The 72089-nt window shown below is 44.6% G+C and overlaps 2 protein-coding genes across 3 annotated transcripts in view; both read right to left on the bottom strand.

Moving 5' to 3' along the window:
- LOC120022624 (endonuclease/exonuclease/phosphatase family domain-containing protein 1-like) overlaps positions 1 to 8102 on the bottom strand; it is a 47840-nt gene extending 39738 nt beyond the window's left edge. Inside the window, exon 1 of the mRNA XM_038966600.1 lies at positions 6834 to 8102. Within this exon, the coding sequence (XP_038822528.1) occupies positions 6834 to 7684 (851 nt within the window). The 5' untranslated portion in view covers positions 7685 to 8102. The remainder of the gene's footprint in view (positions 1 to 6833) is intronic.
- Positions 8103 to 15042: 6940 nt separating this feature from the next.
- Positions 15043 to 65649, bottom strand: LOC120022625 (septin-7-like). Of its 2 annotated transcripts, XM_038966601.1 has the most exons (15): positions 65476 to 65649; positions 64895 to 64896; positions 57933 to 58035; positions 43862 to 43968; positions 30026 to 30126; positions 29758 to 29892; positions 24817 to 24934; positions 23493 to 23585; positions 22533 to 22629; positions 19627 to 19678; positions 18587 to 18712; positions 18199 to 18219; positions 17490 to 17625; positions 17079 to 17224; positions 15043 to 16174 (listed from the first exon to the last, which is right to left on the bottom strand). In XM_038966601.1, exons 1-15 carry the CDS (start codon positions 65528 to 65530, stop codon positions 16138 to 16140), a joined length of 1329 nt encoding a protein of 442 aa, XP_038822529.1. In that variant the 5' UTR covers positions 65531 to 65649; the 3' UTR covers positions 15043 to 16137. The 2 variants fall into 2 exon arrangements, with proteins under 2 accessions (XP_038822529.1, XP_038822530.1); XM_038966602.1 differs by lacking the exon at positions 18199 to 18219.
- Between the last annotated feature and the right edge of the window lie 6440 nt (positions 65650 to 72089).

Genomic DNA, 72089 nt, shown 5'->3' with positions numbered 1-72089 from the left:
TACTATTGGCAGCAGCTTTACATGTCCATGATTGGACGCATCAATGGACAGGGACACAAATTCAACCTGGTCTAGGTCCGGTGTTACCAAAGTAGTTGCCCATGGTGCTAACACGTTACTCACTGTGGCGTCACATTTTGTCCTAGCACATGGAAGGTTTATGAGCCGAAGTTTCCGTGTCAGTTGTGCTGTGCAGCCCAGAGATCTGTAACTATGATTGTGTCACATAGTGTGGTCTGCAAAGACACCCTCCTGCACTGCTAAATCATATTCTCCTTGGGAAGGCTCTACCTTCTTGAAGAACGTGGTGACAGAGGGCATACCAACACGGGCAATCAGAGAGGCTTTATGCTTTTTCGTCTGCTGATGTTCTACCACTGCCGTTCTTCTCCGGCTGCCAATTGAAAGAGGAATTACAAAGGGTGCAGTGAACCATTCTATCGTCTTGACCTGAGCGTATAAATGGAAATTCTGTCATCATGTTTATCATTAAAAGTGCATTTCCATTTCTTGGAAAGAGTCATTGTATCTCCTCTGTCTGTTCTTCTTCACTCTCCTTGTGTCACTCTTCTTACTCTCTTAACTTTTTCTTCTCCTCCAATCTTTCTCCTCCTCTTTTCTTCACTCGTCTTCCTTTCCTTCTCTTCACCTTTCCACCTCACTCTTCTACACTCTCCTTGCTTCACTCTTTTTACTCCCTTACTTTTTCCTTCTCCTTTCTCTCCAATCTGTATTAATAAACAGCATACTATTAGATAAAATACTTTGGTTAACAGATTCCCATTGCTTGCCTCATTTTTGTATTTTATCTCAAAAAAACTGTTTGGAATAATAAATTGGCAGGCTCTGTAACCATATCTGTATCTTTCCTCCTCTGTCTCTCACTTTTCTTCCTATCCAGTCTTCCTCCTCTCCTTCCTCTCCACTACTAATGTTATCCATGAACATTTCTAACTATATTTTCACACTACTTATTATAATGCCATATAACTTAGCTAGCTAACTTAGTCTACATAGCTAACGTTAGCTAGCATAACCTATTTAAAACCTTATAGAGCAGATCACCTATCTATATAATAAATTGTGACATAACATCACTAGCTAGTATCTCAAACTGGCTTGAAAATAAGTTTCTGGTGATGTTTTGGATTCACTTGATACTTGCTAGCTTCTGGCCGAGTTTTCCACAGCAGTTTTCTCTAAAACTAGTAGTTAGTAGAAGAAGAGTGAATGAAGCTGCTATAGCGAGCAGCCCCCTCTGTTGGCCTAAACAAGCACAATGCGTTTGAGACGTCAACCGGTAGGCTCTGATGCCCGGTCTTTCTTGCCAAGTAAAATATTTCACTTTGAGGTCTGTTTTTAACGCACAGTTAAAAACGGGGACAGCTCCAGCCGGGGACAGGCCACCTAAAACGGGGACTGTCCCCGGAAAACGGGGACGTCTGGTCACCCTAGTCTATGTCCCTGAAGTTGCCGCTCATGAAAGCCAAGGTTAAACAATTGCACAATAGATATCGCGTAGCATGGCACACTACTGATCTTGCAAAACCGACATTAGAATGTGGCCTACCGTTCCCTTTCCTACCGTTCACGGACAACATAACCTCTCTGTGTACTATCCCTGGAGTCATTTGTTTTTCCTTCCAGAGATATTAGTCAACTGTGTGTCAGCAGGTGTAGTCTACACATTCCCTGTACTGTTGATCTGTTATAACCAAACTCCCTGCTCGCCAAGAGTAACTTCCCTCTCGCAGCTAGCTAGTCAGCGTGGTGAAACCGCTTCCTTGTTCCCTTAGCCTCTGTCAGCATCTCAGCTAGGGGATGGAAGTGGCAGTAGGGAGACCAACAGCTCAACTGACTCATTACAAATAACTGGAGGGGGGGGTTCCTTTCCCCCCCAAGACTGCATCAGGCTGGCGGGACTGGTAGCCAATTGTCTGTCAGTCTAACCTTTGATTCCGTGTGGTGCAGAGCGGAGTTCATTGAACTCCAGTAACTCGCTCCCTGTGCTAGCTGGAGGCAGGCCAAGACAACACGCCCCAGCTTGTACTGTAAACTCAAGTATGTGATAGCCTGTGATATTTCGCTCCACAGCTGAGCGCTAAGCAAACAGACAACACCCCTCCCCTTCCCCTCCTATCCCTCTACCTTCCTCCTGCCCTGTGCCTCAATGTCCCCAGCCAGAACACTTACCTATAGGTCTGACAGAACACAGGAAGAGGGAGGGACAGCCAGGGGAAGTATCACCGCATTAGAAAGAACTTTCACATACAAACCAGTACAGAGGAAGAAGTACCTGGGGTCAAAGTACTGTGCTAAAGGTGGTCAATCATTGGAAAGGGCTTTGTTTTCTCTGATTGCTGTGCCTGTAGGACTTTTACATGCATGTGTGTGTGTGTGTGTGTATATACACTGCTCAAAAAAATAAAGGGAACACTTAAACAACACAATGTAACTCCAAGTCAATCACACTTCTGTGAAATCAAACTGTCCACTTAGGAAGCAACACTGATTGACAATAAATTTCACATGCTGTTATACAAATGGAATAGACAAAAGGTGGAAATTATAGGCAATTAGCAAGACACCCCCAATAAAGGAGTGGTTCTGCAGGTGGTGACCACAGACCACTTCTCAGTTCCTATGCTTCCTGGCTGATGTTTTGGTCACTTTTGAATGCTGGCGGTGCTTTCACTCTAGTGGTAGCATGAGACGGAGTCTACAACCCACACAAGTGGCTCAGGTAGTGCAGCTCATCCAGGATGGCACATCAATGCGAGCTGTGGCAAGAAGGTTTGCTGTGTCTGTCAGCGTAGTGTCCAGAGCATGGAGGCGCTACCAGGAGACAGGCCAGTACATCAGGAGACGTGGAGGAGGCCGTAGGAGGGAAACAACCCAGCAGCAGGACCGCTACCTCCGCCTTTGTGCAAGGAGGAACACTGCCAGAGCCCTGCAAAATGACCTCCAGCAGGCCACAAATGTGCATGTGTCAGCATATGGTCTCACAAGGGGTCTGAGGATCTCCGTCTCATGTTACCACTAGAGTGAAAGCACCGCCAGCATTCAAAAGTGACCAAAACATCAGCCAGGAAGCATAGGAACTGAGAAGTGGTCTGTGGTCACCACCTGCAGAACCACTCCTTTATTGGGGGTGTCTTGCTAATTGCCTATATTTTCCACCTTTTGTCTATTCCATTTGCACAACAGCATGTGAAATTTATTGTCAATCAGTGTTGCTTCCTAAGTGGACAGTTTGATTTCACAGAAGTGTGATTGACTTGGAGTTACATTGTGTTGTTTAAGTGTTCCCTTTATTTTTTTGAGCAGTGTATATACACACACACGTTTAACTATACTTGTGGGGACCAGAAGTCCTCACAAGAATAGTAATCAAACTAATTTGAGTGGGGAAATTTTGCAGGTCCCCACAAGGAAAATTGCTATTTTTAGGCTTAGGGGTTATGTTTTGAATTAGGGATAAGTTTAAGGGTTTGGGGTTAAGGTCACAGAAAAAAAAGATTTAATGGGAACCAATCGTCTCCCCACAAGGTGAATAAAACAACTGTGTGTGTGCGTGTGAGAGAGACTGTACTGTTTGAGATTAGGTGGGGCAGCATTTTATTTGGTGTTCTTTCTTGCATTAAGTGACAGACACGAGGATCATGTGCTGTATGCATGATGCCAGTACTCTTGTGAGACTGGATTTGGGACTGCGTGGAAGATTTGACTCTAGGTGCCAAAATTACCATAACATGTTTGACTGTCGGAAGTAGTTTCAGTAGCGGCAACCCGCCCACAAGGGGCGTTGCCCCACTTGTGATTGTTTTTTTTATACCAATTGTAAACATCTTTTATTTAAAAAAAGATACACTGAGGAATTATTTATTTGACAGACCAGGAGAAAGCTATTATCCCTTATTGATGTCACTTGTTAAATCCACTTTAATTTGTGTAGATGAAGGGCAGGAGACAGGTTAAAGAAGGATTTTTAAACCTTGAGACAATTGAGACATGGATTGTGTATGTGTGCCATTCAGAGGGTGAATGGGTAAGACAAAATATTTAAGTGCCTTTGAAGGGGGTATTGTAGTAGGTGCCAGGCGCACTAGTTTGTATCAAGAACTGCAAAGCTGCTGGGTTTTCACACTCAACAGCTTCCCGTGTGTATCAAGAATGGCCCACCACCCAAAGGACATCCAGACAAATTGATACAACTGTGGTTAGCATTGGAGTCAACACGGGCCAGCATCCATGTGGAATGCTTTCAATAGAGTCCATGCCCTGAAGAATTGAGGCTGTTCTGAGGGCAAAAGGGGGGGTGCAACTCAACATTAGGAAAATGTTCTTAATGTTGTGTACACTCAGTGTAGCTAGCTGGTAGCTTACTAGCTAGTTAGACTTGAAATTGGCATGGGAGCGTCCTAATCTAATATCTGACTAACTGGGGAATTTGAAGTTATTTCAGAATGAAAGTTAACTGGCTAGCACATCATGCTTTGTAACATGTTAGCTAGCTATCCCCAGTTAGAGCATGTGTTTTCACTTATTGCATCTGCATGCTTATTGCTTTCTCCTTGGTGCACTCGTTCGTAAACTGGTTGTTCGTTCATAATAGTAAAATCTAATCTGTTCAAAACAGTGTCAGCATGTGCTGCAGTGGTCATTTGGTTTGACATGAAAAAGTGAAATAGGTGATTATATGGTGTTGTTCAAATACACAGATCACTTTATACACACATATCTTCTCAAAGAAACTAGCAGTAGTTTGAAAACTTGGCATCATATTTCTGTCATGCTGCTTTGTTAACACTGCAACCACCTCGCACCGCGGGTATTCAGCCAATCAGAAGCCGCCACTGAGTTTCAGTCTTAACACCAGGGATAGTTTCAGTCTGTCACACGCAGTGTGTCTTTGTGTCTGTGTCCTAACACCACCAGGCGGAATGTGTCCCCCTCTCAATGAGGAGGCCCAGAAAGACAGACTCACTGCTGCATCACACTGTCCTGATCTGGGGATTATATAAGACAACCCATTGAACTATATTGAACAAAAATATAAATGCAACATTTTCATTGATTTTACTGTATTACAGTTCATGTGAGGAAATCAGTCCATTGAAATAAATTAATTAGGCCCTAATCTATGGATTTCACATGACTGGGAATACAGATATGCATCTGTCGGTCACAGATTCCTTTATAATTTTATAATAATTTTTTTTTTTTAAAGGGGGCCTCAGGATCTCAGTATTTTTGTGCATGCAAATTGGCTTCGATAAAATGCAATTGTGTTCATTGTCCATAGCTTATGCCTGCCGATACCATAACCCTGCTGCCACCATGGGGCACTCCGTTCACATCAGCAAACCGCTCGCCCACATGACACCATACACGTGGCCTGCGGTTGTGAGGCCGGTTGGATGTACTGCCAAATTCTCTAAAAGGACGTTGGAGGCGGCTTATGGTAGAGAAATTTACATTAAATTATCTGGCAACAGCTCTGGTGGACATTCCCGCAGTCAGCATGCAAATTTCATGCTCCCTCAACTTGACACATCTGTGGCATTGTGTTGTGTGACAAAACCGCAAATTTTAGAGTGGTCTTTTACTGTCCCCACCACAAGGTGAACATGTGTAATGATCATGCTGTTTAATCAGCTTCTTGATATGCCACACCTGTCAGGTGGATGGATTATCTTGGCAAAGGAGAAATGCTCACTAACAGGGATGTAAACAAATTTGTGCACAAAATTTTACAGATAATATTTTTGTACATATGGAACATCTGATCTTTTATTACAGCTCATGAAACATGGGACCAACACTTTATATGTTGCGTTAATATTTGTGTTCAGTGTAAAACACACACAGTGCTAAGGCACTGAGTCGACTGGGGAAGTCACACCCACTACCCACAGAGGGAGAGAGTGTGAGTTCATGAATGTCTCTGTGAGTAGCCTTGGGGACAATCAAAGCCACCGAAGACCAAACACTCAACGACTCATCGTCTCATAGATAAAGCTGAACACAGTGGTGAGGGTCTGGCTTTCTAACGAGACTACTGATCAGACAGCTCTATCCCTTAACACAGTTTACCTGGTCTGTGATAGGTGTTCACCTGGCAGTACCTCATTTAGGAACCACCCTGAGAGTCCAGACAGGCTACATTAGTTGATCCAACAGTGTGATTGTTCTCTACCACCTGCAGAGGTGTTTTCCCCCAGGGACACAAAACAAGTGACAAGCACTTCCCTTATCTAACAAATCTATTTGGATTACAGGTGTTATGTTATGGCCATGTTTCACATGTACACTTTTTAGCACAGATGGAACATCCAGTCACCCAAGTCAGACTTCTCTCTGCTACCGCATGGCAAGTGGTACCGGCGGGCCAAGTCTAGGTCCAAAAGGCTCCTACCACCAAGCCAAGAGAGCTCTACAATTCATCAAATGGCCACTCGGACTAGTTACATTGACACCCACCCCACAACACGTTTTCACACTGCTGCTACTTTTTGTTAAATATCTATGCACAGTCACTTTACCCCTACCTACATGTACAAATTACCTTAACTAACCTGTACATAGCCTCCTTACTGTTATTTTGTGTTAATTTTATTTAGTCAATATTTTCTTAACTATTTCTTGACCTGCATTTTGGTTAAGGGCTTAAACATTTCACAGTAAGGTACACACACCTGTTGTATTCGGTGGAAGTGACAAATTAAATGTGATTTGATCACCATACATTGGCATATAATCTACAATGTCTAATGGACAATTTACGTCTATAAAATGGACCGTTTGTCAGTATGGTACAGATCAATACTTACTCGTTTTCAAGCAATGTCATACACACGACCTCTTTGACGCCCGGGTTGTTGGCCTTTTCACAAGAGCAGTTCTGGAGGTTCCAGGTTGCCACCCTGACCACCGCTTTCCCGTCCCGCATCCCCGACGGAGGCTCCACAATGGGCCGCACAGACATGATCCGAGTCGGCCCCCCGGGTGGAAGCTCCATGTCTTCACTCCGGAGACTGAATGATGTGGGGCTCGGGTGAGACTTGGTAGTGTATGCCAACCCCCCGTTGGTATTGGTGGAAGGTGTTCTGGAACGCTCTACGAACACTTGAAAGCGAATTTTGTCCAATAGAGAGGAGTTTATGTGATTGACCCTCACCAAGTCTTCGATGCTTTTAAACGGACCGTTTCCCATCCGGTATTCTACTATGTTCTTCGCTATTTTATCCGTGATGCCACGGATGCTCATGAGCTGCGCCGGTGTGGCGGTGTTGATGTTCATACCTGTGCATGACAGGTGGGGCTCGAAGTCTTTACGCAGAGACGACGGCGAGTGTTGGGACGAACCCGTCCTGCTCGAGACGCATATTTCCAGTCTGATAATCTCCAGTTTGCCGGCACCGATTCCGCTCACGAGAGCCAAGTCCTCTACCTTTTTAAACCCCGCAATGCAGTTCCGGTACTCCACGATATTCTGCGCTACCGTGCGGTTCACTCCTGGTAGAGTCATCAGCTCCTCCTCGGTGGCCGTGTTGATATTCAACCGCTCTTGGTTCACGAGGATGTGGCTGAAGTTGCACGCGGCGCTAAACTTGCGCTTGCTGTTGCTGAAATCCGTCGGGTCTTTGGGGATCGAGCGGTGGCACCCCAAATTCCCTCCCATGACTGCGGCTCAGTTGGCAGGTCAATCCACCGGGGCTTGGAACAGTCTAGACCACGGGTAGACCGGACAGAGCGGCGAAGGCAGTAGCACCGCAGCAGCAGGCGCGCAACGTGTAAAGGTAGCCTACAGTGTGATTGATCGACTCCTGCTCAGACATGCAAAGACCGTTGTAGATGTGACAGTTCTACTAATTTACAGACATATGAGCCGTAGTATGTTGCACCGTGTGTTTGTTTTTTTGTGAGTAAAATAGATAGAAAATACGCACAAAACAGCAGGTCCAATTCTTTAGTCGTTTAGCTGTTTGTCTCACTCCCTTTTTATCATGAAGCCTACTGGTGTTAGGTCCTTGCTGAATATTCAGGTACCGTCCACACCGGTCAGCTTGCCTAGAGGAACTGGCCGGTGGCGTGGTGGTGCTGCAGCACAGTGTTCGCGTTAAACGCCAGCTGGTCTCGTCGTCACACCAGGGGGGCGTGGCTCTAACCTTTTTCAGTCCACATGTTCTACTGTGTCCTTGAAGAGGACTTCAGATCTGATGCATTTTCTATTAAAACTCCTGATCTATTGGTTTATGTTTGACACCTCTGAAACAGGTCAGAAGGTTACACAAGTGGTACACAGGATTTATTTTCATTGAGTTGGTGAAAAAACTCAAACACGTAGCAACTCACATGTAGGTGCTCTTTATGAAAAGGAGAAGTGTGCATGATGATGATGATGATGATGATGATGATGATGAGATTGATCTTTTCTCTTCTACAAAATAAGCTATTATTAAAACTAAAGTTGAGATGTAAGATGTAATAGATGACTATAATAATATAAAACAATATGTGTAATATCATTTTTTCAACAAATAATACTCAAACGTGTCTCCATGCTGGTCACAGAGGACCCTATGTGTTCTCAGTTTTGCATTTCAAATAGTGTTACAACACTTAATTTATTTTCAGTAAATAAAATACACAGATATGGTTGCACTGCAAGCAGGGATAGAATATAAATGTGTATTTCAAAGCTTCATATAGCCCACAGCTTCCAGGCTCTCTCGCTCTCTCATTCTAGCTAGGCCCCATTTCTTCCCTCTCCGGTCAAATAGAAATATGCAGACAACAGAACAACCAATGAGAGAGAGGTGCTGAAGGTGGTCAGAGTTTTACATAACATGATGCATTGTGGCCAGTTTAAATGGACAACCAGGCTAAGTAATACCATTCTGGTTCTCTACACGACAGGTTTTTTTCTCCTCTGATTTCATTAGCATCTCATTAGCATTTTAAATTAGCCAAAAGGGGATTATGTTGGATTTCATCTCTGGCTACATAAAGGTGGTGATAGATAAGCTATCAAACTGTATAACAAGTTCTGAACTATGTAACAGAGCTGTACAACACTTATTGTGTTTTGTTAGAATGTTAGAAGTCTTAATAAAAGCAATGTGGATGTTATGCTGTGAGGGTTCAGCATAACAAAGCAGTGGACTTCCCTTTTGGAACTGTGTATGCAGGCTTTTGCTCTAGCCCTGCTCTAAGCACACCTTATTCAGCAAATTTAGGCCACCCCTGGAAGCTGTAGACAGGAAGATATCTGAGCGCCATGCAGCATACACCGGTATGGTTCCACCACCAGTACTGATGGGGAAAGCCATGCATGCTGTGTTCCCATCACACCTCTTTATATAGCATCGGAGTGTTTCATGACATGGCTCAAAGTCAAAACACTTCCACCTTTACTTGAACCCTGTTCTTATTTCACAATACCAAGGAGGTCGTAATCACTGAGAAAACACCAACAGGTAATAAAGCTGTATGATGTCTACAGATGGATAAAAACCACAAAACAACATGTCCCAAAACACTATGAATTCACAAGTGATCACAGCCAAAAACAGCTGTAAAGATTTAGCTATCACACAGTGATATGACAGACATGTCGAGGATCCGGTTTCTCCTACCAGTAACCCTGTGCTCTGTTCCATGCCACTTCTTTGCCAATATTGACTCACTTATACTCTAGTTGTGGCAGCCAAGGCTCTGACCTGTTGAGCATGGAGCTGTAGCGTGACCAGATCACAACCAACATTTTCTCTTCTTGACCCCTATCCAACTTCTCTCAATTACTCTGATCATATCACCACATAAACTAACTTGCCCATGTGGACACAGACACGTATACGAAGTGTGTCTCAGTATGCAAGACTGGTGCTAGCACTGCCAAGGTAGTGGGTTCAATTCCCGCAGGGATCAACATAATAAAAATGTATGCACTCACCAACTAAGTGGCTTTGGAGACAGGTACACATATAGGCTGTTTACACAGGCAGTCCATTTCTGATATTTGTCCCACCAATAGGTATTTTGACCAATCACATCAGACCTTTTCACATAAGATCTTTTTCAGAAAAAAAAAATCAGAATTGGGCTGCCTGTGTAAACGTAGCCATAGATGCACAAAGATACACAGACACAGCTGTGGTCCAATGACGTAATGGGATTCTGGCTAACAAAAGGCACGTCTCCATGGTGGCAGAGACCACAGGTGGTGAAACAGTGCAGACCCACGTACAAAATAGAATCTGGCCCCTGATTCCTTAGTGGGTCCAAAACTGAGAGGCCCGTTAGACTAACGTACTGCTGTGTAACCCTATTGCGTGACACAACGAGAGTGTGGCACACCAAGCGAGTGCACTGTGTGTGTTGGCCGGGCTCCCTGATTGTACCATCAAACCCCTATACTTACCCAGAACGCTGCAGACCGCTGGGTGTTCAACCTTCCAAAGTTCTCCCATGTCGCCCCACTCTTCCGCACACTCCACTGGCTTCCAATCTCGCATCCCCTACAAGACCACTGTTCTTGCCTACGGAGCAGCAAGAGGAACTGTCCCTCCCTACCTTCTGGCTATGCTAAAACCTGACACCCCAACACGAGCACTTCCGTTCTGCCACCTCTGGTCTCTTGGCCCTCCCACACCTACGAGAGGGCAGCTCCCAGTCATGGCAGCTCTCAGCCCAGTCAAAGCTCTTCTCTGTCCTGGCACCTCAATGGTGGAACCAGCTTCCCCCTGAAGCTAGGACAGCAGAGTTACAGCCCATACCAACTAGTGTTCGGGCAGAACCCTAATCTTCACTTTGTACTGGTTGACAAGCCATCAGCACTAGAAGGGACCAGTGTGAGTGCATAGGTGGGACAGCACCTTTCGGGAGGGGGGGTCTACTAAGCTATATGGGATTGTTTTAAGAAGGTCAGACCAATGATCATTTAGCTATTTGATTTTGAATTGTAAGACCCCTTGAATTATCCCAAAAATATAATACAAATATTTTATGACATTTTTTGGGGGGCCTTACTGCTGCTAGCCCATACAAACACATTGAATAACAGATTCCCTACATGGAACAACAGATTGTCCCCCCCAAAAACATCTAAAGGAAGTTTGTTCTGAAGTATCTGTCCTATATCTGATAGATATAAGAAAGATGAGGAAACATTAAAACATCTTGACGTGGTTAAACCCTTATTTTTGGCACTAAACAGTCTCCATATATACTGTACCGCCATTCATTTTTTCAAATGGTACCGGGGACCTTCAGACGAGTATTGTGAGGCCTGATGGCGTCCTAGAGCAAAACAGTCAGTATCTGGTGTGACCACCATTTGCCTCATGCAGCGTGACATCTCCTTCACATAGAGATGATCAGGCTATTGATTGTTGCCTGAGGAATGTTGTCCCACTCCTCTTCAATGGCTAAGCGAAGTTGCTGGATATTGGTGGGAACTGGAACACGCTGTCGTACATGTCGATCCAGAGCATCCCAAACATGCTCAATGGGTGACATGTCTGGTGAGTATGCAGGGCATGGAAGAACTGGGACATTTTCAGCTTCCAGGAATTGTGGACAGATCCTTGCGACATGGTCTGTGCATTATCATGCTGAAACCTGAGGTGATGGTGGAGAAGGAATGGCATGACTATGGGCCTCGGGATCTCGTCACAGTAATCTGTGCATTCAAATTGTCATTGATAAAATGCAATTGTGTTCATTGTCTGTAGCTTATGCCTATCCATACCATAACCCCACCGCCACCATGGGGTACTCTGTTCAGAACATTGACATCAGCAAACCGCTCACCTACACGAAACCAGGATTCAACCGTGAAGAGCACACTTCCCCAGCTTGCCAGTGGCCATCGGTGAGCATTTGCCCACTGAAATTGGTTACGACGACAAACTGCAGTCAGATCAAGACCCTAGTGAGGACGACGAGCACGCAGATGAGCTTCCCCGAGACGGTTTCTGACAGTTTGAGCAGAAATTCATCAGGTTGTGCAAACCCACAGTTTCATCATCTGTCTGGGTGGTTGGTCTCAGATGATCCAGCAGGTGAAGAAGCCGGATGTGGAGGTCCTGGGCTGGACTGGTTACACGTGGTCTGCAGTTGTGAGGTCGGTTGGACATACTGCCAAATTCTCTAAAATTACGTTGGAGGCAACAGCTCTTGCAACAGCTCTGGTGGACATTCCTGCAGTCAGCACACTCCCTCAAAATTGACATCTGTGGCATTGTGTTGTGTGACAAAACTACATATTTTAAATTGGCCTTTTATTGTCCCCAGCACAAGGGGCACCTGTGAAATGATCATACTGTTTAATCAGCTTCTTGATATGCCACAGCTGTCAGGTGGATTGATTGTCTTGGCAAAGGAGAATTGCTCACTAACATGGATGCAAACAAATTTGTGCACCAACTTTTGACAGAAATAAGCTTTTGTTGGTATGGTCAATTTCTGGGATATTTTATTTCAGCTCATAAAACATGGGACCAACACTTTCCATGTGGAGTTTATATTGTTGTTCAGTGTAGTTTGAAGGCCAAACCGTTCGGACGCTACATACGATTTTATGAGAAGACCACATTTTGGCATGTCTCATGGTTTGACAAACACCACTCTAGCTCCGTCACCTTTCACCGCAGGTGCGGAAGTGCAACATACTGTAGGCTGATGTCGCACTTTTGCATACAAAGCAAAAAAAAATAGATCTCTAGCTTAAATTGACAGATTTTTATGGGGATTTAAAAAAATGCTAGTTGCTCTGTATAAGAGCGTCTGTTAAATTACTAAAATGTAATATGTAAAAATGTGTGTATACTGTGTGTGTGGAACAGCGAGTGTGTATCACACAGTGTGTGTTTGTGTTGCCTTGTCCAAGCCAAACAGAGAAAAAAGCTAAAACATGTTGACAGCCACAGTGGCAAATCTTCTCCCTCCGCAGTCTGTTTGCTTGGACCCACTCCAGCATACCACACACACAGAGCTCCAAAAACACAAAGGTCATTGTCAAAATGAGCAATTTAGCAGAACAGACACTGCAAGCCAAGTCAGAGGACTGCATTTAGCAAGAGCCCCCTGTGTTTCACCAGCTATGGAACAGTATTTGGCAGGAAGGAGGTCTCAGGGGTGATAGTGCTTTTCTCTAGTCTGAGCGGTGTGGACAGCAAAAATAAATCTAAGCTTCGTAGTGTTATGTAAGAAAGATTGGATCCAGTTTCCCATGGACCAGGCAGCAAGAGACTGCTGATGAGAGTGGTTTAGCATTAGTAACCACTCCACTGAGGCATAGAGCTGAATGGGGCACTGTAAATAGTCAGGGAGCCTTATACTAAGTGGGCTGAGCGATGCATGCAGTGTCTAGAGAAAGCTCACAACTGAGGCAGGACTCAAGGTGACAATACATAGAGATGATAGGAAGAGCTCTGTCAGTTTCTTCATAGCTCCCTAGCAGGTCAATACAGTATGTGATCAAAATGCACTATGGCACAACTTAATTTATATCCAATGACTTTGAGTTGAGTAATTGAGCGTTACCCTTAGTGCAATGGCCATTAATAAAACCTGGTTAGTAGGGATGTTCAGTCTGGACCGCATGGCTCCAGGGATGCTGAGCACAGAGCGAGGAAATGAACCTTGACCATTGTCCAGTTTGACTTGGCTAGGATGATGTGGTCTGACAGACACCAAGGACCAACGCCAACACAGCTTTCTGTGTCAAAGGGTGTCGGTCTACATTTCACCTAATATCGATTGACAGGCTTTTACTGCTTAACTATTACGATCAGCTAATTCCTAGATCACCATTGTCTCTTGCTCCGTTTTAGGTCAAACCTTACCTATAATTCATTATTTTGTCTCAAAATCATCCATCCCAACAGATGTTTCCGAAGTTTATTCAAATGCCCGAGAGGAAGTCACAACTGAGTTTAGCTTGTAGGCCTATTAGTATGTGCTAAGTAAGCACTATATTTCATCGACCAAGGAATTCTTGCTTGCCACTTACATCAGGTGAGAGACTACCTACTTTTACCTTTAGTCTCTTTCACCTGAAGTGGGTAATCAAATCAAATCAAATGTATTTATATACCCTTCTTACATCAGCTGATATATCAAAGTGCTGTACAGAAACCCAGCCTAAAACCCCAAACAGCAAACAATGCAGGTGTAGAAGCACAGTGGCTAGGAAATCTTCCTAGAAAGGCCAAAACCTAGGAAGAAACCTAGAGAGGAACCAGGCTGAGGGGTGGCCAGTCCTCTAATCAGCCATCTCCCCCAATGAACTCTGAGTGCATTTCTCTATTCAGGAGGATTCAGGTTTGGAGTACACCATGACAAGATGATCAGGTCTAAAGAGCAGAATGTTCAAGGGGCACAGAGAGTGTGTGTGTGATAAGACTGATCAATCAGCCTGGAAACTCCTGAGATATGCCCTATGACTGCAGGGCAGGGTTCCCCAACTGACAGCCCAGTCGTTGTATTTGGCACCCCCCCAAGTTCGGAGCCCAATTATTTTATTTTATTATAAAAAAAATATACATATCATTCTTGGACCTAAGACTAAAAACACCAGGAAATCAGCTCCAAGTGATTTAAAATTGTGGAATTCTGTTCAAGTATTCCCACGTATAGAGATACGTGATCGTATACAAAATGTAAGAAAGGTTTGAAATAATGTCAAATATCTCTTTGGGCTTCTTGTGGTCAATTTGCAGTCTACAAATTAATAGGAATTATGTTCCGGACCCCCAAATACCTGCTCAAGAAAAAACAAAAACAATTGGGCCTGCGGCTGAATGTATATGATGATCCCTGTTGTATGGGATATGGTGGAGTCAGTAGTTATTCACTGCCCCCTGCTGGTGAAATATAGCATGCTTCTTGGTGTGGGGGACATATCGCTGACGACAGCTTTTGGCTTGTAACTGGAATCAAAAGGAAAGCTAAGCAGCATCATATCACACTAATTCACTTCCATCTCAACAAAAACTTCTTTGATGCACCTGATTTCAATAAAACCAACTGGGGTTGTATCATCACAAGTTTATTATGACTACAATAAAAACAAAATAAAAAAGAAATACAGAGATGCATTACATGAACAGAGTTAAATGTGATGTAAGGGAAGGGAACCCCATCGTTGTTTATTACAGTCAATACAGACTTGTTTACAGTCATTGGTCATTGTAAGTAAACAACAACAGGGTTATGTTAATGGGTTGAGTTTTAACAACCAGACTTTCCTCCCCCACCGTCTTCAAAAACAGGGTTTCCCAGCCCTGGTCAAGGGGGCCTACTGTGTAGCAGCTGGAGTGCAGTCCAGTATGCACAGTAAACCTCAAAGACCAGAATGGAGAAATGCCTACAAACATAAAATGAAAAATGTAATGATTACTGTAGCAGGGCCAATATAATAGAGAGAGAAAAAAAAGACAAAATAACCAGCAATGAAACGTTCTAACATGACTGAAGTTATACACTGCGGTCCATGGCTAGATTATTTAAACGACAAGAAATGGAAGAGGATAATATTTTTGGATGAGGGCCAAAAAATAATGATAACTAAATAACAAAAATTGTTATAAAAACAAAAACGCCTGAGGTGTGTAGCTTGGTGTGTAGCTTCCTACTCCACAGTTTGGTCATTTGGCGTTAAATAGAACACTACAACAAAGTCGTGCAGTCTCCAAGGTCATCTAACTAGAAAGAGGATAAGAAAGCAAGAAGTCTTGTGGCATTCTGGGTTTCAAAAAGAAAATGAAATCTTCTCTGAAATCATGAAATAGCTCATACCTGGGTAGTTTTTTGTGCGTGGGACTGCGTGTGTGCTTGAGAACTGCGAACCAAAAAACATGATTGTACAACAGTCTAACATGCCCATTTCAGGAAGAATAAGAAAGGTCTTTGGGGAGGAGAGAACAGAAAGGAGACATGTTCCAGGACTGTCTGTGACAGTGGGTCTAATGTAGGACCCCAGGTAGAACCCACTTCCCCCAGACATAACACACTGCTCCTTCATGCATACACACAGTAACAGGTTGTTGGTCGACAGACAAACTGACAGTCCAGGTTGGTAAAATGGCAACCAGTACATTGTCACACGGTGGTCTTCCCGAAATACTTTTAAAATATCTTCTTCTTTTTGTTCTTTTCCAGGGTCCTGTAGGGGCGTGAGAGAGAGGAGAACAGAGATGGAGAGGGAAGAGAGACAGATTACTAAATTGATTATGAGGCAGAGCTCTTTATAATGAGCTGTGTATGCAGTATATGCTGCGCTGTGTACTTGTGTGATATCCAAACAGCACTATGGCTGCGCCCGGTGCCATTTTCAGCCTTTCAACGGTGTGTATTGTCTCAAAGGGAGTGTGTTTTGTGCTCTGCCTTTTCCCAACCCTTGAGACACATTTGTTTCTCCCAAAATAATAACCTTCCATCATATTCTATGATGGTACAGGATGAGGTGAGGAGGAAAACCCTAGTCATAGACTGTTGTCTCTGGTACCGCACGACAAGCGGTACCAGAGCGCCAAGTCTAGGACCAAAAGGCTCCTTAACAGCTTCTACCCTCAAGCCATAAGACTGCTGAACAATTAATCAAATGGCTACCAGGACTATTTACATTGACCCCCCCCTATTTGTTTTTACACCGCTGCTACTCACTGTTTATTATCTATGCATAGTCACTTCACCCCCACCTACATGTACGAATGACCTCTAACCTGTACCCCCGCACCGGTACCCCTTGTATATAGCCTCGTTATTTTTATATTATTGTGTTACTTTTTACTTTAGTTTATTTGGTAAATATTGTCTTAACTCTTCTTGAACTGCACTGTTGGTTAAGGGCTTGTAAGTAAGCATTTCACGGCAAGGTCTACACGTTGTATTCGGCGCATGTGACAAATAAAGTTAGATTTGATTTGTGTAGAAAAACACATACTGCATTATATGACAGTGAAAAAAAACATGGTTGAATAATTGTTCATGGTTGACTCCATGTAATATAGTTCTATAGGAATGTACGTGTTGGCCGTCTTCTTCATGTGAGTTGTAGTGTGCTGTACCTGGATGCGTCTAGTTTCTGTTGCTCCAGCACCCTCTGCTGTGCCTCCCAGTTGTGCTTCTCGTCCTCCAGCTGGCGTCTCTTCTCCTCCAGCTCCCTGTGCTGGGCCTCCAGGTTCTTCTTCATCTGCTCATGGCGCCGCTGGAGCTGGAGACAGGACAGTTTGCACCATTTGCATGGCTGGAGTCTAGTGTATGTGTGTGTGTGTGTGTGTGTGAGAGATATATTTGTGTGTCTGTGTGAGTGTGTTAGATGCATCTATTTTTTATGAATACATTGTTAATTAAAACATACAAATGTAACCATTCAAACTGGTGTCTTTTTTAAGTGATATTGCTCCATTAATAAATAAACAAGGGGCGAGTGAGTAAGTGAGTTTTAGTGGTGTGAAGGTGTTGTTAGGTTCCTGTACCTCTAGCTCAGAGTCTTTGAGCTTCTGGATCTTCTCCTTGACCTTCATCTCAAACACCTGCTCCATTTCCATCTCCATCTTCTCCATTTTGGTCACGTGCTCCCTCCTCTCCTCCTCCATCTGGGCCAGGGGACTCCTGCAGGGTTAAAGCACGCACACATCATCCACCAGTCTGAGGCCTTAAACCCCAGCACTAGCCAAGAGTAGTCAAACTCAGACTTTGGGCCAGGATGGAAATTCCTGTCACGATCTCTCCTGCATACACTTATGCCTGGAGGAGGAGGAGCAGGGGAGAGGAAGGCCTTGGATGTGGAAGACCCAGCAATTCAGTGAGAGGATAATATTCATTTATGTTAGTAAAGCCATTGCGTCGCTGAGTTAGTGAACGCCAAGCCACCAAAAAGCTCTATTGGTACAGTTGCTAAGTGAAGCTCACAAAAAAAAGCATGAGCCTAATCATAGGACAAAAATGATTTTACTGGAAGACTATTGGAGACTATTCTACCAACAAGTATTCAATGAAGACTTCTGGGCAGTTTGCTAATGCTGTAGAATGATTTCATCTATATTGTGACCTGGTAGGGGCCTCTAGCTTATAATAAAGAGCTGCACCTCTATACAAACACAGGGAATGTACGAGGCAGATGGAAAAACAGATAGGAGAGAAAGTAGAAACGGAGCTAACTTGAAGAACTGAAATGACACTTACATGCCTTCACTTGTGTCAAATCTAAAAAAAGAGAAACACACACACTTAGCATGCTGATATGATGACCATGCGTTAGAGAGCTATTACCTAGCTAATGAGAACGAATGCTGCTGGTTACTTTGGCATTACGGTGCATTATTTTAGTGAGGTTCTCTGTGCTTGGCTGTGAATTAGCAATGGTTAAGGCTTATTAGACTGTTAGATCCAGCTCAGATTCTGGGCTGTGTGTGTGGGTGACTGTTAGTCCCTGTGATCAGGGGAGAGGATTGCAGTAGTGCAGGGTCTTGTCTCATTCCCTTCATCCACACTGATACAGAAATGGAATGGAGAGAAATGAAAAACAGAACCACTTACAAGCACCTTTGGTCGACTGTTGGTTAGTACTAACTTGGTCATTGGTCCCTTGTTCTTGTTGTTGTCCACTCCGTTGTATGTGACGGCTGCTAGCTTCCTGCTGCGGTAGTTCTCATAGTGGACGTTGTTGGTCACATCCTTCAGGTCCTGCATGTGGGTTCTGGATCAAATCAAATTAAAACTTTATTTAAACTGCATGTAGATTCTGGAACAAGAAGACAGAACAGAACCACTCAAATACAACTTTATTTAAACTAAAATTAACCACAGCAATAAACTTTACAGTAAAAAAACGATGTGACACTAAAACAGTCCGAGAGAGCAGTGAGGAACGATATGGCACTGAGAACTGGCACCATAATGTCTCTGCCATCTGCTGATGCTCATGCAGAGTGTAAAACAGGACACTCAGTGGTGCATGACCATCATGCAGAGTGTAAAACAGGACACTCAGTGGTGCATGACCATCATGCAGAGTGTAAAACAGGACACTCAGTGGTGCATGACCATCATGCAGAGTGTAAAACAGGACACTCAGTGGTGCATGACCATCATGCAGTGTAAAACAGGACACTCAGTGGTGCATGACCATCATGCAGAGTGTAAAACAGGACACTCAGTGGTGCATGACCATCATGCAGTGTAAAACAGGACACTCAGTGGTGCATGACCATCATGCAGAGTGTAAAACAGGACACTCAGTGGTGCATGACCATCATGCAGAGTGTAAAACAGGACACTCAGTGGTGCATGACCATCATGCAGTGTAAAACAGGACACTCAGTGGTGCATGACCATCATGCAGAGTGTAAAACAGGACACTCAGTGGTGCATGACCATCATGCAGTGTAAAACAGGACACTCAGTGGTGCATGACCATCATGCAGTGTAAAACAGGACACTCAGTGGTGCATGACCATCATGCAGTGTAAAACAGGACACTCAGTGGTGCATGACCATCATGCAGTGTAAAACAGGACACTCAGTGGTGCATGACCATCATGCAGTGTAAAACAGGACACTCAGTGGTGCATGACCATCATGCAGAGGAATGTGTTTGTGTTACAACAGTACCTGATGAGCATGTTCCTCAGGATGGTGAAGTCACAGTGCTCTCCATTCTCCACTAGAGAGAGAGAGAGAGAGAGAGAGAGAGAAAGAGTCAGATTTGTCAGTTACCACAAGGGGGTGTGACAGTCACAGGAGGGAGATCGAGAGCTAGTCACTGCTGAAGGGAAGACCTCACGTCCACTCTCCTTGTAAAACATGGGAGAAGGTCACAGGGGAGGGGCCTCTGGCTTTCTCATCCAATGAGTTTTGAGAAGGGGACAAGACAGGATGCGAGGAGTATGCAATTAAGATCTTCCCCTAGAGGTTGCGTGGAGTAGACAGGAAGGAGAGTCTGGGTGTAATACTGTCAGCAGCCACAATGTGGTGCCAGACACCATGTATACTCCCACATACACTAGTTCCCCTGAGGTTTCTGCCTGACTGCTGTGTGTAGGGAGTGGATCACATAGCTGAAGTGTGGCCTTCCCCTCTCCCTCTCTATATTTATACACTTACACGGTGCCAGAAACATTTTTGGTAATCCAAAACTCACTCCCCATGGGCGGGTTTCATGCAACCGCCACAGAGGTACTGTAGTCGTAGTAACCGCACAATTCATCCAGTCGAGAGAACACAACTTTACTATTTTATACCAAAATGACAGCATCTCACATACACTACAGACCAAATATGTTGACTTGTAATCTGGTCATAGACAGAGATAAAGAGCTGTATCTGAATGGTAGAGTTTAGAGTACAGCTTTCCCCATCTACTCTTGCAGCGGTACAAAACAGTGGGGAGCAAAGAGGGGACATTAATTAACTTCTGGGGTTGGAGTGTATTCTCGTGTGTGTGTGTGTGTGTGTGTGTGTGTGTGTGTGTGTGTGTGTGTGTGTGTGTGTGTGTGTGTGTGTGTACACATGACCTGAGCTCTGGGGTCATGAGGTTAAAGTTCAAAATAGCTAGCTAAACTTCATACAGGTCTACTCTACTAAGACAAGTGCTGTAGAGTCTAGAATCATTTAGAGGGAGTGGTGCTAAAGCAGCTTCCTGTCGGTCGGTCTGTCTGTCTGGCACCAAAGAGAACTGAACACATATCCTGTCGGTCTGTCTGGCACCAAAGAGAACTGAACACATATCCTGTCGGTCTGTCTGTCTGGCGTCAAAGAGAACTGAACACATATCCTGTCGGTCTGTCTGTCTGGCGTCAAAGAGAACTGAACACATATCCTGTCGGTCTGTCTGGCACCAAAGAGAACTGAACACATATCCTGTCGGTCTGTCTGGCACCAAAGAGAACTGAACACATATCCTGTCGGTCTGTCTGTCTGGCGTCAAAGAGAACTGAACACCTATCCTGTCGGTCTGTCATCAAAGAGAACTGAACACCTATCCTGTCGGTCTGTCATCAAAGAGAACTGAACACATATCCTGTCGGTCTGTCTGTCTGGCATCAAAGAGAACTGAACACATATCCTGTCGGTCTGTCTGTCTGGCATCAAAGAGAACTGAACACATATCCTGTCGGTCTGTCTGTCTGGCATCAAAGAGAACTGAACACATATCCTGTCGGTCTGTCTGTCTGGCATCAAAGAGAACTGAACACAAATCCTGTCGGTCTGTCATCAAAGAGAACTGAACACATATCCTGTCGGTCTGTCTGTCTGGCATCAAGGAGAACTGAACACATATCCTGTCGGTCTGTCTGTCTGGCATCAAAGAGAACTGAACACATATCCTGTCGGTCTGTCTGTCTGGCGTCAAAGAGAACTGAACACAAATCCTGTCGGTCTGTCTGTCTGGCGTCAAAGAGAACTGAACATATCCTGTCGGTCTGTCTGTCTAGCGTCAAAGAGAACTGAACACATATCCTGTCCATCTGTCTGGCATCAAAGAGAACTGAACACATATCCTGTTGGTCTGTCTGTCTGTCTAGCATCAAAGAGAACTGAACACATATCCTGTTGGTCTGTCTGTCTGTCTAGCATCAAAAAGAACTGAACACATATCCTGTCGGTCTGTGTCTGGCATCAAAGAGAACTGAACACATATCCTGTCAGTCTGTCTGTCGTCAAAGAGAACTGAACACATATCCTGTTGAATAGAACACGTCTGTCTGCTATATACGGGACTCTACTCAAAACACACCCTCCATCTAAAAGGGGCTGTTATATGCTGAGTTGATACATAGCAATGGTCAGTTCATCTCAAAGCTTTTCCTTTCTTATGACATTAACAAATGTCATTTTCCTCGTATGCAAAATGACTTAAGTACTACTCTATTTGTTAAGAACATTCCATGGTCATTAAGTCACCAGTAGATATAGCTGAGTATATATACCGGACTGACGTAACTGGTCAGACGGAAACACACATCACTCAGGGCCAGAGATAACATAGCAAGTGAATGTTGATAACACAACATAACTAAATGTCAACTGCTGGGCAGGAGGCTACTGAACTTCCCCTGGTTCTAGTAGTATAATGTTTATTATAGGAATAGTGTTGAATAAGGTTACATTTTAATACTCTTTTTGAGCTGAAACTGGGAATGTAGATTTATTTGATTTAACCAGGCAAGTCCCAACTAGATGGGACTAGAAATGTCAGCATTTGAATTAAGATAGAGAGGGCCTAAGGGAAAAAGCATAACGGTCATTCTAAGTCAAACATGACCTGCAGACGCACTTCCCCAACACACACACACACACACACACACACACACACACACACACACACACACCCGTATAATATATTGACCCCAATAGTAGGGTGAGAGATTGTATTACTTCCACACGTAAACCTTTCAAAGTTAAACAAATCGACGTGTGGGGAAACCTTAGTGCTAATATCAAATAACACCCAGAGGCTGTGGTGTGTGTATCCAGGCCAGTGTCTTGACTGTGACCTCTGACCCATGGCCCCTCACCTTCCGCCACGCCCCAGGGGTACTGCCTCCCTCTCACCCGCTTCTCGTTGACCACGATGATGGTGTTGCTACCAACAACAGCCAGGGGCAAGCGATCCTGCAGGGGAGGGAGATAAACATTACACAGCAGACACACAACTCATTCAAATAACCTGTTAGACAAGGCTATGGACACACACATTCTGCTGCGGTGAAGTATGTTTACCAAAACTCCTTTTTTCAAATTGGATGGAGAATTGACTGGAGATAAAGTAGTGCATTGGGAACACAGCAACTCTAATGGCAGTGACAGTTGAGAACAGTGGTTTGTGTGTGTGTCTGTATGCTTGTGTGTTTCTGTGTGTACCTTTAGTGAGTGTGTGTTGATTATTCGCTCCTGTGTGTGTGTGACAAGTGCATAGTGTGCTGGACCAGTAGAGGACATGTGATTGTGTGACCTAATCAATACTAACCACTCAGTGGCAGCGGTAGCCAACTAACCACTCAGTGGCAGACAACTAACCACTCAGTGGCAGCCAACTAACCACTCATGGGCAGCCAACTAACCACTCATGGGCAGCCAACTAACCACTCATGGGCAGCCAACTAACCACTCATGGGCAGCCAACTAACCACTCATGGGCAGACAACTAACCACTCATGGGCAGACAACTAACCACTCATGGGCAGACAACTAACCACTCATGGGCAGACAACTAACCACTCATGGGCAGACAACTAACCACTCAGTGGCAGACAACTAACCACTCAGTGGCAGACAACTAACCACTCAGTGGCAGACAACTAACCACTCAGTAGTGTTAGATTTATGTTATGCCTTCAGCAGGGCTGTAAACATTACATTTCATGATCAGGATAAAGACAGTGTTGTGTTCTCTCCTATTCAATTCCATCTTTGGTGTGGAGAATACTGTGTGTGTGTGTGTGCGTGTGTGTGTGGGGGGGGGGGGGGGTCCAAACCTTGATCTTCTTGACCATCTTGTTCTCCTCCTCATCGTTGGTCTCTGGGAACTCGTAGATCTGGATTTTGTGCTCTGTGATTTCTCGCATGATCTATAAAGAGAGAAAGGTGGAGAGAAAGAGAGAAAGGTGAGAGAGAGGGGGAGAGAGAGAGAGAGAAAGGTGAGAGAGAGGGGGAGAGAGAGAGAGAGAAAGGTGAGAGAGAGGGGGAGAGAGAGAGAGAGAAAGGTGAGAGAGAGGGGGAGAGAGAGAGAGAGAAAGGTGAGAGAGAGGGGGAGAGAGAGAGAGAGAGAAAGGTGAGAGAGAAAGGTGAGAGAGAGAGAGAAAGGTGAGAGAGAGAGAGAGAGAGAGAGAGAGAGAAAGGTGAGAGAGAGAGAGAGAGAGAAAGGTGAGAGAGAGAGAGAGAGAGAGAGAGAGAGAGAGAGAAAGGTGAGAGAGAGAGAGAGAGAGAGGGGGAGAGAGAGAGAGAGAGAGGGGGAGAGAGAGAGAGAGAGAGAGAGAGGGGGAGAGAGAGAAAGGTAGAGAGAGGGGGAGAGAGAGAAAGGTGAGAGAGAGGGGGAGAGAGAGAGAGAAAGGTGAGAGAGAGGGGGAGAGAGAGAGAGAAAGGTGAGAGAGAGGGGGAGAGAGAGAGAGAAAGGTGAGAGAGAGGGGGAGAGAGAGAGAGAAAGGTGAGAGAGAGGGGGAGAGAGAGAGAGAAAGGTGAGAGAGAGGGGGAGAGAGAGAGAGAAAGGTGAGAGAGAGGGGGAGAGAGAGAGAGAAAGGTGAGAGAGAGGGGGAGAGAGAGAGAGAAAGGTGAGAGAGAGGGGGAAAGAGAGAGAGAAAGGTGAGAGAGAGGGGGAGAGAGAGAGAGAAAGGTGAGAGAGGGGGAGAGAGAGAGAGAAAGGTGAGAGAGAGGGAGAAAGGTGAGAGAGAGAGAGAGGGGGAGAGAGAGAGAGAAAGGTGAGAGAGGGAGAAAGGTGAGAGAGAGAGAGAGAGGGGGAGACAGAGAGAGAAAGGTGAGAGAGAGAGAGAGGGGGGAGGTGGTAGAGTTAATGTGAGTCGTGCTTCCCTCTGGTTATGTTTCCATCTAGGCCAACGAGCCACAAACATCAATACTCACTCAGGCTGAAGGGGCAGTCAATACACAGGATGAGGGAACTGTGCGCAGCACGTACACACACTCGTTGAGTCACATGCAACAACTGTGCATCACTTACTTATCGCATGTGTTATCTCCCACAGGAATAGCTTGAATACACTACTAATATCACACAGTCTACATCTGCATTCAGAGAAAGACACACACACCATGTCCTGTGTGTACACAGTGCCCACACATACACACCTGCTTCTTGAACTGTTGGCACTCCTCAGGAGTCATTGTGTCCGCTTTGGCGATGAGGGGGATGATGTTCACTTTTTCATGTAACCGCTTCATGAACTCTATATCAAGAGGCTTCAACCTGGAGAGAGAGGTTTTGAGTTTCAACAAGTTCCTTTAATTTAACATGGTCAAGGTGAAGCTTGTTGGTGCTACACCGGAGGGATGGAGAGAGGGATGGAGAGAGGGAAGAGGGGTAGAAAAACTCAGATTTCACAGCTTGGCTGACCTCGGGACTAAAGAAAAAACAATTTCCTGTTCAGAATGAATCTCCCTCTCCATGGCAGCATCTGGCCCACAATACACTGTAAATCTACTGAACAGCACAGCACTCTTCTGTTCTGCCTGAAAACTATTTCATTTAAACAGCCATCAAGTTGGTATTTGATACAGAGTTACAGATTCCAGTCTGTAAAAGTAGATCCTGGGATATCTAAACAACGATGAATCCTGGCACGCAGACAACATGTACAAGTCTATGCTCTGCCTTGGCTGTGGCTAGATTCAACTGTATGTTCAGAAAGTTAGATCAAGAGAGCAGCATGAATCATCGCACTTTGAAAAATGATTGTGTTTGTTTCAGTCTCCATTTTGAAAGATCAGTTTGTGCAAACACACACACACACACACACTTGGCCTACACCCCCCCCCCCCACACACACTCCCACCGCCTGCCCCCACACCCACGGCTTGCCCCCACACCCACGGACTACACACCCCCCCACACCCACGGACTACACCCCCCCCACACACAGCCTGCCCCCACACACACGGCCTGCCTACCTGCCTACACACACACAGCCTGCCCCCACACACACGGCCTGCCTGCCTACACACACGGCCTGCCTGCACACACACGGCCTGCCTACCTGCCTACACACGGCCTGCCTACACACGGCCTGCCTACACACGGCCTGCCTACACACGGCCTGCCTACACACGGCCTGCCTACACACGGCCTGCCTACCTGCCTACACACACACGGCCTGCCTACACACGGCCTGCCTACACACGGCCTGCCTACACACACACGGCCTGCCTACCTGCCTACACACAGCCTGCCTACCTGCCTACACACGGCCTGCCTACACACGGCCTGCCTACCTGCCTACACACACACGGCCTGCCTACCTGCCTACACACACACGGCCTGCCTACCTGCCTACACACACACGGCCTGCCTACACACACACGGCCTGCCTACCTGCCTACACACACACGGCCTGCCTACACACGGCCTGCCTACACACGGCCTGCCTACACACGGCCTGCCTAACTGCCTACACACACACGGCCTGCCTACCTGCCTACACACACACGGCCTGCCTACACACGGCCTGCCTACACACGGCCTGCCTACACACGGCCTGCCTACCTGCCTACACACACACGGCCTGCCTACACACGGCCTGCCTACACACACGGCCTGCCTACACACACACACACGGCCTGCCTACCTGCCTACACACAGCCTGCCTACCTGCCTACACACGGCCTGCCTACCTGCCTACACACACACGGCCTGCCTACCTGCCTACACACACACGGCCTGCCTACCTGCCTACACACACACGGCCTGCCTACACACGGCCTGCCTACCTGCCTACACACACACACGGCCTGCCTACCTGCCTACACACACACGGCCTGCCTACCTGCCTACACACACACGGCCTGCCTACCTGCCTACACACACACGGCCTGCCTACCTGCCTACACACACACGGCCTGCCTACCTGCCTACACACACACGGCCTGCCTACCTGCCTACACACACACGGCCTGCCTACACACGGCCTGCCTACACACGGCCTGCCTACACACGGCCTGCCTACCTGCCTACACACACACGGCCTGCCTACACACACACGGCCTGCCTACACACGGCCTGCCTACCTGCCTACACACGGCCTGCCTACACACACACGGCCTGCCTACACACACACGGCCTGCCTACACACACACGGCCTGCCTACACACGGCCTGCCTACACACGGCCTGCCTACACACGGCCTGCCTACACACGGCCTGCCTACCTGCCTACACACGGCCTGCCTACACACGGCCTGCCTACCTGCCTACACACGGCCTGCCTACACACGGCCTGCCTACCTGCCTACACACGGGCCTGCCTACACACACACGGCCTGCCTACCTGCCTACACACGGCCTGCCTACACACACACGGCCTGCCTACACACACACGGCCTGCCTACCTGCCTACACACGGCCTGCCTACACACACACGGCCTGCCTACACACACACGGCCTGCCTACACACGGCCTGCCTACCTGCCTACACACACACAGCCTGCCTACCTGCCTACACACACACGGCCTGCCTACCTGCCTACACACACACGGCCTGCCTACACACGGCCTGCCTACCTGCCTACACACACACGGCCTGCCTACCTGCCTACACACACACGGCCTGCCTACCTGCCTACACACACACGGCCTGCCTACCTGCCTACACACACACGGCCTGCCTACACACGGCCTGCCTACCTGCCTACACACACACGGCCTGCCTACCTGCCTACACACACACGGCCTGCCTACCTGCCTACACACACACGGCCTGACTACCTGCCTACACACACACGGCCTGCCTACACACGGCCTGCCTACCTGCCTACACACACACGGCCTGCCTACACACGGCCTGCCTACACACGGCCTGCCTACACACGGCCTGCCTACCTGCCTACACACACACGGCCTGCCTACACACACACGGCCTGCCTACACACGGCCTGCCTACCTGCCTACACACGGCCTGCCTACCTGCCTACACACGGCCTGCCTACCTGCCTACACACGGGCCTGCCTACACACACACGGCCTGCCTACCTGCCTACACACGGCCTGCCTACACACACACGGCCTGCCTACACACACACGGCCTGCCTACCTGCCTACACACGGCCTGCCTACACACACACGGCCTGCCTACACACACACGGCCTGCCTACACACACACGGCCTGCCTACACACACACGGCCTGCCTACCTGCCTACACACACACGGCCTGCCTACACACGGCCTGCCTACCTGCCTACACACACACGGCCTGCCTACCTGCCTACACACACACGGCCTGCCTACCTGCCTACACACACACGGCCTGACTACCTGCCTACACACACACGGCCTGCCTACACACGGCCTGCCTACCTGCCTACACACACACGGCCTGCCTACACACGGCCTGCCTACACACGGCCTGCCTACACACGGCCTGCCTACCTGCCTACACACACACGGCCTGCCTACACACACACGGCCTGCCTACACACGGCCTGCCTACCTGCCTACACACGGCCTGCCTACCTGCCTACACACACACGGCCTGCCTACACACACACGGCCTGCCTACACACACACGGCCTGCCTACACACACACGGCCTGCCTACACACACACGGCCTGCCTACACACACACGGCCTGCCTACACACACACGGCCTGCCTACACACACACGGCCTGCCTACCTGCCTACACACGGCCTGCCTACACACACACGGCCTGCCTACCTGCCTACACACGGCCTGCCTACACACACACGGCCTGCCTACCTGCCTACACACGGCCTGCCTACACACACACGGCCTGCCTACACACACACGGCCTGCCTACACACACACGGCCTGCCTACACACGGCCTGCCTACCTGCCTACACACGGCCTGCCTACACACGGCCTGCCTACCTGCCTACACACGGCCTGCCTACACACGGCCTGCCTACCTGCCTACACACGGCCTGCCTACACACGGCCTGCCTACACACGGCCTGCCTACCTGCCTACACACACAGGGCCTGCCTACACACACACACACACACACACACACACACACACACACACACACACGGCCTGCCTACACACACGGCCTGCCTACACACACACACACACACACACACACACACACGGCCTGCCTACACACCCACCCACCCCCGCACGGCCTGCCTGCCTACACACCCACCCACCCCCGCACGGCCTGCCTGCCTACACACCCACCCCCGCACGGCCTGCCTACACACCCACCCCCGCACGGCCTGCCTACACACCCACCCCGCACGGCCTGCCTACACACCCACCCACCCACCCACACACACACCCACCCACCCTACACACCCACCCACCCACACTGCCCTCAGTCCAGCTGTGCTGGTAATGTGCTGTGAGTCCCGTGGGGACACAGAGGAAGAGACAGATGTTAACTATCAATGGAGCCATACGGTGCTAGTCCTCTTGGATGACCACAGACTGTTACCAGCCAGCCAGGCACAATAGAGACCAGAACAAGGACTTGGTCAGAGATATAGGCACACTTTGGGCCAAGACAGTGAGGAACACCAGCATCCAAATGAGAGAGCACAGGCCTGTCAAATCACCCTTTGTTTATGGGGAGCACAGCGCAGCCCACAGAGATGCAACAGCAGGGCCAGCTGTGTGGAGCAGAGGACAGACAGGAGATACAGAGATGAGAAACAGCCTCCAACAAAGTGAACCCAGGAGAAGAGAGATACCTAAATGTTGTCCCAGTGTGTGTCTCAGCAGCCCCAGTAAAGGGGGGGGGGGCACCTAGGCCTAAATTAAGACTGACAGCTGTACTCCTCACCAGGGGCATGAGGGTGGATGACCAGCTAGCATTATGTAAACAGTCTTAGGCTACACATTAGTTGTACTACTGATTTGTTCCCGTGACCAATACCCCGTCTAGTCTGCCCTGATAGGGAATGGTCAAGAGCATCAAGAACATGTTCAATCTCAAATGAGAGGAGGAAAACACTTCTCTTCCCGTGGAGAATAATTATTCACAGTTTGAGAAGCGGCAGGGACTAAATTTAAACTACCATAGTGTTTCAAGAATGGCACCATTCCAGCTGCAGTACCTACCCGTGTCCAGAGGGGGCAATGAAGTAGAGGCAGCAGTGCACTCTGTTGTCAGGCATCTGCCGTCTGTTGACCCGGGACTCTGAGTTGAGGTAATCCTCAAACTTACTGTCGATGTGATCGATAACTGGCTGCCAGCTTTATAGGAGAGCAGAGCACAGACATTACTCAATATTTAATGTAGAATATACACATTCAGATAGAGATATAGGGCAGGCTAGCCAGTCAGCAAGCAGATCAGAAGGTCAGCCAGCTAGCTAGTCAGACGTACCAGTTACTGTTGTCGACAGCGTCCCCGAACCCTGGGGTGTCAACGATGGTGAGAAGCAGCTGAACTCCTCCTTCCTTTACCAGCACCTTGGACTGCTCCACCTGAGATTGTAGAGAACACTAAATAATTAGAACAAAGACATGTAGAAAACCAGCACAGAATCATGGTGAACTATAAAAAAAACACCATGACATCAATTTCTCTCCATTTACATTTAATTTAAATAGGGACATGTACAAACAGACGCATTGAAAAAAGAATCCTCCGATGCGTTGCACCATAGTGTGTGTATAACTTGCGCTAATTTATGCTAATCATGACAGTTTGCAGTCTCGCCACCTCCGAGCACTCCTCTGTTGAGGAGATGGGCTCAGATTCAGGGGCTTGGTTAGGGGGTCTGACAGTCCTTTCATCTTTATCTAGAAAGTATCTGTTTGGAGAAGTAAGCTAACCATCAAACTACAAAAGCCCAGGTGACAAGAAATGTGGTTTTGCCAAATATAAATCACAGATAGAGATACACTTGTTGAGGGTTGACAGCCAGGCAGACTGTGGATGAATCCATCAACAGGGTGTTAGACGATATTTGACCTTAGACCCAGAGAGAGCTCTAGTAATATTTGGCTGCCTACCTGGAGTGTCCAATACAGGGTGTACATAGCAGATTGCAGAGTGGCCTCTTAGCTGACCAGAGAGCTTTAACCAGCAGGCGGTCCAGACCAAACCTTGTGATTAGCAGATGAGCTGCACTTCAATGATTTAATCAGGAGGAACCATATGAAGGCCTGCAGTGTTCCACTCAGATCACAATAGAAGGCATTGTGTGTGTTAAAGCAGCTCTGTGTACAGTAAGCAAGCTCTGCTTCAGCAGTTGTACACAGACCAACATAAAACACTACTATACCTCATTTGTTTTCACACACACACACACACACACACACACACACACACACACACACACACACACACACACACACACACACACACACACACACACACACACACACACACACACACACAGGGATGTACTTGGTGATATAAACGGCCTTACCATCCTTTTGTTTACTTAATGACATACTTCATTGCTGTAGGACCAGTTTGAGTAGGCCAGCCCAGCCAGCAGCCCATAGTTTCTCAAAGAGCAGCACATTTGAGTTTAACCTCAGCAGCTAAACTGAGCCGTCACCTTCCACTTAGAAAGCACGTAGAATGCCTGTGGTTTAGGCATGAGGCTGGGTTACGGCTGCTCTACATCCACCCCACCCGCTGGGCCCTAGCTAAAGGCTTCCTCTCCCCCTATGTGAACATACAAACACAAAAAAAATTAAATTATGGAATAACATTTTTAACAAATATTGTGTTGCAATTCTGACCTACAATAATACCTTTCAGAGTTGTCAGTTTCATGTCACTAACAAAAACAATGTACAGCGGCCTATGAGGAGTGCTACGCGAACAAGCATAACATAGTATTAAAAAATACGTAAGTCAGGGAAACCGGAGAGGTATCCTGCACGTTTTCAGGTTTAAAGTCTCTGTTACTCCTCAGTTGAGTTTACTTCACCTTTAGGTAGCTAATGTAATGGATTTGTTTGCCAGCACAAGTCTAGACAGCACTAGCTGTATTATGCCTACAACAGTGAAGTTTCAGTCTGCTAGGTGTATCTCTATAGCATGGGCATATCTCTGGGCGACGTGGACATCCCTATGCATGCACCTTATTCAAATATGACTAATTCGGGCTTCCTGTTGAGCAATGTAGAAATAAGTCGCACGAGGTCTCTTCTCCGACAACTTTTGTAAATAATCCTCAATTTCTCCTAAATTCATAACTTTTGAAGTCATGAAAATTATTTTAATTACCCAGTAATAGAGCGTACCTAAGTTGGCATGAGCAAACCAGTCACACGCTTCAGCTAAAATGGCTACCACTCCACCTTCATTGAAGGCTTCAATAGCCACTCTGGGTGATACGGCTAACCCGATAACACTGGAGATCCTTGTCAGAGAGCTGGCGAAATCGCGTGAAAGTTTGGCAGCAGAACTCACCGAATTGCTGAATAACTCACTGGCGGCTGCACTGGATCCAATTCAGGCAACCGTGGAAACGATCCGGGGTTCTGTGGCATCTCCCACTGGCCGAAGTTGAGGCCGGGCTCTCTGGCCACAGCGACCAACTCACTACGCTGGAAACCAGGCTTGAGGATGTGGCCGCCGCCAACAAGTCTCTGCAGCTACAAGTGGAAGATTTGATTTCACGTTCAAAATGCCAGAATATCCACGTGATTGGACTGCCAGAGGATTCTGAGACAGGATATCCAACCCAGTTCATTGTGGAGCTGTTCAAGGAAGTTTTGGGCGATGAGGCTTATCCCAATCACCCTGAACTTGATAAAGCCCACCGCCTCCTTGCACCGAAACCTCGCCTAGGCGGCCGACCGCGTCCCATCATAGTGCGGTTCCATCGATACAAAGAAAAGGAGCTTGTCCTTCGGTGGGCAAGGGAACATGGAGACATCACTTTCCAAGGCCACAAGATCAAGTTCTACCAGGATTTCAGTTCTAGCCTGGCAAAGAAACGGGCCGCATTCAATGACATCAAGTCCACTCTGTACAAGGGACTCTGCTTTGGGCTGATTTATCCTGCCCGGCTCCGTGTCACCTTCAACGGCGCTGTCCTTTTTTTTTCTTTTTTCCTGAAGAAGCCGAGTCCTACCGACAGCGCATACATTGAATGCCTGAAATACATTGAATCCCTGAATTGGGATGATTTCTCACCTGCCTGTATTATGTGAGTAACGTTAGTTCTAGTGACAGTGTGGACACTAGGCTACATACATCTATGGCCATCTATCAAATCCGTTTCTGTGAAACAATCCTATGCTAAAGCTTGCTGGCTATAGTAGGTATGTTTGAAGCAGCAGATAACTTGTTTCTGTTGTTGACAATGACATACTATACTGTCTCACTGCTCTTTAAAACTTTCATTTGATATTGTTTAGTTTCTTAAATCAAAGACAATTGCTGGTAAAAGTGCAGCCTTATGATATCTTTCATTTTACTAAGGCTTTGAACTTGCTGCTCCACTAATATATAGCCTACATTGCAGTTTGGCAGCCTTTAGGTCATTTTGGATACCAATGTTACTAGCTAGTTAGACACCGATCCTGTCCACCAATATTTGTGTATATACATTTTTCACTGGGGTCTGCTTGATATACCCTTTTTTCCAAATTGTATTCTTTAGTCTTTATTTTTCTGGACACTCTGAACTACTGTGGTTTACATTGGCCATGATTGGTGATGTTGGTCACTGACAGGTCCTCAGTTACATTCACTTTATCTTGGACTCCACTACGACATTGGAGTGTAATACTATCACTCCTCTCTTCCAATTGTACTCTTGTTTAATTGTTGCACTAGCTGAAGAGTTTAGACCCATGGTTCGCTAGCTTAATTGTACATATCCAAAATGCTAAATTGTCCGTTTGTATACTTTCATTGAAACTACTTTGTTTTTTTTAAGATAGAGTCCTTCTCCCCTCAGTTAAAACTACAGAATATTCAGCGATAGTGATTTCGGACCATTCTCCCCACATTCTGGACTTAGCACTTACTCCGAATGCAAAAAAACAACAGTTGAATTGTCGAACAAAGAATTCTGTAACTTAATTTCGACCAACATAAATGTATTCATTCAAACAAATAAAAATGATGACACCTCCCATTCTCTTCTTTGGGAGACTTTCAAAGCTGTATTACGGGGAAAGATCATTTCTTACAACGCTCATTATGTCAAACATTGAAAACTGAAACATCAGGAACTGGTGGACTCAATCCTGGCAATAGACCGGCAATCTTCAACTTCACCTGAGTTATATGCAAAGAGGCAGAAACTTCAAACTCAATTTAATCTGCTTTCCACTGATAAAGCAGAGTTTCTGTTGCAACAAACAAAGGGGACGTACTACGAATATGGTGACAAGGCCAGCCGCCTTTTGGCATACCAACTTAAAACGCCAGTCAGCATCTCATCTTATCTGTCAGGCATATGACTCCTCCTGTAATCCTACAAGTGATCCCTCTAATATTAATTCAACTTTCATGTCATTTTCTTCTAACCTCCACCAATCCGAACCCCCATCAGATAATACGGCTATGGACAACTTTTTAGATGACTTGGGATATCCCATCCATTGATATGGACATGAGTAAAGTTCTGGACAACCCTCTGCATCTTGATGAGATAACAAAGGGTCTAAAGTTAATGCAAAATGTCAAGGCCCCAGGCACTGATGGCTTCCCCCGTCAATTTTTACAAAACATTCTCAGATCAACTCGCCCCATTACTATTAGATATGTTCACTGACTCGTTATCACAGGACTCTCTCCCCGCCGACGCTAACCCAAGCCTCTATCTCACTTATACTTAAGAAAGATAAAGATCGCGGTGCGGTGGATATCTGCCCATTTCAATTTTGAACACTGATGTTAAATTATTAGGTTCTAGCATGCCGGTTGTCATGCCTTCAGGATGTCATATCTGATGATCAAATGGGTTTCATCAAAGGGCGACAACTGTTCTCCAAAGTACGACAGCTTTTGAACATTATCACCCCCAAATTGTTGTTTCTCTTGATGTGGAGAAGGATTGGTGGAGTAGGATTATTTAAGATTTTGGGAAGATTTAGTTTTGGGTCCAATTTCATCTCATGGATACGTGTGCTCTATTCTGCTCCTACGGCTAGAGTACACACCAACTCAACCTTCAAAATAATTCCCCCTCTCCAGAGGAACCCGTCAAGGGTGCCCTATGTCCCTGCTCCTTTTTGCTCTTGCAATAGAACCGCTTTCCTTGGCCTTAAAATTATCACCATCATTCACTGGAATCCACCGAGCTGGTGGAGAGCACAAAGTGTCAATGTATGCAGACGATCTCCTAAACTCAGCAAAAAAAGAAACATCCCTTTTTCAGGACCCTGTCTTTCAAAGAAAATTCTGAAAATTCCAGATCTTCATTGTAAAGGGTTTAAACAGTGATTTCCATGCTTGTTCAATGAACCATAAACAATTAATGAACATGCACCTGTTGAACAGTCATTAAGACACGAACAGCTTACAGACGTGCCTTAGGCATGCTGCAAGGAGGCATGAGGACTGCAGATGTTGCCAGGGCAATGAATTCTAATGTCCGTACTGTGAGATGCCTAAGACAGCGCTACAGGGAGATAGGAAGATCAGCTGTCCGTCCTCGCAGTTGCAGACCACGTGTAACAACACCTGCAGAGGATCGGTACATCCGAACATCACACCTGCGGGACATGTACAGGATGGCAACAACAACTGCCCGAGTTACACCAGGAACGCACAATCCCTCCATCAATGCTCAGACTGTCCACAATAGGCTGAACTGAGAGCTTGTAGGCCTGTTGTAAGGCAGGTCCTCACGAGACATCACCAGCAACGACGTCGCCTATGGGCACAAACCCACCGTCGCTGGACCAGACAGGACTGGCAAAAAGTGCTCTTCACTGACGGGTCACGATTTTGTCTCACCAGGGGTGGTCAGATTTGTGTTTATCGGATCGATTTGGAGGTGGAGGGTCTGTCATGGTCTGTCATGGTCTGGGGCGGTGTGTCACAGCATCATCGGACTGAGCTTGTTGTCATTGCAGGCAATCTCAACGCTGTGCGTTACAGGGAAGACATCCTCCTCCCTCATGTGGTACCCTTCCTGCAGGCTCATCCTGACATGACCCTCCAGCATGACAATGCCACCAGCCATACTGCTCGTTCTGTGCGTGATTTCCTGCAAGACAGGAATGTCCGTGTTCGTTCATGGCCAGCGAAGAGCCCGGATCTCAATCCCATTGAGCACGTCTGGGACCGGTTGGATCGGAGGGTGAGGGCTAGGGCCATTTCCCCCCGGAAATGTCCAAGAACTTGCAGGTGCATTGGTGGAAGCTTGGGGTAACATCTCACAGCAAGAACGGGCAAATCTGGTGCAGTCCATGAGGAGGAGACGCACTGCAGTACTTAATGCAGCTGGTGGCCACACCAGATACTGACTTACTTTTGATTTTGACCCCCACTTTGTTCAGGGACACATTATTCAATTTCTGTTAATCACATGTCTGTGAAACTTGTTCAGTTTATGTCTCAGTTGTTGAATCTTATGTTCATACAAATATTTACACGTTAAGTTTGCAGAAAATAAAAACAGTTGACAGTGAGAGGACATTTCTTTTTTTGCTGAGTATATATGTTTTTTTTGGTCCTCCAATAAATCGGTATCGGCGTTGAAAAATCATAATTGTCGACCTCTAATGCACGGCCTAACAATTGAAGAAAAATATTGCCAACTTTGTTCATTTGAAAGATGACATTCACAAGTATGAAATGCCTACTTCAGACAACCATGCTTGACCCAGAACACCCGTTTTCTGTAGCATAGGACAGGTCATGATGGGTTCTTCTTAAGTTTGTTTTGAAAACACTGATGATATGCAGAGCTCTACAGTACGATCATTTTTTTTTGTTGCATATCAGCCTAAATATTTGACTGTATGACCTGGAATGTGAATTTAGGAGCACCAGTGCGTCTAGAAAAACATGAGGGTTAGTATCTCAAGTATGTTTATTTGCGTGCGCCTACATTTGTCAACTTAGGTGCACACGTGCTCCTTGTAAAAAAAAAAGTCAGCGTAGAAGCCCTGATATGTTGCATGTGTGAACCACTGTGTATATGTTCCAGCCAAAGAACAGCTTAACTACCAACTGCAGGGAAAACGATGGGATGAGGTAAAAAAACAAAATATATATATATATATATATATTTTTTTTTTTTTTTACGGCTTGAAAATATAAATGTCCAGGCAATAAATCTACAGAGTCGGTTGACAAGAGTCATTCAATCGTTTGCGCTGGAATGCACACAGCTTTTTTATAGGGCAGCGTGATGACACGTCTGTCCCCCCACCCTAGCCAGACACTGACACCTGGAGCTGGTGGGCCAGAGGATTCTTTACGGTGTGTGAGACGTTGACCTCCTCATCCATTAAACCCTGCTAGAATGCAGCTGTTCATTCCAGCTCACACTGTGTGTGTGTGTGTGTGTGTGTGTGTGTGTGTGTGTGTGTGTGTGTGCGCTGCGGTCCCTGAGCTCCGTGACCTTCTGTCACAGGAATCGAGACGGCACATTGAGATCCTCCCGTCTCTTTTCTTGACCTCTGACTTCTAACCCCAGCTGCTGCTGGCTACTGGTGGAGATACATAAACCTCAACCAGGTCCTCTAATCACCAGAGTAGGACTTTCTCCTTCCCTACTCTCTCTCACTCCCTCACTCCCCTCTAGTCTGTCTTGTTGTAACTAAAACAGGTTACAGATATCTTCTTAGGCACCACCATAGCATCGATTCATTGACAGTGGCATTACATTTTTTTTTTTATAATACGTTTCATTCATGCTGTTCAACCGACTGCACCCTTTACAGTGTCATGAACGATGCTAGTGTGAAATGCTGAATGGATAAAACAACCGACATGGACCACTCCCTGTCTGGAATGAGTTAGAGATGGTCCTAAACAGTTTAATGGTAGGAGAAGGATCAGTGCTGAGTAAACAGCTAGGAAAGAATCTGCAAACAGACTTTTAATCCCTCCCTCCTCTCTTCCTTCTCGCTCTCCCTACCCCCTCTCTCCCTTTCCCTCTTATCCCACTGCTCGCTTGCTCCCGCTCTGTACCTCCCTCTCTCCTTAACAGAGTGAGTCATGCCTCTAAGCGACTGACCACAATGACCTCACAGACAGACATGGAAGAGGAAACCAACACTGACCGCTTCCGCCACACTCCTCTCTGCTACGGTTGGTTGGCTCAGCTGTGTCATATGACATTAGGCTGGCACAGACAGACATTAGCATGCTAAGCGCTAGCCTCACCTGCCTAGTCTCCTCCTCTTGTACCCTCTACATCTGTTAATTACCCACACAGACGCCTGCCATAGCCTGGTCCAGATTTGTTCAGCCAATTCCTATGAAGGTCGGTGGCAATGAGCACTAAAGTTGGCTGAGCAGCACGAACACATCTGGGACTTGGGTAGCCCAGTCCCTTCAATAACACAAACAATATAGCATAGCCCTCATCACCCCAAGGTCTTCAGGCCTCCAAACAGATCTGGATGGATCCCGGAGGGTGTGTTGTTCATTACCCAACCAATGCATTCCATTGGGTTTCATCACATCACTCTGGCTCGACTGGGAAACAAAAGACACCACAATTATGTGAAATCTCAGTTTGTGGTTCCTGGAGAGAAGAAAAATGGAAAAAAGAAGGCTTTATTCATTCTTCCTTTCTTCCCCTCCTCCTCTAAGATAAACAAGCGTAGAGTTCCCACCAGCAACTCTTCCCTTCTGGGATCCTGACCCAGCCAAGTTTATCAGGAAACCTCTGGAATAATGTTCACTATTGAAGCCAAACGATGCAGAGTAAACACAGACACTCACACGCTCTAATCTCGTTTAAACTTTAAGTACTTAAGGATGTGCAATGCACAGGTAAACAAATTGGTGGGTGCTGGGCTTAGTGGAGATTTAGACTGTAGTGTTGAGAGGAATCACACGCGAGATGAAACAAGTCAAGAGAAGCCCCTTAAAATGCCCAAGCTTCTGTGGGTGTAAGCTAGCTACATAGAATACCACACACACCCAGTCAGAGGAGGGATGAGGCAGAGGCTATGTTTCTATTGGCAGTGAATCACAGAAACAGGATCACTTTCATGCAACTTCAAAAAGGGAGGTACAATACAATGTGGTTAATCCTCCATGGAGGATGTTTCTATGAAGTCTGAAAACTAGATAGCACTCCTGCTGCACACATACCCTGATGCCGAGTGCCCAGGAGAGGAAGCAGGTCAAAGTAGATGGCTAACCATTGATCAAGTGATGTCGTCTTCATGAGATGGTAAACCACAAGTCTGGCACCTTCAGTACTACCTCTTCTTCAACTGGCATGCTAGCATGTAGTGGTAGTGATGCTCAGATCAGATCCTCCCTCTCTCTCTCTCTCTCTCCTTCCCCTCTTCCTCCCTCAACCTTCAGATCCAGAACCCTCAGTAAGGACTTGGGACTTTTACTGCCAGTGCTGCACAAACAAACAACCCTGGGAAGTCAACCCAGGAATAGAGAAGAGGTTGGCTGTGTCACTTCTTGTTCTTGTAAGAAATATTAATGGGTTAAATTCAAAAACTTTCTACTCAATCAGCTAACATACAGTTCTGACAGACAGTCGTACCCTAAGAGACGTCCATCAAGTCTCTTCACAGCCCCAAAAGCAAAAACGCAGTCAATGCAAGGCATAGTATTATATAGAGCCATGATTGCGTGGAACTTCCTGCCATCTCAAAATCACTCAAGCAATCAGCAGAATTAGCTTTAACAAAACCTCTCCTTACTGACCAAATAATAATCAAATAAATCAATCTAGTCCTCTCCATTCCGAGAACATCTGGTGTTTGGGTTAAAGATGAGATGTTCCCATGGCACTGAACTCAAACAGGCTCGAAGAGAAACAGTGGAGAGAAAAGAACAGAGATATTAGATTTGGGTCTCTGTCTTTTTTACCACATGACGCTAGCTAGAGGAGGCTTTAGCTGGAAGAAACTGATGTACCCGGTTCCTTTATTAATGGCACCGCCCCGGTGTGTCTCTTCATTTTTTATGCAGCTCCACCAAGTCACATTTCACAGTTGGTGGTGACTATAACGTATAACGAAAGTCCAGTATTTTATGTACGGGAACCTTTTCATTTCATGAATGGCTCTGACTCTGTTCAGCTCCACTAAGTTAACTTCACTGCAACCCACTATATCTGGAGGTGAATAAAATATAACAAAAAGTCAAGGCTGTCACAGTTGCTGAGGCAACATATGTATGGGACTCCATTCAATGGGTGAACGACACCAATCCTGTGTGTATGTGCCTTTTTTAAACGAACAACTCCACCAAGGTTACCATTATACCACAAGAGACCCACTGGGTGGTACTTAGGATGAACTAAAGAGTATGTACGTGCTGGCCTGTGTGTAATGTTATTAAGAATGGACTGTTAAGTCTTACGTGTATGAAAGTGTGAATTCATATTTTAAATCAATGTAGCTCGGTCCTTGAGTTACGGTCCATGAGGTTCTGTATTACATGCCATGTTTAATGTTGTGTGTGGACCCCAGGGAGAGTAACGGCTGCGTCAGCAGCAGGCAATGGGGATCCTAGTAAAATACTACAAATACTAAAACTGACTCACCAGTACACTGAGGATTCCACAGCTCTGAAGCAATAGGCTGGTAGGAGTACATTATCCTGGCACGCCTTACCTCTCACAGGCTCCACAGGCAAGCCAGGACCAGCCCGATGACATCATTACGGCACTATTAACACATGATCCTCACCTACCTTAGCCTGGGTGCCTGTCTGTTTCTGCTCGCTTGCCAACGCCTTATGGAATTGTTGGCAGGCCCCCAGGCTACGCCACTCTGGCCTGTACACAACATTACAAACTGTCATCAATGACAAATCATTCTCCTATTGAGAAACTTTCAAGCCAGGTAGAATGTGTGACTAATAGTGCTCTGTCATCGGATAGGTGTGGCGTCATAATATGAGGAACAGTGTGTGTGTGTGTGTGTGTCAGAGGCATGTAGTCCAGCTCTGATAAGAGACCCATGGTTTTATCACCCGTTCAATCATCACAGGAAACAGTCTGTTTGGAGCACCCCTCTGTGCTGTGTGTGCATGGCCAATCCTTTGGCACACACACAAACGAACACGCACTGCAGGCTGTTTTGGGCTTTCAACACCAGGAATTGGCCTGGAGGCCATACTTGACACATTAAATGAGATCCAACGACAGACAGAGCTCTTCAGCCAGTGTGTGTGTGTGTGTGTGTGTGTGTGTGTGGGGCCAGAGTTGGGTAACTCATTCAGCAGCTGCAAGCCAAACAGAATAAACCAACAGGACGGGACATTATTGGGAATCCTCTTATTGACATTTGTCTCTTTGAAACCTGGGCTCAGATCAGCAAACAGATAACAGGCAGCTCTCTCAGCAAAACAGGCCTTTAACAAATAGATGTCTGCAGTGGTGTAGACATGTTGCAAAATGGATGTTTTAGAGACACTTGTTTCACAGATGTTTTAATATTCCATATCCAGAAACATGACAGTGTCAGTGATAAAACTGGACGTGAGAAGTATTTCTCAACGTGGTTGAGGAGGCCCCCCATCTAACAGGGCCGTTGGAGGGCGGTTACCCAGCCCACTGTAGTCTCTCCAGTGCTTACATTATCACTGATGGAGCTGAACTAGGGCAGAAATACTGCAGTGCAGAGATGTTCCAAGACATGAATGAGGTGTTGGCAGGCTCAGTCTCTCTCTGCTATACTGCTGCCGTCCCCGGCCAGGGAGCCAGTCCATCACTATCTAATCCTCTGTGTGACAGAGTTCTCACACACCTGGCCCATGTACAGTATACACACACAAAAAAACAAATCTATGCTCACATGCCTCTCAAATCACACACAGACAGACTCATATGCGCACCACTACTCACCCATTCTAAATGCACTTTTTTTTCTTTTCTTTTTTTTACCTCCCGTGGGCTGGATTGAATGGGCTCGCGGGCTGAATCTTGCCCCCACCCCTGGTTTAGTCCCTCTCTTTTTCAGAAACAAATCAATGTGACACCCCAGCCTACATGTACAGCACAACTTCCTCTTGGAAATCAGTGTCAGCGAGTGGAGACGGCCAAGCAAGCGTGGGAGAGGAGAGTTGGAGAGCTGTTCTCCAACTCTGACTCCGTGCCTGGTGAAATGCCACGGTTCTGTGAGTCAGGACTTTAAGGCTTGGTCAACACTAAGCCTGACTAAGGGCTCTTAAGGACTGAGGGATTCCCAGAGGGAAACACTGAGGTAACCAAGGATTAGCTAAAAGGAGAAGGGATTTGATTTATCCTTTATTTTACCAGCGAAGTCACACTGAGATTGAAATCTCTTTTTCAAGAGAGCCCTGGATGAGAGGTGGTAGTGAGAGGAGGTGGTAGTGTCTCTCTCCTGGTTGGAGATTCATAGCGGTGAGAGCAGAGCAGATGGCTCAGTCACACAGCACGGCTCTGGTTGGTGATACAGTACACCCCCATAGCTACAACTAGATCAACCCTCTGCCATAGCAGCTTAAACCAGATACTACAGAATATTAACCCTGTAAAGGGAATATAGAGGTTAGACAAAGTAGTAGAGGGAATATCTAGTCATACAGCACAAGTATAGGAAACTCCCTAATAGCAGATGTTCTGTTATAATCTCTCTCAACCCCTCCACTGCTTCTCTTTATGAGAATGACACTGTGTGTGTCATAAATCACAGGTAGTGTGGTGTTCTGGTTGTTAACCCCTTGGTTGTCAACTGATTTCCCAGATTGACTGGGGCTCATCCATCATCAGCGTGGACTATTTTCCTCCTTGCAGACTAGAAAACAAATATGTCAACCTCTGGCTCTGCACCTTTACAGCCCTGTGTGTGTGTGTGTGTGTGTGTGTGTGTGTGTGTGTGTGTGTGTGTGTGTGTACACACACGCCTCTGGCTACAGTTTAACAGCAGTGGCCATCAGGCAGCGGGGCCCAGTTAGTGCATTTCCCCTGACCGGAACATTAACTTCTGGCTCAGTAGTCAGTACACACACAGAGAGGAGAGGAGCATGACTCCAGTCATGTACTAGTTCTCTATTCCAGCCAAAAACTTCCTGTTGCTATTTGTTTTGCACACAGTTGCTTTTCCCAGTGGATGAGTCAGTCGCCCACACCTGATATTCTGTATGGTTTCAGCAGTTCTAGACATTCCTCCTAGTCTAAGTAGATAAACTGGTTGCAGGTGTCTTGCTATTCATAAACAGACGACAGGGCAGCGGTGGTAACAGGTTATCCTGTCAGTGCATCTACTCTTAAGAGTGGCCTGAAGCCTCAGCAGCAGCATGTCAGAGAGCAGGTATGTAATAGAGGGAGGGCCAGGGCTGTGACATCAATGACCCAAAACAACACAAAAGGGCTGGGTGGGAGCTGACTGTGGCACACCTGTGATACCACAGCCTGGGGCACCAGCAGTTAACCAGCCCAATGTCAGGGTTAAATTATTCAAGTAGAGCCCATAGAAACATCTATTACAGGGACTTGTTCATTAGGGCACACAGTAGCAAAATGTTTTACAACGGAAAAAGAAAAGGAGCGTTCAGATAGAAGAAAACAGTCCGAAACAAGGATTTAATATGTCATGGCTGAACATGACCCAGCTCTGCGTCAGACAGATTATGGCCAAACCTACTAGTATGAATTCCTTTAGGCTCCAGCATGATAAAAAAAGGCTGACTTGGCAGAGTGCCTCAACATCAGATAATATACCAGACTAGGAGGGCAGTTCTGTGGCCAACAGAGGGACTTATGGGTAGTCAGACAGCTAGGTAATGTGTGTCCATCCTATCACCCTGCACCTAAAGCAACAGAATGGGGAAACAGCTTGTTTAATGTGGCGAGTGAACTGAAATATTTAACTCCTTTGGGAAAATAAAAAAAGTGAATTCCTGTTAAAAGGGAGGGGAAGGGGTGAGCCTATTCATTTGCTTAAGGTTACAAAAGGGACAGACGTATGATAGTGTATTCCAAGAGAGAAACAAGTAGGGTGATGAAAATGAGCTCAAGCTATGGTGCAACAAGCACTTCAGATGATCTTTTATTCATTACGTTTCCATCTGTTCCCATTCAAATAAACCAATTAAATAGGGTATCGTAGTCCTTACCTGTACTGTCTTCTTGATTCTGTGGGAGGGACCAGGGTATTCGGGAGAATACAAGTCTGTCAGGAAGAGGGAGTTGATCAGTGTAGACTTCCCCAAACCAGATTCACCTAGAGAAAGGTAGAGCGAGGGAGAGATTAATTTCAAGAGGTATATTTCACACTGTACATGTCTTTCTAATCTTTGTTTTCACACTAGACAGTCACAACATGACATCTCCAGATGTATTCCTAAACCCTGCACAATGTTTAGAATTCTTTAAAATGCTTCACATTCAAACTTTTTCCAACACGAAATCAATCCATTTGAGCTGCCTCAAGTGAAGTGACAAGCTTTAACATGAGATGGAGAGAGACAGGCGAGGACGGGTGGGGCTCAATATCTTTCTTCCCAAGTCAAATTATTTTCCTGTTTGCATTTCAGGAATCTAAATCAGGGACTATGATAAGGAAAGCCTAAAAGGCTGGCATAGTCATCATACCTTTACAGTGACCGTCTCACCACAAACTCATTTAGGAAATTTGTCTTAGATAAAATAACAGCTCAATAATCTCTCATGGAAAGATTCAGATTTTCAGAGAACAATCCCAGGTGCCTCTAGGTAACGCAACACCATCAACAGTATACATAGCAACGGTTGGTGTGGGGACGGGGGGCCAATGAGAGACTCTGAACAAAGGGAACAGTGTGATGGAACGGGGCGTGGCTGGAGACACATGCTGGGCTGGCACAGAGAACCGCAGCTCACTGCTGTGTGTGTGCGCATCGACCGTGCTGTTCAGCCCAGCATCGATCGACCACTCACTACTGCCAATTAACCAGCTACTAAACGCTTTGTGTACACCAGACAAAAGGAGAACCCTCTTTCTCCCTCAAACCTTTTAGAAAGAGGTTCTCAACACAGGGTAAATGTTTCCAGCCAGGGCTGGAGCCACACTGACCTCACAATGGAAATGTTTAAGCGGTCGGGCTGTTATGAGGAATGATGTGGATATGATCATCCATGTGGATATTTCTTCAGGATGTAAGTCAGGATTTAGGGCCTACTCCTCTCGCTGAGAGCTGGGTGGTGAAGGGGCGGGTTGTGGTCTTGTGAAAACAGCAAACTGAAATACGCCGGGCTTAAACAAATGGCAGCTTGCATTAGGGAAACTATAAACTGATAGAATGGCAGGCTCAAGCGGATACAGTGAGTTGGGATTCAGCACTCAATGTCTGTAAAGCTGGTCCAGATACAAAGTCAGAAGCAGCAGCAATGATGAGCAGAGAGGGAGCTTAGCTCTGGTCACGACATTACACATCTCTCTTTGTGGGAGTATGGAGTGAGGAATAGAGGGCAGGAAGGGAATGCGAGGGATGGCGGGAGGATAAAGAAGGATGGCGGGATACCAGCGAACAAGTTGGCTAGTCAGACTACAGAGCCGGGTTTGCTTCTTTGCAGGAGAGGGAGAGATGAAGAAAGGATGGGAAAAAGGGTGAGGGAGGGTTATAAGAGCTGATGTAGGTTATGCAGAGCTGGAGTTGCAAAATGTTAGCAGAGAGAGAGGCCTCTTAAATCCTTATGTCATGGAAATGGGGGATATGCCTATACTGGGCTATAAGCTGGGGCCTGGGAAGGGATCTCCCTACACTGGTAGTACAGGCCTGTAGCTGGGTCCTGGGAAGGGATCTCCCAACACTGGTAGTACAGGCCTGTAGCTGGGGCCTGGGAAGGGATCTCCCAACACTGGTAGTACAGGCCTGTAGCTGGGGCCTGGGAAGGGATCTCCCTACACTGGTAGTACAGGCCTGTAGCTGGGGCCTGGGAAGGGATCTCTCTACACTGGTAGTACAGGCCTGTAGCTGGGTCCTGGGAAGGGATCTCCCTACACTGGTAGTACAGGCCTGTAGCTGGGGCCTGGGAAGGGATCTCCCTACACTGGTATTACAGGCCTGTAGCTGGGGCCTGGGAAGGGATCTCCCTACACTGGTAGTACAGGCCTGTAGCTGGGGCCTGGGAAGGGATCTCCCTACACTGGTAGTACAGGCCTGTAGCTGGGTCCTGGGAAGGGATCTCCCTACACTGGTAGTACAGGCCTGTAGCTGGGGCCTGGGAAGGGATCTCCCTACACTGGTAGTACAGGCCTGTAGCTGGGGCCTGGGAAGGGATCTCCCAACACTGGTAGTACAGGCCTGTAGCTGGGGCCTGGGAAGGGATCTCCCTACACTGGTAGTACAGGCCTGTAGCTGGGGCCTGGGAAGGGATCTCCCTACACTGGGATGGTATCATCAGCACTGGTATGGATGCTACTGGGAATATGGAGCCCAGACAAGACTTCCGTTAACAGTAGTAGGTGAAGGGTCAGTCTCAGGGTCATACAGCTAGAAACGGAAGCTAAGCTGGTTTATGTGACCTGTCCTAGAAAGTAGCATTCATAAGTTCCACCAGACCAGAGCATGACCATGGCCCCCTCTCGGTGCAGTCCTGCCTGGCCCATCCCTGCCAGTGGCCCCCTCTCGGTGCAGTCCTGCCTGGCCCATCCCTGCCAGTGGCCCCCTCTCGGTGCAGTCCTGCATGGCCCATCCCTGCCAGTGGCCCTCCTCGGTCAGTGAGCAGCCCAGCCAGCAGCACACTTCCTTTAAAGGAAATGTTCAGCAGCTGTGTAAACCATGGGGGCTTATTCAGAGGAGCCTTACACTGCTCCGCATGCAAGGAGATGAGGGGCTAGCTGGAGATAGAAGGGGGAAGCAGGAAAAAGTTTGTATTGGAGAGGGGAGACAGTTCATTTGATGGTGCTGCCTTCTACTGCAGTGACACGGGGCAGGAAATAGTACACCGACTGGTGAAATGAAGAGTGGTTCTGTTCTTTTAGGAGGGGGACAGCAGAAATTGGCTGAGGTTATTCTGCTTTCACTGTATTTAACGTGCAGGTAAAGTGTGTGTGTGTGTGTTGAAAAGGGGTTATTTCCCCTTCAAATACAGAATACATAAAAAATGACTATAAAAACAGTACATGTCTGGCTACCACGTGACAATCTTTAAATATCTTGTGGCAAACACATCAATTTCCTTTAGAAAGTCAGAGAGCGAGTCAAAACCCTGAAATCCTACGTGTTTATGTGGGGGACATAGTTTCCAGAGAAGATAAAAACCGAAACACATTAAAAAGTATGTGTTAACCGAGGCCAAGCACAATGAACTGAACTAGGGTTTGCTGCGGTAGCCATTCTAGCCAAGATCAAGGTCAATCCTGAGCAAACGTGGTAAATCATTGGCAAATATTTACTTTTACAGATGGACGCAAACGTCCGACTGCTGCAGCCCACTGTCACTAACTTGGCTCCCGACAATCAGTTCTGACCAAGAGAGCCTTTAGCCTTTCGAACGCTTTGCTTCCAAGTTGAAACAGTTCGAGCATATATTAAGACAAAGTTGAGACGTTTGTGTTAATTTAGGAGTTTGGCAGGGTTCTATTTTCATTTTTGGGCTGTCGAAGTTTGGTAGCCAAAGTACGACCAGGGCCTAAAATAAAACACCCGCCACATGCCAAACGTGGGTAGATTTTGGCACTGGCGGGTAAGAATGTCGAATTCACCAGCCACGTTGGCGAGTGGTAACTCTCCAGGTGTGAGAATTTAATAAAAATGGTCAAGTATGGGCACAAGTGAGAGCATTCATTTGTAGTTGTTTTCAAAGTATTTCTGCCGTTTTGTTTAATATCTGGTAATGCACAAAGAAATCTGAATCCTATAGTTATAGCTATCCCACCTTGCGCAGCAACACTGCCTGTCTGGAGGACAGTGCTGAAAAGTACTTTAGTAAAACTACTTAAGTCGTTTTTTTGAGTATCTGTACTTTCCTTTTAATATTTTTGACTACTTTTACTTCAATACATTCCTAAAGAAAATAATGTACATTTTACTCCATACATTTTCCCTGACACCCAAAAGTATGTACATTTTGAATAGCTAGCAGGACAGGATAATGGTCAAATTCATGCACAGAACATCCCTGGTCATCCCTATTGGCTCTAATCTGGTGGACTCACTAAACACAAATGCTTCGTTTGTAAATTATGTCGGAGTGCTGGAGAGTGCCCCTGGCTATCCCTAAATAAAATAAATTAAAAATTGTGCCGTTCACTTAACATAAGGAATTTGAAATAAGTACATTTTAGCAATTACATTTACTTTTGATACTTAAGTATATTTAAAACCAAATACTTTTAGACTTTTACTCAAGTAGTATTTTACTGGGTGACTTTAACTTGAGTTATTTTCAATTAAAAAGGTATATCTTTACTTTTACTCAAGTATGACAATTGGGTACTTTTTCCACCACTGCTGAAAGATCGGTTTTTAGAAGCAATGGGCACAGTCATAAAAGTTGCCCTAATTTACTTGAAAGTCTACTAAAGTGAGATATTGTCCTCATGTTTCTTGGCTATTTACATTGTTTTGTTGAAAAGCTAGGTTGCTTTTCAATGTTTGAGTTTGTTCCTAATGCTAGAAAAGCCTCTACTAGACATTCTCACAGGCACATGTGATGACTCAAGTGGCCCGGTTACCAAGGTAGTCTTAAAAAGAGCATCTTAGGGTTGCAAAGGGTCAGAAACTTAACAGTACATTTCTGGAAAAAAGTTAACTTATAACAGTGAACCTTTTTTGTGGGATCCACATAAGGCAATTCTAGGTCTTGTGGCATATTTTGGTTAAACTATCCCCAATTCAATGGAATTGCAACCCTCTGCATGCACAGTGCATTCTTCCATCACATGTACAGCTGATTCTCAAGATCTTGCACACTAATGAGATGCTATTGAGCCCACACTACTACACTGTCTGAGCCAAGGACTACATGCTTTCTGTTAAATTTTGATTACAATACTGGGTGGGGTGAATAGTTTTTATATCACATGCATGATTTTTTGCTACCTAGTAAATAGTAGCCTACCGCAAAGTGTGTTTAAATCATTTCTAACTTGTTAAGAATTTCTGCTAGTTAGTTTTTTCTACCATCTGGGTTTTAGCTTGCTTGAGCCTGCTAACTGAGGAGTGTTAATTCACCTGTTTCCATACATGTTTCGTTTTAAGACATTTATCTTACAAAGGAGTTGTTTAATCTAATTCAATATTTATCTGTACATGGAATTATTTGTTTTTTGTTGTTGTTTTTTACACTTTTTTTCAAATCTTTACAGGAAAATGCCACGGCACTATCTGACGTGTGGAGACATTTCACTGCAGCTAATGTAGAATGAAAAGCTGTGTACATTTGCAAGTACTGTGCCAAATCATATGTGAAGAATGCAACAAAGATGCAGAATCATCTGGCAAAGTGCATACATTTCCCTCAGCGCACACAACAAGCAACCTCTGACAAAAGTCTACTTCTATTCGAGGTGAAAATGATGAATCAGACACCTTATCGATAGCAACAGCTCATGGTCCTCCTGGAATCAGAAGTTTTTTTGACTCAATGGTGGAACGTAGTCAGAGAAATGCTGATGAATGTCTTGCTCGAGCTGTGTATGCAACTGGTTCACCTCTGATGCGCACAGGCAATGTGTATTGGAAGAGATTTCTGAATGTTCTTCACCCAGCATACACCCCGACATGCTTTACCTACTCATTTTCTGGATGCAGAGTTCAACAGAATTAAAGTGAAGATCAAGCAAATCATGGAGAAAGCAGACTATTGCAATCATCTCTGATGGGTGGTCGAATGTTCGTGGGAAAGGAATAATTAACTACATAATCTCCACCAGTATTCTACAAGAGCACAGACAAGGGACAACAGACACACTGGTCTCTACATTGCAGATGAGCTGAAGGCAGTCATCAATGACCTTGGACCACAGAAGGTATTTGCACTGGTGACAGACAATGCTGAAAACACGAAGGCTGCTTGGTTTAAAGTGGAGGAGTCCTACCCTCACATCACACCCATTGGCTGTGCAGCTCATGCATTGAATCTGGTCCTCAAGGACATCATGGCACTGAAAACAAGGGATACACTCTACAAGAGAGCCAAGGAAATGGTTAGGTATGTGAAGGGTCATCAAGTTGTAGCAGCAATCTACCTCACCAAGCAAAGTGAGAAGAATAAGAGCACCACATTGAAGCTGCCCAGCAACACCTGTTGGGGTGGTGTTGTCATCATGTTTGACAGTCTCCTGGAGGGGAAGGAGTCTCTCCAAGAAAATGGCCATATCACAGTCTGCAGATATGGACAGCCTCATCAAGAGGATCCTCCTGGATTATTTATTTTGGGAGAGAGTGGTAAGCAGCCTGAAACTCCTGAAACCTAAACCTACGCACGTCTTGAGGGAGACAATGCCATCCTGTCTGATGTTCAGACTCTGCTTGCAGATGTCAGAGAAGAAATCCGTACTGCCCTGCCCACTTCACTGTTGCTCCAAGCAGAGGAAACTGCAGTTCCGAAATGCATCAAAAAGTGTGGAGACTTCTGCCTAAAGCCCATACACGCCGCAGAATACATGTTGGACCCCAAGTATGCTGGCAAGAGCATCCTGTCTGGTGCAGAGATCAACAAGGCCTATGCTTCATCGCTACCATATCTCGCCACCTTGGCCTGGATGAGGGCAAGGTTCTTGGTACACTTCCAAGCAAGGGCTCTGGGATGGAGATGCAATATGGCAGTCGTGCCAACATATCTCATCAGCCACCTGGTGGAAGGGACTTTGTGGATCTGAGGCTTTTTCCCCTGTTGCCTCCATCATCCTCCAAATCCCACCAACATCAGCCTCCTCAGAGAGCAACTGGTCTTTGTTTGGGAACACCTACCAAGGCACACAACAGGCTGACCAATACAAGGGTTGAAAAATTGGTGGCCATCAGGTCAAATTTTAGGCTTTTTGAGCCTGACGAGCCATCCTTAACACGGTTGGAAAGTGACAGTGAAGATCATCCCATGTGAAGAGTCATCATCTCATTTAATTAAATGTCAATTCGTAACTAAATCAGGTTTTTTTCCTATATTGGAAGGATTTAATCATAATAATGATAAGGTACAAGGTTTATGTTTCTGTCTCCATATGACATGGTAAATATATCCAATGTAAAAAAAAAACATCTACATTTAAATGGTATTAATATTTGCAGATTTTTCCGTTAATTCCCATATACAGTTGCAAGAAAAAGTATGTGAAACCTTTGGAATTACCTGGATTTCTGCATAAATTGGTCAAGAAATGTAATCTGATCTTGATCTAAGTCACAACAAGACAAACACAGTGTGCTTAAACTAATAACACACAAATAATTGTATTTTTCTTGTCTATAATGAATACATAATTTAAAAACATTCACAGTATAGGTTGGGAAAAGTATGTGAACCCCTAGGCTAATGACTTCTCCAAAAGCTAATTGGAGTCAGGAGTCTCCTACCCTGGAGTCCAATCAATGAGACGAGATTGGAGATGTTGGTTGGAGCTGCCCTGCAATATAAAAAAACACTCAATCTGATTTTGCTATTCACATGAAGCATTGCCTGATGTGAACCATGCCTCGAACGAAAGATCTTAGAAGACCTAAGATTAAGAATTGTTGACTTGCATAAAGCTGGAAAGGGGTAAGAAAGTATCTCTAAAAGCCTTGATGTTCATCAGTCCACGGTAAGACAAATTGTCTATAATTGAGAAAGTTCAGCTCTGTTGCTACTCTCCCTAGGAGTGGCCATCCTGCAAAGTTGACTGCAAGAGCACAGTACAGGAAGGCTCAATGAGGTTAAGAAGAATCCTGGAGTGTCAGCTAAAGACATAGAGAAATCTCTAGAACATGCGAACATCTCTGTTGATGAGTCTACGATACCTAAAACACTAAACAAGAATGATGTTCATGGGAGGACACCACGGAAGTAGCCACTGCTGTCCAAAAACAACAACATTGCTGCACGTCTGCAGTTCACAAAAGAGCACCTGGATGTTCCACAGCGCTACTGGCAAAATATTCTGAGGACAGATGAAACTAAAGTTGAGTTGTTTGGAACACACACACAACACTGTGTGTGGAGACAAATAGGCACAACACACCAACATCAAAACCTAATCCCAATTGTAAAGTATGGTGGAGGTAGCATCATGGTTTGGGCTGCTTTTGACAGAAAAATGAATTCCCATGTTTATCAAGACATTTTGCAGGAGAATGTTAGGCTATCTGTCCACCAATTGACGCTCAACAGAAGTCGGGTGATGCAACAGGACAACGACCCAAAACACAGAAGTAAATCAACAGAATGGCTTCAAAAGAAGAAAATACGCCTTCTGGGGTGGCCCAGTCAGAGTCCTGACCTCAACCCGATTGAGATGCTGTGATAAGACCTCGAGATTGGTTCACACCACACATCCCAAGAAAATTGCTGAACTGAAACCATTTTGTAAAAAGGAACGGTCCAAAATTCCTCCTGACCGTTGTGCAGGTCTGATGCGCAACTATAGAAAACATTTGGTTGAGGTTATTGCTGCCAAAGGAAGGTCAACCAGTTATTAAATCCAAGGGTTCACATACTTTTCCCACCCTGCACTGTGAATGTTTACACGGTGTGTTCAATAAAGACATAAAACATATAATTGTTTGTGTGTTAGATTAAATCAGACTGTGTTTGTTGATGGTTGTGACCTAGATGAAGATCAGATTATGACCAATTTATACAGAAATCCAGGTAATTCCAAAGGGTTCAAACTTTTTCTTGCCACTGTATTCCCGTTAATTCCCACGTAAAGTGTCCACTCTGAATATTCCCCAAAATGTACAACCCTAGGGCAACTAAACATTTTTGTATCTGGTATTTATTTTAAATACTCAGGGTCACAGAATATTAAATTGAGCAATATACTACATTACTTCTGACTAGTAATACATGTATTGTTTTAGAAAAAGTTACTAAGCATGCTCAGTTTGTGTTTCTTTGTGTAGTTACGGAACACAAAAACATTTAGGCTGGTAGATTCTTTATTTTTAATCTACCTGCCACAGTGGATGGTATACAAAAGTTTGTTTTACGCCCCGTCTACGACCATTCGTTATGATTGGTCAACAGTGCTACTCCTTGGAATGGGAAGTACGGACGGGATTCTTCAATGAAATGTTTGTCGTCAATTTTTTTTAAATTCAATTGAGAAATTCTGCACGAAACATCTTAGTTACATTCTTAGTTACTTAGCTTGGAGTCATTAAAACGCGTTTTTCAACCACTCCACAAATTTCTTGTTAATAACAAACTATAGTTTTGGCAAGTCGGTTAGAACATCTACTTTACATGACAAGTCATTTTTCCAACAATTGTTAATAGACCGATTATTTCACTGTATCACAATTCCAGTGGGTGAGACGTTTACATTCACTAAGGTGACTATGCCTTTAAACAGCTTGGAAAATTCCAGAAAATTATGTCAAGGCTTTAGAAGTTTCTGACAGACTAATTGACATCATGAGTCAATTGGAGGTGTACCTGTGGATGTATTTCAAGGCCTACCTTCAAACTCTATGCCTCTTTGCTTGACATCATGGGAAAATCAAAAGAAAAATCAACAAAGACCTCAGCAAAAATGTGTAGACCTCCACAAGTCTGGTTCATCCTTGGAAGCAATTTCCAAAACGCCTGAAGGTACCACATTCACAAACAATAGTACGCAAGTATAAACACCATGGGACCATGCAGCCGTCATACCGCTCAGGAAGGAGACGCGTTCTGTCTCCTAGAGAAGAACGTACTTTGTTGTGAAAAGTGCAAATCAATCCCAGAACAACAGCAAAGGACCATGTGAAGATGCTGGATGAAACAGGTACAAAAGTATCTATATCCACAGTAAAACGAGTCCTATATCGACATAACCTGAAAGGCCGCTCAGCAAGGAAAAAGCCACTGCTCCAAAACCACCATAAAAATGTTTGCAACTGCACATGGGGACAAAGATCGTACTTTTTGGAGAAATGTCCTCTGGTCTGATGAAACAAAAATAGAACTGTTTGGCCATAATGACCATCATTATGTTTTGGAGGAAAATGGGGGATACTTGCAAGCCGAAGAACATCAACCCAACTGTGAAGCACGGGGGTGGCAGCATCATGTTGTGGGGGTGCTTTGCTGCAGGAGGGACTGGTGCACTTCACAAAATAGATGGCATCATGAGCAAGGGAAATTATGTGGACATATTGAAGCAACATCTCAAGACATCAGTCAGGAAGTTAAAGCTTGGTCGCAAATGGGTCTTCCAAATGGACAATGCCCCAAGCATACTTCCAAAGTTGTGGCAAAATGTCTTAAGGACAACAAAGTCAAGGTACTGGAGCAGCCATCACAAAGCCTTGACCTCAATCCTATAGAAGATTTGTGGGCAGAACTGAAAAAGTGTGTGCGAGCAAGGCGGCCTACAAACCTGACTCAGTTCCACCAGCTCTGTCAGGAGGAATGGGACAAAATTCACCCAACTTATTGTGGGAAGCTTGTGGGAGGCTACCCGAAACGTTTGACCCAAGTAAACAATTTAAATGCAATGCTACCAAATACTAATTGAGTGTATGTGAACTTCTGATCCACTAGGAATGTGATGAAAAAAATAAAAGCTGAAATAAATCATTCTCTCTACTATTATTCTGATATTTCACATTCTTAAAATAAAGCGGTGATCCTAACTGACCTAAGACAGGGAATTTTTACTATTATAAACTGAGTTTAAATGTATTTGGCTAAGGTGTATGTAAACTTCCGACTTCAACTGTATATGTAAAATTGCACAACTAAGCCCTCTTCAAACATCAAAGTTGATTCCAGATTTATCTTAGATTAATTGGGACTATTTTGATTAAGTATATACTGGCTATGCTATTAATAAGGTATCTCAAGAGGGGCAAACAGTACTAAATGGTTCTCGTTTTTCAAGTGAAGGTCTTTTAATGAAGTATCTAAGGCACAGACGATTGTGTCGCCTCGCCGAGTTCTGCTATGAGAAGACTGAACCTAGTATGCAGGTGCCTTTGAAATACCTTGGCACACTTCACAATGCAAACAGGGACATTACATAAGTTGCCTGGTAATTAATCTTACGGATCGGCGTCCTGTCAAAGGGACAGTTGTAATCACGCAGCACCTTGTGTCACTATCGCAGATTTTAGAGAAACAAATGTCGGTACGTAAGTGTCTCATATAGGGTGAAAGCTTAAATTCTTGTTAATATAACTACACTGTCCAATTTACAGTAGCTATTACTGCGAAAAAAATGCCATGCTATTGTTTGAGAGCTCCTAACAAAAGACTTTTTTCACCGCGATAGGTTTGATAAATTCACCTCTGAAGGTGAAATGTGTACTTACATTCTGAAATCTTGCTCTGATTTATCATCCATAGGATCCCAAAGATAACATGAAGTGTCATTTTGTTAGATAAAATCCTTTTTCATAGCCTAAAAAGGGTTAGGGTCCATATAGCATGCACGATCGATTTTGTATTTCAACTCTTTCAATTTGCAAAGAAAGGAATCTGTTTAAATCTAACCCTAAAAGTTGTTTCAACCAGTCAAATCACGTTCGTATGTATTCCTCAGAGATTCTAGAACGTAACCAGACTATATCATTAGGGGTGTAGTATATCCTATAGGACACCAAATTTGGTCAGAGAGCGACCAACTTTGATCGACTAACTTTGTCAAATAAGCCCCAAATCGGGGTCAAACAAAGCTAGTTAGATAACCAATGAGCTGGGCTTTACGGCAGTATCCGGAAACCCTGTATATGTCGCAAAATGTAGCTGCTAACCTTGTGCGACAGCATGCCTTTTCCTTTTGGACAACAATTATAAGAATATTCAGAGTTATGAAAACTGGTTGTTTTGCAAATGTTGAACTTAAAATACGGCTAATACTGGAAAAGCTAAGTTCAAGTATACAGTTAACGATTCTTTCAGAAAAATTATATAATTTGTAAAATAATATGTAATATGAATGCAAATGTCTCCTTCACGATTTGCCCAAATGTACCTGTGTGACTTCACACTAAATGTCATGTAGTTCGCTCATACTTCAAGATATCCGTCTGAATCTGCACATACACTGCTGCCATCTTGTGGACACCATCTGAATTACAACAAGAGTGATGGCTAGAAGTGGGACCTTTGTTGCATTTCAAAGATGGTGGTAGGAAAAAAATAAAGTATGTTTTTAATCAGATCTATTGAGTTATATCTTCCTACATTTAATTCACATTTCCACAAACTTCAAAGTGTTTCCTTTCAAATGGTACCAAGAATATGCATATCCTTGCTTCAGGGCCTGAGCTACAGGCAGTTAGATTTGGGGATGTCATTTTAGGCGAAAATTAAAGGGGGCTATCCCTAAGAAGTTAACCCTCTGCTGCTCCCTGTGGTGGGCGGGCTGTCGAGTCAACCCACATGTCTCCGGGCCAGGAGAGAGGGAACTAGAGAAACAATGAGCGAGGAGAGGGAACGCCTGCCTGGTATTCCCGACCCATTGCTGTCAGTCTGAGTAGAGTTGAGCAGCATTCAAGTGGTTCCTTGCTGGAGTTTCCCCCTCTGCTGCGCTCTCAGGAAGAATATGGTTGTAAGTGCAATTTTGTATGGAGCATTTAATTAGAATGGCAGAGTAATTGGTGAAGTTGAGCTTCTGTCATGCTGCAGGAGATTCAGTACCTGATAGTGTGGTGTGTTTCTCTGTCAATGTGAGTGTGTGCGTGTTTTCTTAATTAACATGCACTATCAGATACTGTGTATCTCCTTCCTGCAGCATGATATCAGCTCAGCTTCACCAATACTAAGTTTATCATTTTAAAAGGCTAATTGATCATTAGAAAATATTTTTGCAATTATGTTAGCACAGCTTAAAACTGTTGTGCTAATTAAAGAAGCAATAACATTTAAAAAATGGCCTTCTTAAGACTAGTTGAGTCTCTGGAGCATCTGCATTTGTGGATTCGATTACAGGCTCAAAATGGCCAGAAACAAAGAATCTTCTTCTGAAACTCGTCAGTCTATTCTTGTTCTGAGAAATGAAGGCAATTCCATGCGAGAAATTGCCAAGAAACTGAAGATCTGGTACAACGCTGTGTACTACTCCCTTCACAGAACAGCGCAAACTGGTTCCCTGAGCCGCCTCTTCACTGTTGACGTTGAGACTGGTGTTTTGGGGGTACTATTTAATGAAGCTGCCAGTTGACGACTTGTGAGGCGTCTGTTTCTCAAACTAGACACTAATGTACTTGTCCTCTTGCTCAGTTGTGCACCGGGGCCTCCCACTCCTCTTTCTATTCTGGTTAGAGCCAGTTTGCGCTGTACTCTGGGCAAGACTTATGGAACAGAGAGAACAGTGGAGTGGAGAATGGCAGGGTTGTAATGGTTCCTGCATCCTGCGTCTCTCTCTTTCCCTCCATCCCGCTCTCCCTTCAGCTGTTCAGGCTCCAACTCTGGCTGCATGAATGGAATTACAGGAAACCTCCCACCCACAATCCAAAAGGCACACCACACACACACACCATGGAGGAAATAAACCCTGACTACCCTCCATCGCTGAAGCACATTTGTTTAAAATATGGTTTCTATGAGTCCCGCTTTACATGCAAGGCAAGTTATCCTAACTCAACAGAAAGCATCGCTAATGGATTTTAACAGCCAACTGCCAGCACTGTAGCATGATAAAGTTCCTGACTGAAATGTAATACTGCTGGACTGGACACATAAACGTCTATGGCAGACAGCCATATGTAGGCTATATTACATATCCACATACATTTCTTACACAGATGTGTCCACATCATTCAAACAGACTGCATCCCAAATGGCACCCTATTCCCCACATACTACACTAATATTGATCAGAGCACTATGGACTCTGGTCAAAAGTAGTGCAATACATAGGGAATACGGTGCTATTTGGGACGCAGAGGAGCCTCTAACGGCAATTTTCATGCATACTTCACTGAATCATAAAGTAATATGCAAACAGCTTTTTACACAGCAGTAAAACCATCTGTTTTCCCAGATAAATAACAGGTCATTTTTTCTGTTCTGTGGGGTATTATTTAGAAAAAAGGACATAAAATGAGCTGCAAATATCTCTCTACTCACCCACGACCATGAGAGTGAACTCGAAGCCTCTCTTGACGGACTTTCTGTACACTTGGTTTGGGAGATTGGCAAAGCCCACATAACCTTCCAGGAGCTTCTCTTGCTGTAGACAAAAACCAAACATGAATGCTTTTCCCAACTGTCCGGGCAGGTAACAAGGCTAAACTAAAGACTGGATATACTGTTGACTTCGCCACAGTAGCTGTGATATCACTGGCCTATAAAAAAAACGATTTAAAGTTAATGAATTGACAGGTACAGGATATATATATATATATATATATCAAAAAATAGCAACATGTTAAGGCTGAGCGATATGGACAAAATATCATATCACAGTATTTAAAATTATAATTACGGTGTGACTTATGTTTTTAAATAATAAAAGTTGAACATTTGCTGGTGACCCTACGGTGGCAACACATACACTACCGGTCAAAAGTTTTAGAACGCCTACTCATTCAAGGGTTTTTCTTTATTTTACTATTTTCTAAATTGGAGAATAATAGCGAACACATCAAAACTATGAAATAACAGATATGGAATTATGTAGTAACCAAAAAAAACTAATCAAAATATATTTTACATTTGAGATTCTTCAAATAGCCACCCTTTGCCTTGACAGCTTTGCGTACTCTTGGCATTCTCTCAAACAGCTTCATGAGGTAGTCAACCTGGAATGCATTTCAATTAACAGGTGTGCCTTGTTAAGTTAATTTGTGGAATTTCTTTCCTTCTTAATGCATTTGAGCCAATCAGTTGTGTTGTGACAAGGTAGGAGTGGTATACAGAAGATAGCACTATTTGGTAAAATACCAAGTCCATATTATGGCAAGAACAGCTCAAATAAGCAAAGAAAAACGACAGTCCATCATTACTTTAATACATGAAGGTCAGTCAATCCAGAACATTTCAACAACCTTGAATGTTTCTTCAAGTGTAGTCGCAAAAAAAATCATCAAGCGCTATGATGAAACTGGCTCTCATGAGGACCGCCACATGAATGGAAGACTCAGAGTTACCTCTGCTGCAGAAGGTATGTTCATTAGAGATACATACCTCAGAAATTTCAGCCCAAATAAATGCTTCAGAGTTCAAGTAAAAGACACATCTCAACATCAACTGTTCAGAGGAGACTGTGTGAATCAGGCCTTCATGGTCCAATTGCTGCAAAGAAACCACTACTACAGGACACCAATAAGAGACTTGCTTGCGCCAAGAAACACGAGCGATGGACATTAGACCGGTGGAAATCTGTCCTTTGGTCTGATGAGTCCAAATTGGAGATTTTTGGTTCCAACCGCTGTGTCTTTGTGAGAGGTGGGTGAACAGATGATCTCTACATGTGTATTTCCCACCGTAAAGCATGGAGGAAGTGGTGTGATGGTGCTTTGCTGGTGACTCGGTCTGTGATTCATTTAGAATTCAAGGCACACTTAACCAGCATGGCTACCACAGCATTCTGTAGCGATACACCATCCCATTTGGTTTGGACTTAGTGGGACTATCCTTTGTTTTTCAACAGGACAATGACCCAACACACCTCCAGGATGTGTAAGGGCTACTTGACCAAGGAGGAGAGTGATGGAGTGCTCAGATGACCTGGCCTCCACAATCACCCGACCTCAACCAAATTGAGATGGTTTGGGATGAGTCGGACTGCAGAGTGAAGGAAAAGCTGCCAACAAGTGCTCAGCGTATGTGGGAACTCCTTCAAGACTGTTGGAAAGCCATTCCAGGTGAAGCTGGTTGAGAGAATGCCAAGAGTGTGCAAAGCTGTCAAAGGCAAAGGGTGGCTATTTAAAGAATCTCAAATATATTTTGATTTGTAGCATGGTTAACTACATGATTCCATGTGTTATTTCATAGTTTTGATGTCTTCACTATTATTCTACAATGTAGAAAATAGTACAAATAAAAACCCTTAAATGAGTAGGTGTCCTAAAACTTCTGACCAGTAGTGTACATTCTAACTGATTTCAATGGCTCTTTCTCCATTCTGATTGTTTTATGCTGTTCAATTCAACCAAAAATAATGTTTAGCATTTATCCATTTCCTGCACTCATTTGAGATCATTTCCACACTGCCAGGTAGGGCTGCACGTTACGGGCAAACAATCTAGGCCTTATTTTTAACCAAATGTGGCAATTGCGATTTGACTTGCAATTTAGAGCAAAACACTTGGGTGAACTGTTGGAATAATGGAAATAGAATGATTATTCTAATTCTATAGTTAGAATATAATAGTGGGCACTTTGAATACAGTGTTTTTTAACATGACAACGAATGAAAATGCCCGGGGGAAGTTATTGTGGCAAGGTAGGAAACTAAGTGTTAAGTGTTTCCTAGGGGATCTATAATCTTTGACTACATTGAATGTTCTCTCTTAGCTACTTCATCTAGCTAGCTAACATACTCATGCTTTGCATATTCCTCTTTGATTTAGAAGATACTGTTGCACAAACATGCTGATTTAGGTCTACGGTATTACCAGGCTGTAGAGCAAGTTACGTTTGCTATTACTCAGTACGCTAGCTAGCGATTAGCAGCTAACAAGATTTAGGCCCAACTTGCTAAGACAAACTAGCTGTTTGCAGATGTAAGAAACAAACTAATAGTGTAATTATAGAACGCTAGTGGATTTATATTAAGTAAAGTGAAAACAGCATCGCTGTGATCAACATTGTTGTATTGACCATGCAGATTGAACTTAAGTGTATCGTGGTTGACGAACAACAAATGCGCTCCTGGAGTGACAGAGGGCAGGGCTAGGTCTGTGTGGAAAGCAGCATGAGAGAGACAGAGAGAGAGAAGAAAAAAGCTTTGACTATGTACAGACTCAGTGAGCATAACCTTGCTATTGAGAAAGGCCGCCATAGCCTGTCTTCTCTTGAGAGCTAGATCTGCCTATGTGCACACTGCCCACAAAATGAGGTGGAAACTGAGCTGCACTTCCTAACCTCCTGCCAAATGTATGACCATATTAGAGACACATATTTCCCTCAGATTACACAGATCCACAAAGAATTCGAAAACAAACCCGAATTTTGATAAACTCCCATATCTACTGGGTGAAATATCAGTGTGCCACCACAGCATCAAGAAAAGGTCAACCAGTGAAAAACAAACACAACCTATATTTATGCTTATTTATTTTCCCTTTTGTACTTTAACCATTTGTACATCGTTACAACACTGTATATAGACAATGGCTGTATATTGGCAATGTTAACATATGTTTCCCATGACAATAAAGCCCCTTGAATTGAGATGACTCAAGTAGCCGAGTAACCTATAAAAATGAATGTTACACACGGCGTATCACATTTAACAAACCAAACATTCAAATACCGTTATAGAAGGTAAATTATAAACCCAATCCTGTCTGTGCATCAATACCGGTATATAGTCAAACACGGTATACCGCCCAGCCTTACAACATGGACCCAATCATTTATCAGATAATTGATTGAATTCATATGCCCAATCTAACATTCTCATCTCCTAACATCATCAAATAAGTACATATTATAGCCTAAAGGTATGGTACAGTGGAGTGACGCTAGGCCATCAGTCTCAATAATACTTACAGCTTAGTTGGAGAGTGCAGATCAGGATGGTTGATAGTGGGGTGGTGGTGGAAGAGAGGAGATGCAGAATGATTCACAGTCCACGGTACACAGGACGAGCACCACACCATAAAGGAAAGAAATTAGAAATACAGTCAAATCAGCTAACACAGACAAATGAGTCCACCATTCATCATGTGTCAGAATAACACATTCATGCCTGCCTGCAGATAAAAGCCCAGAAGGACTAACTCACTTTGACGCCGTTTCAATGTGCAAGTGCCATCATGACCAATAAATATCCCTACTCATTTAGTAGTCAGAAAGGCATAGCTTCTGAGGTACAGTTTAACTTACTTGTGTAATTTCTAGCCTAACTTCTAGCCTTTACTGATAGGTCTTGCTATTATATTTTTCCTATAGCACTCAATCAGATAAGATGATTGGTGGTAGTGGTATGCATACTTTGTTTGCTTGGTTAATGCTAGTTCCTGCATCTTTCACCAAAAATTCAATTCGATCCACCACAGGTATGAAAAAGTATTTTCTCACTCAGTTTCTTCATTCTATTTGAAGGGATTTTACCTGTTTTATAGGGCTAGGTTATTTGTCGTCAAATCCATGCATAAACGTCTCAGATATCCTTGTGTGTGTATGTATATAGCTCTCTGAGGGTGAAGAACACAGAGATGGATCAAGATTTACGAGCAGTCTAGTCTGGAACGGGGTTGTAGCCTCAGCTTCTTTTACAGCTCTCTGGCTGCCAGTAAAGTGACATGAGAGCTCACCCAAAATGAGTCTTTCCCTAAATAGGATAGCAGCCATTACTGAAGAGGAGTGTGGAGTCAGCAGCCAAACAATGTCCTCAGTTAGGAGGAGAACAATCATGTACTTGCCAACTGTAATGACAAACAAGTTAGGCTAAAGCAATAAGACAGAAAATTATACTTATAATTCTGCAAATCAACCTACCTAGCATTCAAATTGCCTAATCCTCACTCCTACAACTCACTTGAGCTTCAGTTTGAGGAGTTACAACTAACTCAAACTTCCTACAGTATTTTAGATCTGTATAGGAGAGCTGTCATTGGTTTATCCAGGAGTTTAGAGGTGTTGATACATCATTTCAGAGACTGATGTGAAAATGAAATCCTATTGGCTACAAGCCCATAAACGTGTAAAGCACAACTCATAGCAGGAGGCTGTTCCTTCCAGCAGCTTCAGATAGACAGTTTTTCAGCTCATTGCCTATTAACGAACCACTTCCACAGAGGATCTGCCCCACCTAGCCTACACTCAAGCTCATCGTCTTTGACGGTTTCAATGTTCAAATGCCAGGTGTGTGTGTGTGTGTGTGTAGGAAGGGGGGAGGTGTAGAAGTAGACAGATGTAGCATGCATCACCGCCCAAGCCACTTCCTCCTGATGTTATGTGTCTGTCAGTCTGCTCTGGAGCAGAAGCATCTGTCACGTACACAGTACGACTGTCAGTGGTGCCTGTCGCTGATCAAACACTTCATGGCAACCACAGCACATAGCTGAGACAGCAGCATCATGATCATAATGCTGATCTCTTAGCTAGCTCCCACTGAGGAGAGAAACATTTGATGTGCACTTCAGAGCCTTCCCTACTTTTCCACTAGTCCAAGGGTAAGGTCATAAAAGTTAACATCAGCTTATGAAAAAAGAAAAAGTGAAACATATGCTACATCTACTGCAACTTCCTGACTCATAGCAGGCATAAGCGGCTTGTTGAAATTTACTTAAGTCAGTCAGGTATTTTTCAAGGCAACACCCATGACATATTTCTAATACCATTGTCAAGGTTGGAGAGAGGGCCCAGCGTGGTGGACATCTGTGTCTTGGATGCTCACCTCAACCTTTACACAGTGGCTTTAACAAAGGCCACTACATACCTCCAGGAAAGCAGCTTTGCTTCCTCCTTTAGGCCCTACCACCATTCTTTGCCAATGCTTTTCAATGCATCGATACAGTAGGTGTCCGCTCTCATTGCTACATGCTCCCTTCAAGCAGGGTAGATGTGTTATTCTTCTTTGCTGGTGTTTGGTAAACTGCCGGAAAAGAAGTGGTGGGATTGAGGCTAGTCTGCCACAGAGAGCCCGAGGTTAGAAAGAGGAGTGTTCAGCTAACCCTAGAGCAAGGCCTAGCACAGTACACTGATGTAGTCTTGCAAATACTAGAGGAGGATACACGGTAGAGAATGTTGCTCTACTTCGGAAAGTCTGACCCCTCCCACGACCTTTCTTCATTTTCCCAGATCGTTCTTCACCAGACTAATAGTTTTGCAAACCTCTCCATCAGAGTCTGTCTGTGTCTGCCACACATGCTTTAGTGTCATAATCACAGTCACTTTTTATTGCTAAACTGTAATTTAGGAATAATGTTAAGTCTGTGTGAGTAAAACAGTCCTGAGAGTGAGGTGAATAACAAGCAGTGGTCTACATGGAAAGCTGATCGACTCTCCCTTCACTACATACCTGCCTACCCAGTTCATTGGAGGCCAAATTCCAATTCTCTCCCAATGAGTGTCTACCGTATTTCACACACCAATCCAATGCTTTTAAATCGTTGAAAGGGAGTGAACAAATAAACTACACCAAGATGGGGAATAATCCAAAATGGGACTTTTATGGGCACCTAAACAAACTCTGCCAAGGCTATGGGCTGTCTGTGTCATCACAGACATCCTGGCATTCCCAGGCCACACCATCTGACACACAAAAAGTTAGTAACAATAATGGAGAGACAGCAATTGTTCAATAACAATTGAGAGAGAAGGTGGAAAACAATGTATTTACTCAAACTAAAGTAATAACATTGCATGCATTCCATAGGTACTAGAGAAAACATTCACATGGTCTGTCAGTAGGTAGACTGTTGGGTTTGAATGGCTAGGGTGAGGATCTATGCCGGTCTCTATACTCACAGCAAACCATTTCATGACAGATTCTACAGCTACAGGTCACATAGAGGAATAACTGACAGGCAGAGTAACTCAGTAAGAGCATCCGCCATGCATTTAACAACATTATTACCACAGTATTAATCCAGTCTCATGTGAACCAATACAGGACATAGTATTCTAAAGGAGATATTGCAGTCCTCCCACTCCAAGTAAAACATAGTTGATGCTGATAGATGACAGTTTTTGATTGACATTTTGACAGACAAACGAATGATGACGTAGCTTGCTAGGTGTTTTTGAGGAAGTTTTGGTTCATAACAACTTGGCTCCAGGTTTCCCCCGCATTGACTTTACCATTGATTCAATCCACTTTAATTAACTAATGACTAGTTATGTGATCAACACTGCCAGTTTCTGACATCAAACTAAGCAAGCTACCTCGACTTTTTGGAATAGCAGGCATTCACAGCTTAGCAAGCGACGTCAACTATTCCATTACAACCTAGCTTGCTAGCTAGTAGTAAAGGTTTTTATAACGCAATTGTTCTCTGCGCTAGTAGTTAACTAGGTAACGTTAGTTTTGTTAACTAGCTAGAAACGTAACTATTTATGATGCGCGTTTGTTGGGTTTTCCAACTTATCACAACCACCACAACTGGCATCTGACGAAGTAACTAAACTCATTTGACATTCTTCACACAGCATATTATTTGGCCAGTAATGAACTTCTCTGACTGTATCTCAAAACGTTAACGATAGGTAGCTCATGTTAGCTATCGTTTGCTGGTACTGTACTAGCCGACTGTGTGCCAGGTAACAAAGCCACTCAGTCGGGAAAAAACTAAGGAAATGCCAAAGTAACGTTACTCGCGGTCATTCTCGAGCGGTGTGTAAATGTATTTCAATGAGCCAACTAACTATCGTTTTTCTAGCTAGGTAACTTGTTAGCTAATTCTGACAAAGTTCTTTAGTAACAACTTCGAGGACGCAAATAAACGATAGCAAAAGTTCCCGAATGAATTAAAACGGACAGAGTAAGAGAACTCACCCATAATATTGCCGTTCCGATGCACCTCATTAACCGATCTTTCACCGTTCGACATTCCCTTTCACGTACTCACAGGAGACCACAAAACTGTAAAGGTCGTATCCAACTTATTTCGCGTAATGTCAAAAATGTCCACTGTCTGCTGCATGTGGTGGAGACATAGAAATAGATAGAGGACTCTAGTCCCCAAAAGACTTTATGGCGAACTACACGCAAGTGTCTTGTCGCCGCCAACTGGACAAGGGTGAAAATAAATCACAAAATGCAACTAAATTCCATACAGGGAAGGGAAAAATAACATGAATCCACACAAACTACAAAATAAAATATATTCCCACTCAAATCAAATGTTATTGGTTGCATACACATATTTATCAGGTTTTATTGCTTGTGTTCCTAGCTCCAACAGTGCAGTAATATCGAACAATATACAACAATAAGCACAAATCTAAGAGGACCAGCAATAAGTCCGAAGTTTGTATATATATATATATATATATATATATATACACACACACACACACACACACACTACAGTTCAAAAGTTTGGGGTCCACTTAGAAATGTCCTTGTTTTTGAAAGAAAATCAATTTTTTTGTGCATTAAAAAAAATCTAATTGATCAGAAATACAAAAGGCCAGCAGCCAGTTGACGACTTGTGAGGCGTCTGTTTCTCAAACTAGACACTCTAATGTACTTGTCCTCTTGCTCAGTTGTGCACCGGGGCCTGCCACTCCTCTTGCTATTCTGGTTAGAGACAGTTTGCTCTGTTCTGTGAAGGGAGCAGTACACAGCGTTGTATGAGATCTTCAGTTTCTTAGCAATTTCTCACATAGCCCTTATTTCTCAGAACAAGAATAGACTGACGAGTTTCAAAAGAAAGTTCTTTGTTTCTGGCCATTTTGAGCCTGTAATTGAACACACAAATGCTGACGTTCCAGATACTCAACTAGTCTTAAGAAGGCCAGTTTTATTACATATTTAATCAGCACAACAGTTTTCAACTGTGCTAACATAACTGCAAAAGGGTTTTCTAATGATCAATTAGCCTTTTGAAATGATAAACTTGGATTAGCTAACACAACGTACCATTGGAACACAGGAGTGATGGTCGCTAATATGGGCCTCTGTACACCTATATAGATATTCCATAAAAAATCTGCCGTTTCCAGATACAATAGTCATTTACAACATTAACAATGTCTACACTGTATTTCTGATCAATTTTATGTTTTTTTAATTGACAGAAAATGTGCTTTTCTTTCAAAAACAAGGACATTTCGAAGTGACCCCAAACTTTTGAACGGTCGTGTATATGTATATATATATACAGTGGGGCAAAAAAGTATTTAGTCAGCCACCAATTGTGCAAGTTCTCCCACTTAAAAAGATGAGAGAGGCCTGTAATTTTCATCATAGGTACACTTCAACTATGACAGACAAAATTAGAAAAGAAAATCCAGAAAATCACATTGTAGGATTTTTAATTAATTTATTTGCAAATTATGGTGGAAAATAAGTATTTGGTCACCTACAAACAAGCAAGATTTCTGGCTCTCACAGACCTGTAACTTATTCTTTAAGAGGCTCCTCTGTCCTTCACTCGTTACCTGTATTAATGGCACCTGTTTGAACTTGTTATCAGTATAAAAGACACCTGTCCACAACCTCAAACAGTCACACTCCAAACTCCACTATGGCCAAGACCAAAGAGCTGTCAAAGGACACCAGAAACAAAACGCCTGAAGGTACCACGTTCATCTGTACGCAAGTATAAACACCATGGGACCACGCAGCCGTCATACTGCTCAGGAAGGAGACGCGTTCTGTCTCCTAGAGATGAAAGTACTTTGGTGCGAAAAGTGCAAATCAATCCCAGAACAACAGCAAAGGACCTTGCAAAGATGCTGGAGGAAACCGGTGCAAAGTATCTATATCCACAGTAAAACGAGTCCTATATCGACATAACCTGAAAGGCCGCTCAGCAAGGAAGAAGCCACTGCTTCAAAACCATCATAAAAAAGCCAGACTACGGTTTGCAACTGCACATTGGGACAAAGATTGTACTTTTTGGAGAAATATCCTCTGGTCTGATGAAACAAAAATAGAACTGTTTGGCCATAATGACCATCATTATGTTTGGAAGAAAAAGGGGGAGGCTTGCAAGCCGAGGAACCCCATCCCAACCTTGAAGCACGGGGGTGGCAGCATCATGTTGTGGGGGTGCTTTGCTGCAGGAGGGACTGGTGCACTTCACAAAATAGATAGCATCATGAGGGAGGAAAATGATGTGGATATATTGAAGCAACATCTCAAGACACCAGTCAGGAAGTTCAAGCTTGGTCGCAAATGTGTCTTCCAAATGGACAATGACCCCAAGCATACTTCCAAAGTTGTGGCAAAATGGCTTAAGGACAACAAAGTCAAGGTATTGGAGTGGCCATCACAAAGCCCTGACCTCAATCCTATAGAAATTTGTGGGCAAAACTGAAAAAGCGTGTGTGAGCAAGGAGGCCTACAAACCTGACTCAGTTACACCAGCTCTGTCAGGCGGAATGGGCCAAAATTCACCCAACTTATTTTGGGAAGCTTGTGGAAGACTACCTGAAACGTTTGACCCAAGTTAAACAATTTAAAGGCAATGCTACCAAATACTAATTGAGTGTATGTAAACTTCTGACCCACTGGGAATGTGATGAAAGAAATAAAAGCTGAAATTAATCATTCTCTACTATTATTCTGACATTTCACATTCTTAAAATGTGGGGTGATCCTACATTTACGTCATTTAGCAGACGCTCTTATCCAGAGCGACTTACAAATTGGAAAGTTCATACATATTCATCCTGGTCCCCCCGTGGGGAATGAACCCACAACCCTGGCGTTGCAAGCACCATGCTCTACCAACTGAGCCACCCTAACTGACCTAAGACAGGGAATTTTTACTAGGATTAAATGTCAGGAATTGTGAAACTGAGTTTAAATGTATTTGGCTAAGTGTATGTAAACTTCCGACTTCAACACTATGTACAGCAATAGTAACCGGGTGGTAGCCGGCTAGTGACAGTGACTAAGTTCAGAGCAGTGTGCTGGGTGGAGGCCGGCAAGTGATGGCTATTTAACAGTGTGATGACCTTGAGATAGAAGCTGTTTCAGTCTCTCGGTCCCAGCTTTGATGCACTTGTACTGACCTCGCCTTCTGGATGATAGCAGGGTGAACAGGTAGTGGCTTGGTTGGCTGAGGACCTTGATGATCTTCTTGTCCTTCCTTTGACACTGGGGGCTGTAGAAGTCCTGGAGAGCAGGCAGTGTGCCCCCGGTGATGCATTGGGCAGAAAGCACCACCCTCTGGAAAGGCCTGTGGTTGCGGATGGTGCAGTTGCCATACCAGGTCGTGATACAGTCCAACAGGACGCTCTCAATGGTGCATCTGTAAAAGTTTGCGAGTCTTAGGTGCCAAGCCAAATTTCTTCAGCCTCCTGAGGTAGAAGAGGCTCTGTTGCACGTTCTTCACCACTCTGTATGCGTGGGTGGACCATTTCAGATTGTCAGAGATGTGTACGCCAAGGAACTTGAAGCTTTTCACCTTCTCCACTGCAGCCCTGTCGCTGTGGATGGGTGCATACTCCCTCTGCTGTCCCCTAAGTCCACGATCAGCTCCTTCATTTTGTTGACATTGAGGGAGAGGTTATTTTCCTGGCACCCCTTTGCCAGGGCTCTCACCTCCTCCCTGTTGGCTGTCTCGTCATTGTTGGTAATCAGGCCTACCACTGTTGTGTCATCTGCAAACTTGGTGATGGAGTTGGAGGTGTGCGTGGCCACACCGTCATGGGTGAACGGGGAGTACAGGAGGGAGCTGAGCACGCACCCTTGCGAGGACCCGGTGTTGTTGCCTACCTTCACCACCACTCCTTCAGCGTTTTGAAAAATAAAGTACCCTGCTAATACATGTACAGTAGCTCATCAGATATAAAATATTTGAATCTCAGAAAGAGTTCAGCTGCATAAACAATGGTGTCGATCTTTCTTGACTTCTTTTCAGCTTGTGCACTGCTGTTTACCACCATTGTTATAAATGACACAAAGTCCACTTTCTTCACATGAAGAATTTCTGGGTACTACTGGTATGTAGGCCTACCGGTATTCACTACCACCGGTCCTTCAGAGATACTTGACCTTTCTACCCCTTTGACAGCCTCCGCATAGCAGACTCTCTCACTCAACTGCCCTGATTTTGGCAACCTCAGTCTCTTTCACCTTAATCGGGCATTCAAAGGATTTCAGTTCAGGTTCTCCACCACAGTTACAGCACTTTGCTCCTTGCCACTGTTTTCTACAAAACATTCGACATCTCCTTCACAGGGATCTTTCCCACATGTCCCACATCTCGACTTCTCCCGTCCAAACATTTTACAGCAAGAACATTGTAAAGGTGGGTATACGAAAGCTCTGACAGGATAGTACACATATCCCATCTGCACTGCCCAAAAGCCTGGGCAGCAACATTGAGAACTTTCAGAGACAGATAAGGAAGCGAGACATCTCACTCGCTCCTTTTTTCTGGTTCATATACAGTCAATGAACTAAGCAGACCAGACCCAGTTGCTAATGCATTGGTGTCTATGGGAGAGCCAATCCTTAAGCAGACTGGAACTGTGACCATTTTTCAAAATGATAAACGGCCCGAGTGGGACATTAAAAAATATATATAGATTTTACCTTTATTTAACTATGCAAGTCAGTTAATAACAAATTCTTATTTTCAATGACGGCCTAGGAACAGTGGGTTAACTCCCTTGTTCAGGGGCAGAACGTTAGATTTTTACCTTATCAACTCAAGGATTTGATCTTGCAACCTTTCAGTCACTAGTCCAAAACTCTAACCAATAGTCTACCTGCCGTCCCATCTACCATCTTTGCTTTCACCATTTTGAAGTAGTCATTGGGTGGGACCAGAGGTGTAGTGATACCTGGAGAAGTGGGTATACTCTAATTTTGCAAAACATTTCCCCAACGACCCTCCCGAAAAAGGAAAGGCTCCCTGTGTGAAAACTTCTATGAGAAACAGTGACATACACTCTGAATGATGAATGCCATATTGGTCTTTCACGGTTAGGCCACCCCAAGCTGTACTGTGCAAGTATGCTAATAGTAGGCCTACTGTTGATAAATAAGATAAATGAGGCTGTCAACTAAGTCCGAAATTCACAGGTTTCAGATTTGGAAAAAAAGGGGTTCACACTTTTTTTTATAGAGTAATGTAATACAAGTGGACGTTCTAAGTCCATAACAATGCTTAAACCACATCAGGAGACCACTTTTAAGGTCTGGGGAAAATCTCTTTAGATTTTGAGTGTAGCTACCCTTTAATTCATGTGCACAGGGACCTAGCACTGATGTTTGGTTAGCAGTGTTTCTGTAGCACATGCAAAAGAAATGGCCATTGGATTGATGCCAATACTTATTATTATTCTGCCAGGTAGGCATAGGCTACTTTGTAGCTAGTTAACATTTAATTGAGAAGGTTTTTGGGAAAGCCTTTCCATCTAGAAGATGGTTAGGCCTATCATTACCATCGCTATATTTTTCCTGTTCCTTAATTGTTTAAAACCAGGACGTTTTACTTCATACAGATGTAGGATCTTAATTTGATCACCCTTTTGCTGATGAGATTTTCCTGCATAGCAGGAAATGCAAACTTGTAGTGTATTCAATGTTTAAAAAGTCTTCTAAAGTTTGTAATTTCTACTTTAAAAGGTCAGACTTTATTTGCCCTAGCAAAAACTGTATGAGCCCCTACAAAAAATATCTATAAATTATAATCCACATAATAATTCAAATTTCCTGTTGCTGCAGGATTATTTTCCTGCGGAAGCAAACTGGCTCAAATTAAGATCCTATGTCTGTATTATGAGGCATGTCTTACCTTGCTTCAAAGTAGCCTGTAGCCGGAATCCCACTATATAAACATGGAGACAATTAGTTGTTGCATCTTTAGATTTCCCCTCTTTCTTAATATCTAACGAATATTTTTGTCTCTGTCCATGAAACCGCCTGCAAATTTTAGAAAGGTGTTTCTGCAAATTGCATTTTGGAACATTAGCGTGTAGGCCAGTGGAGGCTGCTGAGAGGAGGAGGGCTCAAAATAATGATTGGAACAGAGCAAATGGCATGTGTCATGACGTGGCACTTTCTGGGTATAGATCATGGCTTCTCACTCTCTCCTACACCCAGGTTCTGTTATCTCAGGTCGTAAATTCCTGGCGGAGACTCTCCCCCCCTTTTTCTGCAGTGTGGAGAGAGAGTTCCACAGTAGAACAAAGGAACTCCCGCCAAATTCTACTACATTCCAGAATTTGAGACTGGAACAATATCCATAGTTAGGAGAATGTGGAAACGGTCGGTGGAGAAGCCAGCTACGACCCGGTCCGTTTTGTTTCATGTTTGTGACCTCATGAAAGACAATACAGCCACATTACCATAACTCTGTTTATACAGGTGCTCTGTTATGAGGTTTGCATCTAATTATTGTATAAAATGAATGAGTAAAGATTAAACTATTTGTGAAATGATGTAATGTGATGTTAAACCTTTAATGTGAGAGAATTGTATTC

Source organism: Salvelinus namaycush, chromosome 27 (genome assembly GCF_016432855.1).
Source record: "Salvelinus namaycush isolate Seneca chromosome 27, SaNama_1.0, whole genome shotgun sequence".
Lineage (NCBI taxonomy): Eukaryota > Metazoa > Chordata > Actinopteri > Salmoniformes > Salmonidae > Salvelinus > Salvelinus namaycush.
This window is presented reverse-complemented; position numbering and strand designations above follow the sequence as displayed.

Excerpts from the sequence above, each read along its gene's own strand:
- LOC120022625 (XM_038966601.1), bottom strand. The coding sequence starts at position 65,530 with ATGTCGAACGGTGAAAGATCGGTTAATGAGGTGCATCGGAACGGCAAT. Across the intron at positions 29,893-30,025 it reads GCTGTCGACAACAGTAACTG|CTGGCAGCCAGTTATCGATC; the intron begins GTACGTCTGACT and ends TCTCCTATAAAG. Across the intron at positions 17,225-17,489 it reads TCAAAGACTCTGAGCTAGAG|CTCCAGCGGCGCCATGAGCA; the intron begins GTACAGGAACCT and ends TCCTGTCTCCAG.